The 63,049-nt window shown below is 40.5% G+C and overlaps 4 protein-coding genes across 4 annotated transcripts in view; all 4 read left to right on the top strand.

The window, feature by feature from the left end:
- The first annotated feature begins 2,442 nt into the window (after positions 1-2,442).
- On the top strand, positions 2,443-14,411 carry sap130a (Sin3A associated protein 130 a). Its single transcript, XM_086283326.1, has 21 exons — positions 2,443-2,672; positions 4,044-4,171; positions 4,249-4,523; positions 4,969-5,136; positions 5,221-5,317; positions 5,506-5,618; positions 5,722-5,846; positions 5,977-6,124; positions 6,208-6,298; positions 6,384-6,488; positions 6,697-6,838; positions 7,218-7,333; positions 7,449-7,736; positions 7,829-8,003; positions 8,485-8,580; positions 8,663-9,024; positions 9,109-9,354; positions 9,445-9,570; positions 11,642-11,745; positions 11,970-12,083; positions 13,266-14,411. The coding sequence occupies exons 2-21, from the start codon at positions 4,060-4,062 to the stop codon at positions 13,422-13,424; spliced, it is 3,162 nt and encodes a 1,053-aa protein (XP_086139452.1). The 5' UTR covers positions 2,443-2,672; positions 4,044-4,059; the 3' UTR covers positions 13,425-14,411.
- A 1,459-nt stretch (positions 14,412-15,870) lies between these two features.
- Positions 15,871-40,263, top strand: myo7ba (myosin VIIBa). Its single transcript, XM_086282465.1, has 48 exons — positions 15,871-15,896; positions 16,524-16,561; positions 16,658-16,759; positions 16,883-17,035; positions 17,493-17,677; positions 19,726-19,847; positions 19,918-20,060; positions 20,152-20,265; positions 20,538-20,691; positions 20,777-20,853; positions 20,931-21,050; positions 22,002-22,141; positions 22,222-22,432; positions 22,512-22,647; positions 22,731-22,903; positions 22,991-23,134; positions 23,240-23,398; positions 23,553-23,645; positions 24,081-24,175; positions 24,289-24,373; positions 24,462-24,680; positions 25,136-25,342; positions 25,426-25,635; positions 25,728-25,892; positions 26,850-27,149; positions 27,228-27,388; positions 27,470-27,596; positions 27,671-27,790; positions 28,515-28,688; positions 29,563-29,790; positions 29,887-30,054; positions 30,143-30,260; positions 30,656-30,782; positions 31,187-31,353; positions 31,441-31,622; positions 32,036-32,157; positions 32,252-32,406; positions 33,524-33,677; positions 34,166-34,321; positions 36,592-36,697; positions 36,795-36,908; positions 37,006-37,090; positions 37,184-37,284; positions 37,504-37,689; positions 39,337-39,453; positions 39,660-39,743; positions 39,851-39,970; positions 40,054-40,263. Exons 2-48 carry the CDS (start codon positions 16,544-16,546, stop codon positions 40,147-40,149), a joined length of 6,693 nt encoding a protein of 2,230 aa, XP_086138591.1. The 5' UTR covers positions 15,871-15,896; positions 16,524-16,543; the 3' UTR covers positions 40,150-40,263.
- Positions 40,264-45,868: 5,605 nt separating this feature from the next.
- On the top strand, positions 45,869-51,828 carry gpr17 (G protein-coupled receptor 17). Its single transcript, XM_086282877.1, has 2 exons — positions 45,869-45,998; positions 48,449-51,828. The coding sequence occupies exon 2, from the start codon at positions 48,457-48,459 to the stop codon at positions 49,465-49,467; it is 1,011 nt and encodes a 336-aa protein (XP_086139003.1). The 5' UTR covers positions 45,869-45,998; positions 48,449-48,456; the 3' UTR covers positions 49,468-51,828.
- Positions 51,829-53,181: 1,353 nt separating this feature from the next.
- Positions 53,182-63,049, top strand: part of inpp5d (inositol polyphosphate-5-phosphatase D) — a 17,000-nt gene continuing 7,132 nt past the window's right edge. The window contains exons 1-18 of the mRNA XM_086282876.1: positions 53,182-53,504; positions 53,993-54,056; positions 55,871-56,006; positions 56,096-56,237; positions 56,409-56,549; positions 56,642-56,726; positions 56,808-56,882; positions 56,979-57,056; positions 57,141-57,264; positions 58,748-58,854; positions 58,948-59,050; positions 59,132-59,328; positions 59,421-59,538; positions 59,633-59,729; positions 61,650-61,788; positions 61,972-62,080; positions 62,237-62,325; positions 62,915-62,996. Of these exons, the coding sequence (XP_086139002.1) occupies positions 53,365-53,504; positions 53,993-54,056; positions 55,871-56,006; positions 56,096-56,237; positions 56,409-56,549; positions 56,642-56,726; positions 56,808-56,882; positions 56,979-57,056; positions 57,141-57,264; positions 58,748-58,854; positions 58,948-59,050; positions 59,132-59,328; positions 59,421-59,538; positions 59,633-59,729; positions 61,650-61,788; positions 61,972-62,080; positions 62,237-62,325; positions 62,915-62,996 (2,026 nt within the window). The 5' untranslated portion in view covers positions 53,182-53,364. The remainder of the gene's footprint in view (positions 53,505-53,992; positions 54,057-55,870; positions 56,007-56,095; positions 56,238-56,408; positions 56,550-56,641; positions 56,727-56,807; positions 56,883-56,978; positions 57,057-57,140; positions 57,265-58,747; positions 58,855-58,947; positions 59,051-59,131; positions 59,329-59,420; positions 59,539-59,632; positions 59,730-61,649; positions 61,789-61,971; positions 62,081-62,236; positions 62,326-62,914; positions 62,997-63,049) is intronic.

Raw genomic sequence — 63,049 nt, 5'->3', positions numbered from 1 at the left:
TTATCGTACCAATACTCTTTTCCTTTATATAATTAATCATTGGTGTATGAAGTTTATCGTTTTGATTTTTCTTTAGTTTTGGGTTCCACTTTTGTTATTACTCGTACCTCCCTGTGTTCCTCTGCTTTGTGTTTACTAGGAGTTTTCCTACTTCCATATTTAGCAGCATTTAGCATTTCCTGTTTTACTTTGAAAGAGTTTTTATTTTCCTGTGACTGCTTTTTCAATCTTTCTGTTGGTCTGGTTGTCTTGACTGTTTTTACACGTTGTTAATTACTATGTCCTGCATCTCTTTTAACTCTTTTGTATAATCCCGGTCACGCAACAGTATATAATCTTATGAAACTTAATATTAATACAATTTAATATTAATATCCTAAATTATAAAACATGAAAAAAACAGAAAAGGTGCCATAAATTTGATAGTCAGAATCAGAATCAGAAAGACTTTATTTATCCCCAAGGGGCAATTAGTTTTTAGCTTTAAAAAATAGTGCAAACTAACTGAAGTAGATGTGCGCTAATGCTGAAATACATTACAACATATTTACTTATAATAAAAGAGCAATTTTTGATTGTGCTAATGGAGGGCAGCATATTTCCAAAACAGGGCAAAAGAAAAAGCCATGGCATCAGCAAAGTCGCTGGGCAACAGAAATATCTATGCCAAATTCATCCAACAGTTGTTGAACCGACCTTTAAACAGACATTTCCACCTGTTAGCTAAAAATCAGCCAGTCCCAAAAACAGCATCATAAATCCCTTAAAAACTAAAGTACAGTTTCATATATCCTAATCCTGTTGCTGTTTCTACAGAACTTTTTCACATGTTTCCCACAAAAAATATGTATATATCTATTTGATCACACTGATGGTATGAGATGTTGTTTGTAATCCAGCAGCTGAATAGCCTAACGATATGACCCAGAGTTGTGCATAGTTTTATATCTTTCCAATGGTTTTTACTTTGTTGTATACATTTTTTCCAGATGGTGTTTGTGGTTATGATTAATTGTGTAGTTTCACTGTAATTTTAGTCTCAGTAAACAAAGATAAACTAAAGCAATAATTTTGACCAAAGCAGAAAATCACAGAAAATATTGTTCTCATTTTTTCCGTTAAGTTTAGTTCTTATTTTTATGTCAGTTGGCTAAAATATTTTTTACATGTACTTCTACATGAAGTTAATAACTTTGACATATACCAGGGGAGCTTCGAGGATGTTTTAAAAAATTGGTTATCATGTCGGGGCCCACATGAAACCAAAAGATATATGATCGGCAATATACATGGGGGGAAAGTAAACATCTGGACTTTTGGGGTGATACAGATGTTTTACATGAAAAGGGGCTAGAGAAGACTTTGAGCATAATTCTATATTTAAAAGCTGTTTTATTTAAAACATAACCCCACCTACTAATGCAAATTTTCACTGAAATATACTTTAGAATGTAAATTAAAAATACTCATTATGCAGATTCAGTAGAAAAAAATATTAAGTAGAAAAATTAGCTAAGTAAGTTTTTTTTTCTGAGGGGGGGTTTAATATCCAACACTGTGATTTGCTCTGATGAGGAACCAAAAAAGTTGCTAACCAAAATGGCTATAAGATGAAAAACTTAGTGTGACTAAAAAGGGAAAAGGGGGGGAATGGAAACATGTAGAGAATGTAAAGATGTTTTGATGACCTGCTGCTGCTCTCTAGTGTTTATGTGAAGGTATTACAGTTGCTCCTCCTCTCAAACTGACACCTGGTGTGCTGGGACTGAACTTCATGCCAGAGCTTTTTCAGTAGTGGGGAAAGCATAAAGTGTAAGATAACAAAATGTCTTTAATAAGGGCTTGGATCTTAATGTTTTGAAGCTTTACTTTAAGTTTTGTTCCTGTCCTTGTGATTGGTGACAAAAGGATAGCAACATGAGTGAAAGGGAAGATTTAGAAGCTTTCTTTGTTTGTTTTGCATCTAAGCGAAAATGAAAACATAAAAAAAAACCTAGGGATATGTTTTATTTGATTTGCAAAGGGAGACTGAGCTCCTGTTTATTAAAAAACAAAAATCAGGCAGTGGAGATCATATTAACAGTGTTTATTTCTCCCGTAAATCAGGAAATTTACATGTTAAAGACAGCTTAACACTTTAACAGGATTTTTGACTATTGTACATTATGAGGGGTGCCTGAAATCCTTTACTTTAAAAATATTGGGGTGTTTTTTGTCATTTAATTCTTGAATTGTGTGTCTGGTCGCTTATTTCTTTGAATTAATTACTTTCTGTGCGGATATTTCATTGCTGTTGAAGCATAGGCAGCATCAAGTGGCCTTTAGAGGAACTGCAGTTTTTTGCACTTCCGCCTTGGCTTCCTTTTTTCGGAGGTTCCCACTTGGCTCCAAAGTGAGCTCGATTGCGTCCGTCGATCACGTGACTAGAGTGTCTTAGCGTCCCCCTAACAACCGCCTACCTCCTTCAGCCCGTTGTACCGCTTTATGGCGCTAAAAACATTTCTATTGGCTAGCGATCGAGCAGTCCCTTCTCTGGTTGGTTGAATGTAGAAAGTAGGTGCAGTCCTTTCTCAGCGGTCTTCCGGCTTGCATTTTGAGAGTGAAAAAAAGAAAAGACGAATGGAAAAATTGTAATCCACAAAACGAGCATTGCCCAGCAACTCATCGATACGGTAAAGTCTGCGCACACACAACAGCCTTTTTGTCCTTTTAGCTGTAGGAAGTTTGTGCCGCTGTACTCTGTATAAAGTTCAGGATTTGGCATGAAAAGCAGGTTAGCGGGGCTAGCGCTTCCAGTGTTAGCATGCTGCTAGGTGGGATAGCTGCCTAATGAGGCAGCTTTTCGGTTTTAGGGTTACAGAGGCTAAAACAGCCACCACGGTGGATAGTATCTGACTGAGCTGAAAACGGGTGTGATTCTAGTTGAAAGGCCTTTTCTGTGCATGCTTGTTAACGTCATATTTGGTGCGCATCGACTCAGTTTGCTGCCTGTCATACGATACCGACTACATAATGTCAAACAAAGGTACTGAAGACGTTCGATCCTTTTCAGACACTCAAATACAGCTTTTTCCTGTGATGTTAAACAGCTCTTAATTTCATGGACACGTTCTCTGCCCTCCGTCTGTCCGTTTTACGTTCCCGCGCTGCATGTGAAGGGTTAATCTACATGGCTTTTGTTGTTGTTGAAGTCCTCGGACTGGATCGTCAAGAGCAGAGGTTTTCAAATATTTTGTGACCAAAGGGTGAGCTAAAATTTCACGGCACACTTGTATTTATACCAGGGGAAAATAATCTCTATTCAGGTCGGGAATTTAACCCCATCCCGGGATACTTAAGCTAACCCTGTGTGGTATTCGGGGCTTACAGTCTCACGTTGTCTGTACGTAGCTACAATAATTAACTTTAATAATTGGATGTTTTAGTATTTTCAGTAAGAGTGAAGATAGTCTGTATCCATAACTATGCAAAGCACGTCCATAATGAACAGTTATGCCGTAAAAGATATTTGTGTCATAAATATATTTAATTTTTAAATCGTAGTAGGCATACAGCGGCTGTATGGAAAAAAGCCTATTAGAAACTGAACTGTACTGTGCAAAAAGTCTTGACACATTGGGAAATGGGTGCAGAAATTATTTGAAACATGCAAACATACATGGAAATACAGTACATAAGGCCAAAACGGAGTTTGTGCAGTTCTAACGAGCTTACATTCGTAACGTTTTGTATTCATATTTACATTAATTTTCAAAATATCCTCCATGATTGAGCCTCCATTGTGTTTTACAGATGGCGGTGGAAACTCATTTTTGAACCTCTTTCCTCACCTCTCGTTATATCCACAACAATTTCACCCCAAAAATCTCACTTTTGGATTAATAACTCCATTAGACCAGTTGTCACAGATTCTCAGTCAGTTTCTTGTGTAATTTGGCAAATCTGGCATTCCTCAGCCTTTTCTCCCTGTTTCCCATGATGCCTATGATGGTGTTTTTAACTTTGTCATATCCTGTGTGCATCTGCTTTGCATCCTGTTTTAGATCATAAATAGTTAAAATGAGCTCCCAGCAATTCCCCCGACATGGGCTGCCTGCTTCCAGTGGGGGAGCACCTCAGATCCCAGCACCTGGAAACCTGGTGCCTGTCAATCAACCGTCAAGCGCTTCAGGTAACATTTAATCACACAAAAATGGCAGAGAAGATGTAAGTGTGTAGTTGATGTCTAATCAAGTTGTTTTTCCTCAGGTGGAGGTGGTGGAGATGCAGACAGCAGTCGGGATGGTGACCACGGTCAGCATGATCATCCACCTGCCGGTGGCGGGGGAACCTCAACTTTCAGAGATGAAAAGCAAGAGACCATGGTGGTCAGACCATACCCACAAGTACAGACGCAGCTCGGCCAGCCTCCAGCTGCCACCCAAAATGTGGCCATTCAGCCCGGCACACCTGCGACCTTACCGACCCCCTCTGTCCAGCTCCCACAGGGCCAGCCTGCAGTGCTTACTGAAAGCCAGATGAAGGTGACCTTTAAGTCTCTGTTTGAGTTTCTATAAACTTAACCATCTCCAAAGTAAAAGGAACATAATTTGCTCTCTTATATTGGCAAAGTTTTCTGAGTGTAGACAGTGTTCAACGTAACATTTTCCCCCCTGGTCTCAGTTTTTGCAATTCCTGAAAATAATAAGACGCCAATTTTCCTTATATTTTAAAAAGTATGTTATTGTAGACTAAGCTACCCAACAATAACTTAAAGTTAAAATTAGCTCTGAAGTACCAAAAGGTTCAGTAAAACTCTGATCTGTGGGGGGAAAATGTAATGCTGTAGACAGGAATCTCATCATAGGATATTTCTTTTTTTACTTGAGCTTGAACCTTTCACCTGGGCTGTCTGAATCTGATCATCTAGCTTGTATTATTTGTTAAAACAAACAGATGTTAATTTTTTTAAATTGATGTCTTTTTCAGGCGGTCTTGAAGTCACCAATGCCAAGTCGTCTTATTGCTCCAGCACCAGTTTCCAACCAGGCTCATATGCCCATACCCCCCAAGGTGCCTGGTCACATAACAGTCACCATCGAGAGCAGCATCGCTACCACCCCGTCTATCCCTGTGGCAACCATCAGTGGTCAGCAGGTGAGTCTTTTCTACATTTGCTTTTAATGTTTGTCTTTTTCCTGCTGACAACTAAAGACCTGTACTGCTTTCTTGGTGTTTAAGGGTCACTCAAGCAACGTGCACCTGATGCCGAACTTTCAGATCATCAGGACCCCTGCTGCAGTTCCTCAACAGTCCTTCCCACCACACTTGCCTCGAGGTATATAGCGAGGAAGACTCCTGTGGGAGTACCTTTAGTGCAGCTTTGGGAAACGAGTACTTGTAAATGATCTGTCAAAGAGAAAGTAAAAGTTAGATGCAAACTGATTTGGACAGTCATCTCCTAAATGTTGTCGACAGTATGTCAGGCTTGCATTTTGATGGATTGCTGTATTTTCTGTCCTGCAGGGGCTGCTGCAGCAGCTGTTATGTCCAGCTCCAAAACTGTCTTGCGGCCAGCCACTGGAGCAAGTGCAGGAACTGCCCAGCCGACAGTGCCACACATCATTCACCAGATTCAGGTGCCCTGCAGAACTTTAAAGAAATAAGAATATTCATGTTAGTTATGTAGAAGCACAGAGTATAAGGCTGCTGCTGTTTTTTGTTTTTCCATACTGTCCACAGTCCCGATCTCCTGCAACAACCTCTACAGCTGTCCTCCCAACCGTGGTGGCTCCCATCTCAGTGACTAGAACTCAATCTCCAGTTATCAGCCAGACAGTCTCACACTCTCCAGAGGTGATACATGGGTAAGAAAAGATAAAGTCTGAGATCGTTCAGTATGTTGTTAGCCAAGTTTGTTTGCAGTTTAGTGCTACTTGTTTACTTTGCATTTTTGAAGAGGTCATATTTATCTATTTATTTATTTTACTATTTCAGGCGTCCAGCAATGACCATTCACCCCCCTCCACCCGCTGTCAGCATCCAGAGGCCTCAGGGGACCCGTGACACAGCCACACGGATCACTTTGCCATCACACCCTGCAGTCGGAGCTCAGAAGTCCCAGCCTCCGCACACAATGACACAGGTTACTACTCTTGATGATGCACTGCAAAAATATGCAATATTTATTTTGCATAATAACTAAAATCTTGCCTTTTTTCCATACAGAAATCCATATTCAGTAATGTGACACCAGTAGCTGCAGCAACTGTGGCACCAATAGTTGCCACGAACACTGTGCCATCAACAACTACAATAGGTATCAGCTTTTATCTTGATTAGCATGTCAAATCTTTGTAATGTTACTAAAGAAGAAGCTGAAATCTTGTTTCATTTCTGTTTAGGCGCTGTGACACACACCCAAATGACGAGTAGCACGATTGTCACCATGACAATGGCCTCACACTCTTCTCATGCTACAGCAGTGACCACCTCCACCATCCCTGTTGGTATGTTGACTCTTTGGCCTCGTTCATGCAACATTCATTTTTGTGCTGCTGCCTTTTTAAATGACATGGAACAGAACGAGCTGCGTTTTTACAACTTGGAAGTAATGAAATATTATTTCTAGTGCATGCACATCCCTACATATGCTATCTCACCTTTCATTATTAGCATGTAGCTTTTCTTAACAGTCTTCTGGGGTGTTGTTCACAGCTAAAGTGGTCCCTCAGCCTATCGCCCATTCTTCACCCCGTGTTCAGCCTGACTACCCAGGAGAGAGAGCCAACCTCATCCCCATCCCTGGCCACAGGTCTTCTCCCAACCCTGTCACCATGGAAGCCCGCAGCGACAATAGGTGAGCTCACTGTGCTGGGGAATTTAGTCTGATCATATGATGGGGTATTACACAGTTGTATCAAAAATCTGTGCGCTTTCCTCTTATTTCCTCTAAAGTTGTGGAATTAATCCAAGTTTAATTTCAGTTGAAATTTTTGGCCAATTAGAAAACAAGTTGTCACATTGTGTTTTCCATTTTACCTTTCAGCATATCCTCTTTGTTGTTCTCCCTCCATAAAACTTCCAATTCAAAAGTATTAAATATATTAAATATCTCTTTAAGTCTGGACCAGCATGTGGCAATGATCCAGATCACAAGAGTTTAAAGTATAAAACATCACAGACAATGAAGACAACCAATCCGATCCTGTTTTAATTCTTGTTTCTTTCTTGTTAAGACCTTCTGTACCAGTGCAGTTCCAGTATTTCCTGCCTGCCTACACTTCGTCATACCCTCTGCCACATACCTACACCCCTATTAGCAGCTCTGTGTCCACCATCCGCCCGTACCCCGGTAAGCACTTGCTATAGTCCGAGTGTCTGCTCATTATTGGAAGGACTTAAGTCTAGTTTAGTGTAATGTAGAGCCTGGGATTTGAAAAATCTTTTACCCTTTTGTGCTCTCTAAGTTACTCCTCAAGCTCCGACTTCAGCGTTGCCAGCTCAAGCTGGAGTGGGCGTGGCGACCACTGTGCAATTGAACCGCATGCAGCTGATGGCAGTGGACCGCATCGGTCTGCCGTCTGCACAGATCAGCACCCAGGGGATCCAGCAAGCACCGATCGCAGCGCAGGGCATTCAGCCTGCATCGATAGGCGTTCAGGGTTTGCACACGTCTGCGTCAATCACCACACAGGGAATGCAGCAGGCGCCGGTCACTCAACAGCAGCAGCAACCGCAGTCTGAAGCAAAGCCTGGTAGTTACTTAGATCATACCAAATAGCATGGTCTCTGAGTCTTTTACTGAAATTTGTTTGTAATTAATGTTTGTTTGTTTTTTTTAATTCAGGGGTTGTTTTGGCTGATGGCTTTGTAGCAAGCCCCATTAGCAGCACCTTCAGCACGACCCAGCCGGTAGCCACCATGGTGCAGGCGCACACCCAGGGGGGAGGAGTGGGAGGAGCTCCCACACTGGTCTCCTCCCCAAGACCGAGTATTCTCCGCAAGAAGCCCGCCAATGAAACGTGAGTATAACACATGAAGCAGGGTTTTGCAGTAAACCTTACATCTTGTTTTTCTAAAATAAATATGGAGAATGCTGAGACATTTTGCAGGGTAGAAATAAAACTGAGATGAATACACAGATGATTCCCTACTAGAGAGATGGCTAGTTTTGAAACCAAAACAGGAAAAGTCGTAAACTCACCAACTTATTCTAACCAGAGTAAACAAACTAAAGGTTTGAAACAGCACTGAACTGAATATTTTCAAGCTTATATATAAAATCTCTTTAACCAAACATGGTGAGAGTAAAGGAGTGAGGGAGAAACACAGAAGCATCGTTGTTGGAGATTTTCAGTACTCGCTCTAAACGGAGGATTACTTTCACACGCTGATCAACAGCTCTGAATCCACAGTGTCCAAATATCCATGTCAAACCATATCAAACTTCCAATTCCAGTAAAATAGTTTAATGTTTTCTTTTCTACACTTCCCCTTTCTCAGGTGTGTTCGTAAGAACCTGATCCCCGCCCAGTCTGAAGCCAGTACTGGGAGAATTGACAGCGGCGTGAGAGGAGCGGGATCGCCTCGACCCGCTGGGTGAGCTTGTGTCTCATTTGTTACATGCGTGTTCATTTCCTGTTCTGTGTCAGTGATGTAACGGGTTTTGTTCATCCATCAGAGTGAAGCCCAAAGCTGAGGTGCACATGGCGGTGGCCCCTCCTGTCATAGCTACAGTAGAAGCATTGCCTTCTCAGGGTGGAGAGCAGCAGGCGGTGTCCTCGAACACCCAGCACCTCGCTCAAGCCATCCCCACCATGCTGGCTACACCCGGCCCCGTGCCTCCCTCACAGCCCTCCACTGTCCTGTCCTCCTTGCCGGCTGCCATGGCTGTGACTCCCCCTGTCCCGGCCTCGATGGCCAACACTGTGGCTTCCCCCACCCAGCCGGCTGCCAGCAGCACTCCAGCATGTGCCGCGAGCTCTGTCTGCCCAGATGTGAAAATCAAGCAGGAAGTGGAGGCGATGGACACCTCTCAGCCAGGTGACAAACGTGTTTGTGCTCCAAATGTTAAAGTCATCTTTATAGAAAATATAAATAAAAACTAACATGCAGGCTTCCCCTTAGATCCCAACACGAGTATGTCAGCGGCCCCAGCCCTCACCACACAGACGTCCACCCTGAGCACCCCAGCCACAGGCGATCTTATCCCTGGAGCCTCCCCGAGAAAGAAGCCCCGCAAGCAGCAGCATGTCATTTCCACAGAGGAGAGCGAGATGGTCGAGACTAACAGCACAGATGAGGAGAAGACCCCAGGCAGGCCCATCACCGGCAGGGCCGAGAGACGGGAATCTCCACCAAGGGAGTATGTCGGTATGTAAACTGATCATGGCGGTGCGGATGATGATGGTGATGTTTCCTGTCTGCACTATTAGTTTTGTAACACCTGTTTCTATGTTGAAGATGAAGAAGGAGTGCGCTACGTGCCGGTGAAGCCTCGCCCACCTATTACACTTTTGCGGCACTATCGTAACCCCTGGAAAGCTGCTTATCACCATTTCCAGAGGTACAGCGACATCCGGGTCAAAGGTGAGTGTCTTACTGGCTGCAAACAAAAATATTTAATATTTCATACCAGCAGCAGCTTTTTCAGTAACTGCAAAGGGGGGTTGCTTTTTAATTTCACTGTAGATTCCTATATGTGTGGTAAATATTGATGGATATTTTTGTAAACTTTTGTGCAGCTGTATGATTAATTAATTATCCATTAATGCATCAAACATGCAGATCCTGAACTCAAAAACAGAGTTGAAAACATGGCTATTAAAGGTATTTACTTTAATTACTATTATAATTCAAATGAGAACCAAAAAAAGAAAAACAGAGGTAAGGGTGATGGGTGACACAGTCACCCGGTGGAGAGTTAGGCCATGATCAGGGACTGTTTTTGACCCTAAAGGCCACCCAGAGATGAACAATACATTATAATTGTACTTAATAAAATCACTGATGATAGACTAAATAAATAGATTTTAGGTAGATGCTTGTGCATTTTAACAACTTTAACAATAATACAGACAACAATGTAGTTAAACAACTTACAGTTGGTTTTATTGGAAATTAACTTTAAGCTATTAGGCCCCAGGGGTTTTCTGAGCTTTCTGCTCGAAAATGAAATGACCAAAATAAATGGAGTATTTCTCTGCAATTACAAACTCTGTGTAAACAGTCTTGGTATCAAAATAAAGCTAACACTTGTGAGATGTCATCAGACGTGTAAATATTACTGCAGATGTTACTATGGCAAAGTTGCTGTGACTCAAACATAGAAAAATTTGATTTTTTTTATATCCCTCGTCTAAGTATTTTATAGCATATAACACCTTTGAAAATATGCTTCAGTTCACATTTAACTCCAGAAAATCATAAATCAAAATATGGATATTACCTGTCCACAGGTTCATGGTGACGTAACTGCTCTTTTAACTGTTTGGTGTCTTTGCTTTGTTTGGTGTTTCCAGAAATGGTTTATATGAGATTTTAGCTGAGATTCAGAGGTTTCTGTGGAAACCACTCATGTCGGCACTTATATTTCTGACCTCGTGTTGTAACTGAGTAAACGTGATCTCCTCCCTTTTTCCCCCATATTTGGGGGTGCTGGGTGCTTAACTAGTTAAAAAACACAAACAAACATCTGTCTCCTATTTTTTTGTGTCACATAGGAAAGAAGCATCAATATCTAATGAAAAGACTTATTAGTTTGGCCTTGCTGTGTATCATTGTGGTGTTTGGTGCAGTTTTCTTGTTTTGTGGGGTTGTTGTTGTGTTTTTTTTCAAGTGGAGATGAATATCTCTAACAAGTTGATTTGTTCACATTTGCAAATCTTAATTTGTAAGAGAAATGTATATATTTTTTGAGTTTGTGCAACATGCATATAGTTTCATTTTTCAGTATTTGTCTGTGGGGCATTTTTCTATGTTTTAACAAATGTTTTTTACATGGCCTTACAGAGGTGATGCTAAGGGAAACGTGCATTTTTTTTCCTTTTTTTTTTTTTTGGTAATGTGCTGGAAAAGCTTGAAAATCGACCTTGAAAGTGCTTAAAAAGTGCTTGAATTTGACCCTGAAAAATGCGTGCAAACCCTGAAAAGCTCATTAATGTGAAAACACTGTTATAAATAAAGATAAATCATTACACGTAAAAGACACTGATTTAAATTGCAGGTAAGTCATAACCATTTGTTTATCTTGACACAAGTTGAACTAAACATCGAGTGAGTTTAGAGTTTGAGGGGTTGAGCAAAAATGCACTGTTATGCTTCTGAATCATGCAAGACAAAATCAATTCAGTTCAATTCAGTTTTATTTATACTGCGCCAAATCACAACAACAGTCACCTCAAGGCGCTTTATATTGTAAGGCAGATCCTACAATAATACCAAATATGCAATAAGAGTAAACAAATTCCTTTTGTTTGTATTATAATCTTGATTTTATCATTTAAAAAAAAAAAGCCAAACTCAAATAAAATGTTATAACCGTAATTGAGGTTAAAATTAAAAAACAGAGAGGAGCGATCAGTGAAGTGTTTGAAAGGCTTATGTTGAATCTTCTTTGTCATTTTCCTCAGTTTAATTCTGCTTTTTGTTAATGTTTCAGAAGAGAAGAAGGGCTCCTTGCAGGATATGGCCAATCAGAGAGGAGTGGCATGCAGAGCACAAGGCTGGAAGATTCACCTGTGTGCGGCACAGCTCAGGCAGCTGGTGGGTGCTGACCTCCTGACCTTTATTATATTGGCCCAGTTAATATAGTTTTGTCTTTAAATTGGGGGGAAATAGTGCTTAAAGTGAGCTTCTGTTTTTAAAAAGAAATGTAATCAATTAAAAAAATTGTTACAATATTTCAGTGTGACTTTGCATTTCAGTTCAGAGACTTTTACGCTCTTTAACAAGCAGATTTTTTTTTTTTTTTATCGCTTGTTCTGCAGTCGAGTTTGGAGCATGATGTGTACAGCCGCCTCTCCACCCTTCAGGAGGGTCTGATTCCAAAGAAGAGGGCCGGCGCAGATGACGACCTTCACCGAATTAACGAACTAATACAGGTGCGGTTGTTGCTGCACATTAAAAATAAAGGTTTCACTGCTCAGGTTATGCAAATTTTAAAAAATCAGTATTTCCTAAGTTATACATGTGGGTTGGGCCGGAGTTAAGAACTTCAGGACTTCTTTTAAGATATTTAGTAAATAGATAATTAAAACCTCAGCGGAGAAAAAAAGACTAAACAGGAATGAAAACATGAAGAACGGTGCGAATAAAAACAGCATACCTGTGATGTGTTTAATGCCAGACTCTCACTGTGATTAGCAAAGTTAATGACAAAGCAAAGTTCAGTGCTTCACCCTCCAAAATACACTCATTTGGTTATAAACCATGTGGATACAAATTTTATTGCTTATTGGGTGAGTCCGCCTGCCCTGGTCCAGTGATGATGCTGAGTTGGTTATAGAAGAATATTGTGTCTCTCTGAATCCAGTTCACTTTTTAGAGGCGATTTGGTTTTGTCAACTTGTCTGAATTTCTCCTTAAAGTTTCGAACAGCACAGCTTATGAACCCACAATGTAAAGCATCTGAAAAATGAAGTTTATACTAAAAACAAACCAATGTTCTCTCTGCTTTTCTCTCTGTGTCATCAGCAGCAAAAACATGTTTAAAACTAAAGTAAAATTGATTTCAAAGTCCAAAAATTTAAACCCTGGACATCTTCTAAAATCACACAGTGGGGCAAACTGGAGTTTTTGGCAGGCCATTTCTGGCCCCCGCGCCTTATGTTTGACACCTTCATTATAAACACAGACTTGGCTCTCTATGATCCTAGTGACAGCAGATAGCCGTCATATGGTTATGTGTAACACAGCTGTTCAATGGCCAGCCAATCAAATTAAGCTTCGCTTTAAGGGGGAGGAGACAGAGGATGAACTGAGGGGCGGGACCAGGCCCAGTGTAAGATAAATAAGGATTATTTTTAGCTGTAATCATGCAAAGCTGCTCTGGAGTCCAAGAATAGAAGTATTGGCTGGAAATGAGTATAGCAGATCCTCTTTAACACAGATTGGGCTTCTGAGTTTTGTAAACTGCTGCTTTTTTTCTTCTTCTGTAGTTTGTTCATGTAGTTCCTTTTTGTTCTTGTTAGGCAGGCTGGAAAAAGGCCCACAACTTCTCTCTTTCAGGTACATGTAATGTTAGTAATGAGTTTAGCAAACTCAATCAGTACATTTCTCCTCAGGGTAACATGCAGCGCTGTAAACTGGTGATGGACCAGGTGACCGAGGCCAGAGACACCATGATGAAAGTGCTCGACCACAAGGAGAAGGTCCTGAAGCTGCTCAACAAGAACGGCACAGTCAAGAAGTCCTCCAAACTGAAGCGCAAAGAACGGGCGTAAGAGCGACCTCCCCATCTGCCAAGAAACCGCTGCCGTTCCCACCGCCTCTCTCTCCGTGTAGGGGTGAAGGAGCTGCTCAGAGTTTTGGTGCTATGATTTGCTGCATACAATCACACGCACCCTCCATATCTGTGGGCACAGAGAAGAGCAACAGGACGGCTTCGAGGAACAGGAACTGGTTCTCGTTCAAAACACAGGAACATTGTAGGTTGTTAGAGTGGCCACTTGATGGCCACCGTGTTTTGTTTTTCCCCCTTCCCCTTTCTTTTAATGTATGAACCCCCCCCCCGAAAGATCCTTGTTACTAACTTAGTTTCTGCCTCTTGTAAGACTTTTGGCACATTGTGTATCTGTGATATTCGGCTCTAAAAAGAGGTGCAAGGTGAGTTATCCAACGGAGCCGGTCAGAATCATTCAAAAGGACTCCTTTAGCAAACTGTAAACGGACTAATCTCAGTCGTGCTCTTTTCATCAGTCTGTGCCTTTATTTTGTCAGTGTACATGAGATGGACTGGGCCGAGCTGCTCCACACGCTCTCCAGATGCTGTTAAAATGTCATTTAAAGAAAAGTTTCAGGTTACTTCTACTGCTTCCTTTTTAAAAAAAAAAAAATCCAGCAGCTTAATTTGTTTAAAGAGAAAACAAAAAAAGATATTTTATCAGCCATAATTTAGGCGTAATCTAAAAATCCGGATATGAGAAAATATTTCAAACTGCCATCAAATCTTTCACTTAATCTGGAATAAAGAGAGCGGCTGTGCTCGTTTGAACAGCGGACTGAATTCATGTAAATCACTGTAAATGTGCTTCTGTTTTTCCATCGACCTCGTTCTTTTCCAGTTTTGTACTTGATGAAACGTTTTGTGTGCTGTGTGACGTGCCGCTTTGTGCTGCAGAGTGTACGAGCTGAAGTGAGCCTGAAACATCCAGACCTTGTACATTGTTTTTGTCTGTGTAATTATAGTAAAGATACTGAAAACAATACAAGTTCTGCTCTTATTTTTGAGTTTTCATCCTGCTAATTGTGTTCGTATATAAAAACATTTCACAGCTTTATATAAATATGAGTGGATTAGGAAATTATTCTGACTCAGATGGAGTCACAGGTTGAGGATGAGCCTGGTAGCAAAATGTTCTACCTGGTTTTAAGCAGGTAGAACATTTTGATCTCTTTACACAGTGAGACTTGCAGTGGGTGTAAAACAGATGTAGTTTCAGTTTTATAACTGAAACTCACCCTCCCTGCCTGTACGCCAGTGTTTGAACGTTGCGCTTCAAACTGTACTACAAACCAGGAACTGATACTTGTTGTACTAATTCATATGCAATTAATTAATTAGCATATGTTCAGCATTCAGTGCAGCATTATAGAAATATGTATGACTATGTTCTTGCATTTTTGCAAATCTCTAAAATTAGAAACATCCTGCATCAGAATATTATTGAAAAACTAGTTCATCCATTTATTATTTGTAGGCTGGATGCTGTAATTCAATATTATCAGGTTGTCCTAAAAGACTTCCTGATAAACCTTCAGATTATCAGTTTGGATTTGGGAGACAGACACCCTCTTTACTTTTAACATTAGGCATAAAAATATATATATATATATTTTTTATAAAGCTTATAGTTGGGGCTGGATCAGGTGGTAATTAGTTATTATTAACCTCCTTCCTCACCTCACCCCCAGCCTATTACAGCCGATGGCCGCCCCTCCCTGAGCCTGCTTCTGCCAGAGGTTTCTTCCTGTTAACAGGGGGTTTTTCTTCCCACCGTCACCAAGTACTACATGAAAAATCTGATTCAGTCCCACGTGTCACTTAATTTGGCCACATGTTGATGCAGCTGAATTTCTTCCTTTATTTTGGTTTTTGCTTCTGGAATAATCTGACCTGTCTGTTTTTATTCGCCTTCTTTTATCTTCAGGCTGAGCCCAGTCATTCCCTTTTACTGCATGCTGTTTTACAACATAATTGCCTGTGATACATCACAACGTGTTGGCACGTATTTGACCCATGACAACAGCGTGTTTATCAATCAGGAAAAGTTATTGTCACTGGCATTTATATAATCATCATTCCACTTTTGACTCAGACTCTAACTTGTTTTTTGAACCATTTAAGTTCAGAAAGACCAAAAAAATGAAAATATGATGACTATTTGTGTGCTACTGTGTACCTTATCAACCACCATGAAACCTGACTTTTACTATGTGAAAATAACACTTTATAAATAGCAGCAGTAGGTGTTTAAAAACAAATAAATTTAGGGGGGGGGTTTTGCGCTTCTATTAAGTAAATGTTTGGGATGTGGCATTATAATAGTTACTCTCTTGGTTCTGCGTTTGCAGGAGCAAAGTCAAAGTACCATAAAGTGGGGCTTTGCCAGGAAAACTTCCTGGTTTAGAGCCACTCAAGGAACTAGTCCCTCATCAGTAGCAGGGGCTTCCACGCAACACATACCTGTTCTCAGGTAAGCGCTGATTTCTCTAAAAATGTAGCTAGAAAAGATGGATTTTTTAAATATTTATATGTTTTTTGTGTATTTTTTTGGTCTTTAGTAGCAAGGTTATAAAATTCAGTGTATACTTTTGAACAAACGTGTCTTCAAAGTGAAACCCATGCTTTATTTTAGTTGCCTTTAAAGTTTGTGTAAATGTAGCAGAAGACTGCTTTTTAACATATCTAAAATATGTGGCTGTTGTATAAATCTCCAGCAGTGATATGAAACCAACTCTCAGTCAGGGTTTGTCCTGACTGAGAGTTGGTCTTTAGGGGTTAACTGCCACAGATAAGAATGATTAGTCCAAGTCCAGTAAAGGCTGTTGAGCCTTTTAGCTTGTTTTAAGGATACTGATGTATTTTCCTGTTACTTCTGATCATTATATCAACAATAATGCTTGTCATGTTTGGAAAACTGGTTACAAAAAATATTTTGGGGTGGAATAGGAGGGTGGCTGAAACACCCTTGAGCAAGTGCAAAACTGTGGAAACTGATTTTTATAGCATGGCTAAGGAAATCTGTATTGATTGTGTTTTAAGTTCGATTGCTGTAACTTTTCCTTCATAAGAAGTAGAAAAGAAAATGTTTTCGTTGCAGATTTAATTCACATTTCAGCGATGCTGCACCTGAGCAAGGTAGGAATGAGTTCTCTGTTTCTATAATTAAGATTCATGATCCTAAATCATTACAAGGCCTTTTTATTCATGATAACTCCCAATTCACCCAAACAGGGAGATTTTGTATGGGTGGACACGGGCACCGGGGTGCCGATTGGGGCGGAGGTTAAGGTCACAGACACCGGGCAGATTCAGCTGCTCGATGACGAAGGAAAGGTACAAAAACCCGACCGATACTCTGCGCTCCTGCCAGATTCTTTACAATAATGTGAAATCTGCCTTTAAAAGAGCTGTATTTGCCTTCTGTGTAATTTGAGATCTTTAATAACAAACACACAGGAACACAAGCTCAAGAAGTTAAATGAGAAAAGCATCCGGCCCATGCATCCGACCTCTGTGAACGGCGTAGACGATATGATCAGGCTGGGTGACCTGAACGAGGCCGGACTGCTCAGGAACCTCCTGGTACGACACAAGGAAGGAATCATCTATGTAAGTTTATGTTCCCTGGATTCACTGCAGAGCCGCCTAGTTTTATGACATCCATAACCATCCATGGAAATGCTTACTTGATGCGAACAGCTTTCAGGCTCAGACTTTGCCCTGCAGTTTATCACTGTGTTGTTTGTCTCCATAGAGACCAATGAGCCTCTGTTTAAAGAGAGTAACCCAGTGTTTATGAGTCCCAACGCCAAAACTCAACGGAGCGTGTGTTTAATTATGAATTGGACCTTTTTTGTGGTGTAAAAACACTGCTGTGAAAGGCTGGGGGCAAATTATACTGAGTGTAATATCCTCTATCTTATACTTCTCAGTTATTTTATCGAGCAATCATTCAGCATTTATCTCTGCTTTTTTTTTACTGTGACTAATCTGTGAGAGTTATGTATCACATGCTGAGTTTCCACCATGATAACGACGTGTTTACTCGCTGCTCTCTGTTTTAAAGACATACACGGGCTCCATTCTGGTCGCAGTGAACCCTTACCAGCTGCTGCCCATCTACACTATTGAGCATGTGCACATGTACACAGACCGGCGGCTGGGTGAAATGCCGCCTCATGTCTTCTCCATCGCAGACAGCTGCTTTTTCAACATGCGCCGCAACCGAAAGAACCAGTGCTGTGTCATCAGGTTGGGTTTTTATGTCAGTTTTACCACTCATATAGTCACAGATGCAGTTCAGACTCTTGGTTTTTCAATTTTAAGCTGCATCTATATGAATTATAATGAATAAATGTAGAGACTAGGAAAAAATGATACAGCAGCAGCAAAGGAAAAAAGCATGAGAAGGTAAAGTGGATGACTTTAAATCAGAGTATTCACTTTAATATGTTTATTCTTTATCAAAGCATTTGATTGGAATTTTATTATTAGATTGTGATCATACATAGATACATACACTTCACATAAAAAGATTGTTTAAACATATAAAACTGGTTTATACTACGTGTACATCTAGATTTAAATTATATTATGTTTTGATGGATGTTATTTAAGACTATTTGGCTTAAGTGAAATCATCCCAAATACACTGTAGAAATTTCTTAATAGGAACAAGGAATATAAAATTATAGGGAAACAGGGAAAAAACAGAGACTACACTTTTAAATGTCTCAGTAAGCCTGCAGTCTGAGAGCACTGTTCTCTGTTGGGGTGATATGGTACTCTGGGGTCTATAAGATATGATGGGGTGTTTATATGTCAGGAGAATGGTTTAAATTGAATTCTGTTCTTTAGTTTTTCCATCAATGCCCTCTGATATTCTTCTATGAAAGTTTGGTAGAATACCTGTTTAAGTACCTTAAACCCTTCCCCCCCCCCAAATTCCTCTAATTTCAGAAGATGACCAAATATATGGATATGGTCACCAGTAGGTCCACCACATTTCCTCCTTTGATCATTGAAACATCTCAGCATTTAAATTTCGCCCATTTATTGGAGTTATGAAATGTTGCCCCAGCACATATTTCTGTTTATCTGTGTGTTGTTCACATTAATACCTCTAAGTATTTGATAAAGGCGCTAAAGGTGAAAAGATTTGTGTCACATATTCAGATTATTTAAGACTGCAATCTTTATGGAGGTGGTGCATGCGTGAGCTAGCTGGGCTAAATTCTGACAATTTCTTTAGTGAGCATCTGTTTGAGATGGTATAAAATCCTTTAAAAATCATGTTAGTGCTGAAATTTTAAGTACTCCAAATATTATATACATTTATTACATCTTATTGCACATCATTCTTTTTTCTTTTTCTTTTTTTACTATCAAGTCTGTTTTAAAAGATAACAAATGATTGCTGGACTGAGTAAAATGATTAATTGGAGCTTTTGTTTATGGGAAAAAGAGAGAGCTACCTTTACAGGAGCGCCTAAGTGCCCAATAAGTAATAAATGTGAAGTATTAACAAGGTAACACCATTATCACCACTAAGGTTAAAGGTAAGGTAAAAATATTCACTAATATTTGGACATAACCTACAATTTGCGTTCTTTCAGGCAGTTACCTTGTTACAGTTAATAGAAACTACAACCTAGAACCAGTTAAAAATTTGTCCTCAGTCTCTCCAGACTTTACATTTGTCACCTAATTGAATATTAATTAGTGAACATAGTGGGTGCCTTTTGTTACCTTTATACTCAGCCGACTGTTCATGATCCTTGTCTAATTCACCTAACAAGAAAATATTTCCCGATGCTGGAAGCTTTAGGAATTCAAAAAAATGAAGCACTAAATGTAAAGAAAAAAGACACTGGTGCGTTAATACATCATATACATAAGACTAAAACAGCAAAAAAGGGCCCAGTTTCTATTATTATAATGGAAATAACCAAAACTAGCATTCGGTTTTGGAGTTTCTCTAAAGTTTCAGTTCAGAAATCTTTGTTATTCAGTCTGGGTGACTAAATGAAAAAGATCCTTTAAGTATGCTCTAACAGGAAAGACCAGGACTCATTAAGTGTCCTGGTCTTTCTGGAGATAAAATGCGCTTCCTTATTAGAATGCCTTGTTATTTTATTCCTGAGTTTGCTGCTTGAGTAATAGAGAAGATCTGAACTGATCCAAGCAGAACTGCTTTATCAATGTATTGAAGTTTAATTTTGAGCCAAATCCTTTTGAGATCTTTATGAAAATATTCAGGAAATCCATCACATCTACACCCCCCTCGTGTGTTTTATCAGCGGAGAGTCGGGAGCTGGGAAAACCGAGAGCACCAAGCTGATGCTGCAGTTTCTGGCTGCAGTGAGCGGTCAGCGCTCCTGGATTGAGCAGCAGGTCCTAGAAGCAAATCCCATCTTAGAGGGTACGCTGTCTTATCCAGCACCTTTTTGTCATTTGACTTGCCTTTTATTGACTGTAGCTTATCCTCTCAGCCTTCGGTAACGCCAAAACCATTCGAAATGACAACTCCAGTCGATTTGGGAAGTACATTGACATCAGCTTCACCAAGGGCGGGGCTATTGAAGGTGCCCGCATTGAGCAGTACCTGCTGGAGAAGTCCAGGGTGTGTCGTCAGGTGGGAATTTCAGTCTGCTGAACTTTTCGGAAACAGCATTGTGTTAAAGCCAAACTTTCCTGTAGTAAAGAACACATGCATCAATGTGCAGGCACCAGACGAAAGAAACTACCACATCTTTTACCACATGCTGATGGGCATGTCGGCAGAAAAGAAGAAGATTCTTTCCCTTGGAAACGCCGCTGAGTACAAGTATCTGACCATGGTACTGTGATGTTTAGATTAAAGATTGGATTTATTTATGTTTTCTGAAAATACATGGAGCAGGTGGGAAAAATCAACCAAATTAATTTTTAATTTTACCAAATTAAAAATCTTTATAGTCATGGTTTCTGTAACCATAATATCAGTATATCAGTTTCATGGGATTTGTCATAGTTTCAATAGCAAAACTGAACAGAAACAATTACTGGTGCCCTGGATGTTTGATCTGATAACTCACTGCTTATTCAGTTTTAACTCATGTGACCACACCAGGGTAACTGCACCAGCTGTGAGGGCCGTGACGACGTGAAGGAGTACGCTCACTTCCAGTCAGCTCTGAAGATTCTCACATTCACAGAAAATGACTTGTGGGAAATTTCCAAACTGCTCGCAGCCATTCTTCACCTGGGCAATGTGGACTTTGAGGGTAAAGCAGTCATTAAAAATGAAGATTATTTTGAAACAGGTGCAATCATTCAAGTAACTGACATTGATTTCCTGTGGAATTCCAGCCACCATCGTAGATAATCTGGAAGCCTGCAACGTCCACACGTCGACCAATTTCAAAATGGCGAGCGAGCTCTTGGAGGCATGTGCCGTTTTCTCTGAAGATACAGCTAGAGTTAAGAGATCATCTTGTCTGATTGTGCTACCTTGTTGCCTCAGGTGGATCCCAAAGCACTGGGGAAAGGTCTGACTCAGCGCTCCTTCCAGACTGCCAGGGAACACGTGACCAAATGTCTGACCTCTGCTCAAGCCATGGACGGCAGGGACGCATTTGTCAAAGTAAAATGAATGTGTGACGCTGCAGCTCATTTTAGCAGTCAGGAAGATAGGCCTAGATGGTTTAAAGTAGGTAATCAGATACTACTTTCCTGTGTAGATTGTAATTTTATCCATCCACCAGTCCATTTTCTTCTGCTTATCTGGGCCAGGTCGCGGGGGCACCTTAAGCTGAGAATCCCAGACCTCGCTCTCCCTATCCACTGAGAGATATAATCTCTCCAGCATGTCCGGGATCTGACCTGGGGCCTCCTCCCGATGGGACATGCCTGAAACACCTCATCTAGGAGGTGCCTACGAGGCATCCTTGTGAGATGCCTGAACCACCTCAATCGGCTCATTTTGATGTGGAGGAGCAACCACTTTTTAATCTGTGATCTCATTCTTTCAGTCACTAACCAAAGCTTGTGACCATAGGTGAGGGTAGGGACGTAGATCACTTTTACACTCAGCTCTTTCTTCACCAAGACAGACCAGTACAGTGGCAGCATCACTGCAATGGACCAATCAGTCCAGCGATTTCCCACTCCTCTTTCCCATCACTCGTGAACAAGAGCTTAAGATACTTAAACTCCTCCAATTGGGACAGTAACTCGTCCCTGACCCAGAGTTGTTACCCTTTTCCAAGGTGAGGACCATGGCCTCAGACTCGGAGATTCTCATTCCCGAATAAGCCCAGACGATGGGCTAAAGGTGCAGGGAACAAACCCTCTTGTCCACCAGGAAAACTCTAAAGCACAGGCAGCAAGCCGAGGGGATACTAAAATACCCACCCCAGCCCGCCACCTCTCACCACAGAAATTCCATTCTGAGACAGAGTCCAGCCGATACGATTACAGATTAGCCATCAGCATACTGATAGGTTAATTTAGTCATCATCAGTAGCAACTGGTCACAGATCAGTTTCCACGTTAAAAAAAAGCTTTATTGCTGGTGTCCGTGTATTTGTTCCAGGGTATATACGGAAGACTTTTCATTTGGATTGTGGAGAAAATCAACAGTGCCATTTACAAGCCGCCTGATGAGGAGAACGAGGCCAAACAATCCATCGGCCTTCTGGACATCTTTGGTTTTGAGAACTTTAGTAAAAACAGGTTGGTGTCCTCCGTTCTCAGGCCAGGCCTGCGTGGGTACTCTTACTAAGCCTCTGTCTTTGTTTCTTCTTTTTCTGCAGCTTTGAGCAGCTGTGCATCAACTTCGCCAATGAGCAGCTGCAGCAGTTCTTCGTCAAGCACATCTTCAAGCTTGAGCAGGAAGAGTACGCCCGTGAAAACATTGTTTGGAAGCACATTGACTACCAAGATAACCAGCGAACCCTGGACGTACTGGCCAGCAAATCCATGAACTTGCTGTCGCTTATTGACGAGGAAAGCAATTTCCCCAAGGTCTTTGTCCTCGTCGTACTTTAAATTCTCTAACGGACCAAAGCAAGGAAGGGTTTTAAAAGTGTAATTTAATTTTCAGGCCACAGATGCCACCCTGCTCCAAAAGATGAACCAGTATCACGAGAAAGGTGGCATCTATCTTCCCCCAAAGAACAACTACGAAACACAGTTTGGAATCGAGCATTTTGCTGGAAAGGTCTTCTATGACTCACAAGGTACACTTAAGTCATTTAAAGCCAACCTGTTGCTCTTTTGGTAATTTTCCTCTGATGTTCTCAATGTTTTGTTTTTGTTTAAGGTTTTCTTGAAAAAAACCGTGACACCCTGAGCTCAGACCTCATTAAGATGTTGGAAAAGTCCACCAACAAACTCCTGAAACAGGTGTTTCGTAATGACCTCAAATCCACCTCCGGTAGCATCAAGATTGCCAACGCCAAAATGACCATAACATCAGCCAAGGGAAACACCGGGGTTAGTGCAGCCTTTTATCACTTGACCATTCACATCACCATCACTGTATAGAATTTTTTACACATATTTGCACTTTATTTGTATTAGCAACAAGTACCAGATGGCAAGAAGCGTGTGCCAACACTGAGCGGTCAGTTCCGCCAGTCCCTGGATTCCCTGATGAAAACGTTGACTGCATGCCAGCCGTATTTCATCCGCTGCATCAAACCCAATGACTTCAAGAAGCCCATGGTGAGGAGACAGTCTTGGTCCTCTCAAACAGAATAAAACATGCTTGAAAACTGGAAAAAAAAGAAGAAATTGCTTCAAATCTCATTTAGTACCTCTTTGTCTCAGCTGTTTGACAGAGAGCTGTGCATGCGGCAGCTCCGTTACTCCGGTATGATGGAGACCATCAGGATCCGGAAAGCTGGGTATCCTGTACGCTACACATTTGATGAGTTTCTAACTCGATATCGTGTCCTTCTGAGAACTTCCATCTGTGATCCAAATACCGTGAGTTGTTTTTGACAAAATCTGTGTTTTGATCAGCAAAATTCTTTCTATGACCAACTCATATGTAAGCATAAATCCAAATGAAAGTCTTCCATATAATGTTATTTATGTTGTTGTCTTTTTTTTTTTTTTTTTTTAAATGCTGGTTTAACAGGAAAGCGAAGAGAAATGCTGTGAAAGTATTTGTGAAAACCTGCTTACCGGAGAAGGTGACTGGAAGACTGGAAAGACAAAGATATTCCTAAAGGTTTGGAAGCTTATAAGAACAATCTTAGCTGAATGTATATGGTTTGAAATACTGAAATATGTGTGCACTAAGCAGTCATAGACTTCCAAAAACCTAACATGCCCTTCAAGGTTGTCTCATAGTGCACCTCTGCGGTCTGTATTTATCCCTACATACACAGTTGCCTACACATTTTTCTTAAACGTACGGCAATCTGAAAACATGCACTGCTGATAGGAAGCGGCCTTTACAGAGAAGGGCCTGTTCTTATCAACTGTGCTGCAGAAATTCAAAACAGATGAGGAGAACTAAAATCTATTGGAGCACTCTGCTTTGCCAGCATAGAAATACATAAGTACATAAAAGAATCTCACTACTGTCTGAACGTCAGCAGTCAAGAACCAGCGCAGGAAATGAAAAGGAAATAAAATGGTAATTTCTGCTGTTTTCTTTCAGGACCATCATGACACAATGCTTGAAGTAGAGCGAATAAAACAACTAAATGTGAAAGCCCTTTTGATCCAGAAAGTCCTGAGAGGCTACAAATACAGGTAGGAGGATTAGATCTGCATTACGCTTTATTTATTTATTTATTTATTTATTTATTTAGTATTCTTACATGTGAATTACTGCTTCAAATTTGCATGATTCATGCCATCTAAAGGAAAGAATTCCTGAGGAAAAGGTCAGCCGCGATCGTGATTCAGAAATACTGGCGAGGACACAAAGGCAGGAAGCTGTACAAAGTGGCAAGTCGCGTTTTCAAAAATCAGCATTGACTCGAGTGAAAATGGAGGCGTCGCTTGCTTTAAACCTTCGCTCATCTTCCGATTCCAGGTGCAGCTGGGCTTTGCAAGGCTGCAGGCACAGGTTCGCTCTCGCCAGCTCCACTTCCAATATAAAAAGAGAAGGCAGGCGACCCTCGTGCTACAGACCCATGTTCGAGGACACCTGGCCAGGAAGGAATGGAAGCGCAAGAGGAAGGCTGTAATCCTGCTACAGGCACACACCAGGGGCATACTGGCGAAAAAAGCTCTCGAAAAGATGAAGAGAGACGTAAGTACCACCACCACCGATGTTTCATCTTATTTCCACTGTGCTGCTATCTATCAGTTATTTTAGTTTTTATTTCACATTTATTTTATAATGTTAGAGCATAATTTCAAGTATTTATTCCTTGCTTTAGTTTACTCCATCCATAAAAGCATTTATCTTTATGGCTTTGTGAAGTTTGGTAATTTGTCTGTTGTTGTCACCAGCGAGGAGTGGCCACATACCCTGCTTTATCATCTGTTTACTCAGTGTGAGGGCAGAATTTACACAATGCACATCAAGCTGTAGTAGGGAACAATTTAAACTGATGACTGAGACCAAAACTTTAGTTGATCTGTGACCTTAGTGTTTACGGATGAGCAGTTGATTCATTTCCTGATAGGCTTCTATGTAGTCTGACTTATTTTTGCAACAAGGTTAGTTGCCCCCTGCTTAGAGCACTGTTTTTGCTCTTTCAGATGTACCTCTCTGCTAAAGAGAAAGAAGAGGAACAGCGGCTCATTCTGGAGAAACAGAGGCGCTTGGAGGAGGTGTTGAGACAGAAGAGAGAGATGGAGGCCAAGCGGCAGTCAGACCAGGAGATGGTGGATGACATGTTTGACTTCCTTACTTTAATGCCCAACACTGTAGGAGGGCAGGAGGGGCAGGCACCCATGGGATATGAGGTTTGGAACCAGATGTTTTGGCAGGTGTTGAATGATTTTTAGATATAAGCCGATGAGTCACACGTGCTTGTATGTGTTTGCAGAATTTTGGTGGGAAACGGATAATTGAAGAGATAGACATTGACGAAATCCAGATGGAGGAGGATCTTCCCAACGAAGACTATGATGACCTGGATGAGTACTCCTTCGCCAAGTTTGCCTCCATGTACTTCCAGGGTGCAGCCACCCACACCCATATCCGACAGAGGCTTCATCAGCCCCTGCTCTACCATGAGGATGAAGATGATGTTCTGGTGCTTCTCTTAGTTCACCACACATCATAATTCCACGTGTTTCTGTCTGTTTTTAATAAAGTTTAATCATGTCTCTTTTGTGCTTTCACCAGGCTTCGCTCACAGTGTGGTGGATCATCCTGAGGTTTATGGGAGACCTCCCTGAGCCAAAGAAACGGGCCCAGGTTAGGGTACCCTCCTCACAGGATCGCTTTATGCCACAGGAGCTGATGTCCAGAAAGGACAGACGTCTCAGCAACATGGTGGGCCTGGATCAGGTAGGAATCAAAACCTCAAAAAACGGAATGTCTTTAAGTTTGCTCCATCTTAATCCTGGCAAAACGGAGGTTCTCGTTTTCAGTCTGGGGTCAGTCATTCCCAGCAACATCAAATTAAGACTGCTAAGAGTCTTGCTGTTATTTTGACTGAGAACTGAATTCAGAGTCTTACATCTAAAAGCTCATTCAGTCTTTTCTCTTTTATTAAAAAAAACAAAAAAGTAAAACCTTCGTTGACACATAATAGTACAGAATGACTAGACAGCACTTAAATTTTCTCCCATCTCAATTCTTGTAACTTTCTCTTTACATAAACTTTCACATAAAAACTGCTACTGATACCTTATAGCTGCAGCCGGCCTCTCTGATCACCTGATCAGGGTCTCCTAATTGTTCCAGTCACCTAATTAAAAATCAGAGCTGATCATGCTTTTGAGGTTATAGTTTCTAAACTTTGCAATAGCCTTCCTCGGCTAATCTGTGGTTTGTTTCAAAGACTGCTGTAGACTCATTTTTGTAGATAATCTTTTCCTTAATCTTTCGCCTGTTATTTGTGGCTTTTTGTTCTTCTATTACACGTGGATATTGGCGTGCATGCAGGAATAAATGAAAGGCCGTGAGTTTCACTGTGTGTCTGACTTATGCTTTTCTGCTCAAAGCACTTTTTGGCTAAATGTGACATTATAACACTTGATTCGCTTGAAATTCTTTTTAACCACACTCACACTCTCATGAATCTTTCATCATCAAAGAGTACACACAACTGCGAGGTAGAATGCATTACAAGTAAGACCATCAAACCAACTGGACTAAGACACTGTTGCACAAGACGCAGTCCAAAATGGCACTAGAGGATGATCTTGCAGGAGAGACTTGACAAATTTAATCAGTGTTCATTTTGATAATCATGGGCCAGTTTCCAGAGATGTTTGACCATTTACTTTTTCATTTTTTTAGAGGGTGCTGAGAAATAGAAAAGAAACAGAAGCTTCTACAGTCCCTGAGCCACCAGGACAAAACAAAAGGGGCTCCATCTTTATAGACATCCTGACAAGAACCAGGAAGGCTTCTGCTGTGCCCAACCAGACCCCTCAAAACCAGAAGGTGTACACTGTACCAGATGCAAGCGCTCGAGGACGAAAGGGCTCCACATTCACTGACCTACTGTCCAAAAACAGAAAAGTATCAAATGTTCAAGAAAATGGAATCCCCAAATCTGGTTTAAACTTCAGAAAAACCTCGATCATCATGGAGGAGGTGAGGCAGAAGCCAGAATATTTTGTTGCCGTTCACTTTTTAACCAAGCTAATGGACATTTACATTTTTCTCCAACAGTCAGATGATCAGACGGAAGTTTCCAAGCCTGCCACTCTGCAGACTGTGAAGGAGGATCCCGAAGTCTTGACTGGAGAGTCGGACACACTGGACAGACCCCTGACTTCTCTGGAAAAGCTTCACTACATCGTTGGATACGCCATCGTCAGGCCTGACCTCAGGTTACAGAAGTTTGAAATCGCATAGCTCCGCTGTTGATATCTCTTTCCGAGCTTCTGCTAATACACAGTTTTCTGCAACAGAGATGAGATTTACTGTCAGATCTGCAAACAGCTTCATGACAACAACAATCGTACGGGCTTCTTCCGTGGTTGGATCCTGCTGTCGCTTTGTTTGGGCGTTTTTCCTCCCAGTGAGCGATTTATAAAGGTGAGTACAGCAGCCGTAACAGCTGTGCGCATTTCAATGCTGTGATGTTTTACCTTTTACTCTTGTCTTTGCAGTACCTCCAAAGTTTCATCCGCTTGGCTCCGAGCGGCTACTCGTCCTACTGCGCTGACAGGCTGCGGCGCACCGTGATGAACGGCACACGAGAGGAGCCTCCCTCCTATCTGGAGCTGCAGGTGCTGAGATTTATACAGCTTCATATGAAAAATGCAGCATTTTCAAAATTCCTTCAATCTATGCTCAGTAACTCTAAATGACAACAATACTTTATGCATTAAATCTACACCTTAGCCTGATGGGTGCCTTCCCAGAAAAATAATACACAGCACCTCTCCAAAGGTTGATTCTGTTCATCTGGACGTAGCGTTTTGTCTCCTCTTTAGGCCAAAGTACTCTAAAGTCAAATGTGAGGCCATCTGTCTAACAGCTAAAGGGCTAAAATTACTCCACAACCACGTGGAAGACACACAGAAAACATCACGTTAGAGGGCTGCACTTTTTCAGAGAACTGCATATGACTGCAGACTTCTCTGACTCTGTCATTATCGTTATAAAAGAAAAGAAATTCTGTGCTGAAATTTGATGAGATGCTACATTAGCAGCTGACACTAGCTATACAAACATCCTGTAACATGCTCACATCTTTTTAAAAGAATTTCAAAAAATGCTGCCAGGAGACGTCACAGTCCACATTTACAGTGTTGGTTTGGTCTCAGTTGGAATTATACGGCATCTGAAATCTCATTGAAAAATTAAACCGCACATGTTTCTAGATATATTCCTTTACAGTTGAAAAATGTTTTTGTGTAAGTTGAGTAAGCTACTAACTTAAGGTGCAGAAAATATGCACAAACTGTGATTTCCACTTAACTAACATGTTTATTTCCTGCACCGTGACAGGCCACCAAGACAAAAAAGCCCATAGTTGTGACTGTGATGCTTATGGACAACCGCTCCATTAACCTCCCCGTCGACTCAGCATCTACGTCTAAAGAGATCTGCCAGCTTATCTCCAACAAAATCAACCTCAAAGACAGCTTTGGCTTTTCCATCTACGTCGCCTTGTATGCAAAGGTACATGTTTACAGACGGATCCAAATTCTTTCATCTGAAATGGGAAGCTGATATGCGGAAAGCATCCTGTGGCAATCAGAGCGTCCAGAATAGACATCTATCAGCCGCTCATCTCAATTTGTTATAAACAGCTCATAAATATAAACCCTATGAGCTGTGAAGATGCAGGGCCCAAAAGCGTTAGTGAGTGAGGATTTTTTTCACTTTGCAGTGCAAAAACGCTCATTACCAGAAATAACTTGTTGACAGAGCCGAACGCTCAGACCTAAGCCTTTGATTTCCGTGGCAGAAAGAAACGAGAAGAAGCAAAAGAAAAACAGAAAAAATGTAAATAAAGCCAGTTAAAATTTGTTGTTTTGGTTTTTTTTACATGAAAGGAATATCTGAAACCTTCCTAGTTTTCCACTCAGTCAAACCCGACTTACGGTGTGACTTAAACAGCTTTTTATTGATTTATATTATTCCTGTTTGTAAATGCTCTGAATTGGGGACCAGTCTTATCTACCTTCCTTTCATAAACAATGCTCCAGAGCATGCTCTGGTAAAGGAGGTAATAAAAGAAGCATCTTTCTTTAGATTTGGAGAATTCAACCAAGCTCTGATTATTTCCGTATTGTGCAAACACTAATGCGAGCAGGAAGTCACAAAAAATACAAGCACGTGCAAAAAAAAAAGAGGCTCTAAGGGAAAGAAGCACAGAGGTGACCCAGAATACACAGTAAAAACAAAAAATCATGATGGGATGCTTGCAGTGTAGTTATTTTCAAGTGATGGTCATACTGGTTACATGCCTCCCTGATAATTGTACGAGTTAAATATGAATACAAGTATGTCAATAAATGGATAGATATTAACACGGTAAGCTGTGTTGAAGGTGTGGGCTCTGGGCAGCGGCCGGGAGCACGTGATGGACGCCATCTCCCGGTGTGAGCAGGACACAAAGAGGAGGGGAGGCCAGGAGCAGCACGCCCCCTGGCGTCTCATCTTCCGTAAAGAGATCTTCACCCCCTGGCATAACTGCAGTGACGACAAGCTCAGCACAGACCTCATCTACAAGCAGATCATCCATGGCTTGAAGTCTGGAGAGTACCAGTGTCAAAAGGTGCGCTCCTATTGCTTGTATTGTAACCAAGGATTCAACTAAGCATTCCTGCCGTACACCTCTAACGTGAGTTTTTCCCACATTTCACTTCCCCAGGAGGACGACTATGTCGACCTCGCTGCAAAACATTTGTACATCCAACACGGATCGGACAGCCGCCCAGAAAACGTGAAGGATGTTGTGCAGGACTGCATCAGTAACTCTCTGCTGGAGACCAAGACAGAGAGTAACTGGGTGCAGATGGTCAGCACTGCCTATGCTCAGGTCAGTCGCATCCTGGATCACATGCTGTAACACATAGAGGGTTAAAAAAATGTTGTGGGTAGAATCATTTCTTTTGTCTTTGTCACAGGGCTCGTATGTGAGTTCCAAACAAAAGACGGATTCGCTGAAGGCGGAGATAGTCGATTACGCTCGACAGAAGTGGCCCATCTTCTTCTCCAGGTTCTTTGAGGTTGCCAAACTTTCAGGTAGGCATCTTTGTTCCTTGTACATAAAAGTGTAAACCTTTAAGTTAAAATCAAACCGTAAAAAAGAACCGTTGCTTGAGGCTGGGGGGGTAGTTATCATTTAATTCTTGTTTATGTTAATTTTTTTATGCTCTGTTTGAGGCTCAACACTTACGAGTGTTCAGATTGTCAGCAGCAAATTGTCAAATTTGTGAGCAAGCAACAATCAGCCTTTCTGCTTTAAAATGGCACCAAACTGACTCATTGTTGCAGTTCCCTTATTGTCGTTAAACTCGGCCACTACTGCTGCTTTTCACTGATATATTTCATATTTTCTGCATTATTTTAATATCTTAAACAGCTTAGATTAAACTCTCAGGAACAGGAAATGATCAGTTTCTCCATGATGTTCCCAGGCCCTCCACTGCCAAAGAGCAAGTTTATTGTGGCCATAAACTGGACAGGAATCACATTCCTGGATGAGCGAGAGAAGAGGCTGGCAGAACTCTCCTTCCCAGAAGTAATGGCTGTCAACGCTGTGAGGTAAACCTGTTTAGGCTTTGTTCAGGAGAATCCAAGAGGGAAACAAGATTACCTGAAGGTATACTCTTGTTAACACGGATGCGCTATCTGTGAAATTCTGGCTCCCAAAAACTATGAACAAGATAAAAGATAAACAAGATTTGTTTTTGTTCTTCTGTCCTCCTTAAAGGACAAATCTTTAATAAAAACATTTGACCTATTTTAAAGTCTTTTTAGCTTTAAATCAGTCTTGAATATTTATTATAAGGCAAGACAATTTTGTCTTTTTGCAACTGTAATCGTGAAGGAAATATTGGATATTTTCAGAAAATTGTTCCATAAACAATTTGTTTTTTTAATAACTTGTTGAATTTGCTAAAAGAGGAATGCTTTAATCGTGTTTTTGGCTCGGTGGTGGTTCTCAGGAATGTTAAAAAATCTGGCCAGGCCGTGTCTCTGATGACGCTGAAAGGAGACTTCACCCTGAGCGGCCCCTCAGCGGCGGACATGGCCGAGCTGATTACCATGTTTGTCAGTGGGCTGACGGAGCGTTCGCAGTACGCCGTGGCCCTGAAAGAAGTCGAGAAGCAAGGTCAGTGCCCCACTTCCTCTTCCTTTGAAGTCATTTCTCCTGATTATTAACTGACTGACTTCTCAGTTGTTTTTCAATCCTCTCCAGAAGACGCCACGTTCCTCAGCTTCAAGAAAGGAGAGCTCATCATGCTCATTAAAGACAATGATTTCTCTCAGGACCACGGCTGGGTTAAGGGCCAAAACGATCGCACGAAACAAACCGGGGCCGTCCCCATCGATGCCATCACAATCCTGCCAACGCTCAGCAAACCCACCAACGAGGTCATGGTACGGAGCAGCCAATCAAATCAGAATAAACGTGAATCAACGTACAATTGACCAAATTTTGGAAGAAAAAAAAAAGCCTGAGAAATGAGTGATATGAAACATTTTTATGATATCACAACACACATGAAGACATATCTATCTATCTATCTATCTATCTATCTATCTATCTATCTATCTATCTATCTATCTATCTATCTATCTATCTATCTATCTATCTATCTATCTATCTATCTATCTATCTATCTATCTATCTATCTATCTATCTATCTATCTATCTATCTATCTAACTTTTCATTGTTTTCACTTTCATTACTGTCTTGCTGTCAGTTCAGCACCTGCCTCCATTTTTTTCAGTTATAGACCTTTTTGCTAGCATGAAGACTAAATGCGGTGGGTGTTTCCTTTTTTTTCAGAACCTCATCAACCTCTCACCAAACCAGAGGAAGGACATCATACAGGCCACCATGAAAGAAACAGGCACAGTGGGGAGAATTGCTCCTTATTCACTGAAAGATTTCTCTGTCGAGTATTTCAGGTATCTGAAAATTTCGTCCATTCTTCTGCTGGCTTTTTTCACCAGCAGATCAGTGAAACAGTACTGACAGCACCACTCTTTGTCCTCTTTCCAGGCAGCCCATTAAGGATGTGAACCGTCAGGTGATCGCTAGGAATGCTGCACCCGAAAGGTTGTGGGTCCACTCCAGAGAGCCAATAAGACAGCCACTACTCAAGAAGCTTGGAGGCCACCCAGAGTTCACCCACAAAGCCTGTCTAGCTTTCACTGATATCCTTTGGATACTAGAAGATGCAATAATTAAAAAAATTTTCACCAATTTTTTTTACATGGTAAACCATTAACAAAGAAGCTGGGCAAAGCCTCTGGGTCTAAAAAGTGGAAAACAAAGCTGCATTCTTTGCAATGGCCAGCAGGGGGCAACAAGTCTAATTGTGCAGAGCTCTATGAGCGCATGATCTTACTTTATACGCGACTTATGACCCCAGCAAACACTTTCCTTATGAGTTTATGGTCTCTATCACTAGATTTAAGTCTTATTTTATAGAACATGATTCTAATTTAAGTTAGTTTAAAGTGCGTTGTGTTTTAGGGCATGTCAAGTCATTAACAGCATAAGGTTTCTCAGTCACAGGCGAGGCCTAGCACACAGCGATCAGCATCAGCACACCAGTCAATCAAAGTGGGCATACTCCTAACTCTAGTGTCCAGGTGGAGTTATAAAGATTTGTTATGAAGGGTGAAACTATCCACAGAGTCTGAAACAGCGGCAGGCTGTAACATGTTCATTTCTGCTGTAAAGTGGACATTTTAACACAGCGGTCTGTGGGGACTGCGACTCGCCAGCCTCACGAAACTGCAGTTTTTTTGGCACTTCCTCTTTGGTTTCATTTTTCCGTTTCACAGGTTGCCGCTTGATGACGACGATGCTACTAAAAGGCAGACACACTAGGTGGTGCTAACCTAATAGAACAATTGCAATCATCTTCTGCTATTCAGCTGCCATTTTCACAGTGGCATCTGGCCCTGCATTCAGTCACATAAAGCCTGCAGTAAACCTTAGTGGACAGATATTAGCTAAACACCTCAACATGAAACAAAATTAAGTCATAAAATTTACCTGCTTCTTTCTCTGGACATATTCATATTTCTTCTAACTCTTTTTGTTTATTTTAAGCCCAGAACCTAGTAAGCAAGGAAAGTTGGAAACCAGAGTAGTAATAAGTAGTACACAGAAGAAGAACTGAAACCACGAGACAGCTGCAAGGTCTTGAAATATAAGAGGGGGGAAAACAGATACTGACTAATGGGATGTTACAGAAAGGTATTTCTGTAACCTCAGCTGTTCAAAATCCACCATTGTTAGCCATCCTTGACTGCTGTGTACCAATCCTGAAGTACATGGGTGATTACCCCACCAAGCAGCAGCAGAATCCCCTCGAACTCACTGACCAAATCTTCAGCCCCGCCACTAAACACGATGCTCTGAGGGATGAGATTTACTGCCAGATCATGAAGCAGATGACCAACAATAACAACCGGTAAACATGTTATTTCCTGTGTACATGCATCCAAAAATTTGTAAGACGCGATGCATGCAGAAACTCACCTGACAGATAATCACACAGTCACAGTTGCAAGAATGAACTGAGAGTAGTTTCTGTCCACAGCCTGCCTGTCTGCTCTGCACGCTCCGGTTATTAAGTTCTCTCTCAGTCTTCTTGGTCTGTTAGTCATGGCTCACTCCAAAACAGTGAGAAGTGGAAAATTTAAACAGTATATAAGCCTATAATGTTAAAAAATACATGTACACATTTCCACACAACTTTCCATGATGTTGCATAAGATGCTCATGGAAGGACAAACTGTTCAAAATATCACAAGATATAAATAAATATAATATATATGTGCCTTCTCAGACACTTAAAGGGTAAAATATTGGAGGTTTTGAAGGTAGCCCTTCTTTGTTTCAGTGCAGGAGCGACCGGGATAGAAATTTTCTTTATTATTTTTTCTATTCTTCACCCAGGTTAAGCATGGAGCATGGCTGGCAGCTGATGTGGCTAAGCTGCGGCCTGTTTCCTCCCAGTCAGCCTCTTCTGAAACATGCTCAGCGATTTCTGGAGTCGCGACGCAGAGAGCCACTTGCCTCTGACTGTTTGCAGCGCATGCAGAGCTCTCTGAGGTTTGTACCGCACGCTGGCCTGTATTATGTATCACACATAAACACAGAGACGCTTTTGAGTGTGCGACAGGAAGAATGCGTCGATAGAGTCTGCTTCTCGTTTAAAGTTGGTTTAAAGAGTAAAAAAGGACTGAAAGTTGCATCACCCTCCCTCGGGTGTGAAAAGGAAATGTCAAATAATTTAACTTCTTTTTATAGATTCACTGAGATCAAGTTGTGCAGAACCTGCTTGCGGTGATGAACACAGTCCTTTTCGTACAAATGTGTTGCATCATCTTCACAGTGAAAGGACCACATTCAGAATTTGCATGACCTCAGTTATAAATATATCTGATTTGCATCCAGGCTTTCCTCCATAATGCTAACAGGCTTGCAGAGACTCATTTGTTATTAAAGCTTTTATTAGTAATCAGAAAATACAGAAAGAAAACATTTATCATTCAAACACAAGCATACTGGTCACAACAAAGGGGGGAATAATTCTACTTTTTCTTAGGACAAAAGAAGAAAGTGAAGTTAAAAGACAACCATGATGATTTACACGATTTCCTGTCTTATGTCTCATTTTGCTGTGGTGGACATTCATGTTAAACTTTTTCACATAATGTGGTATATACAAGGAAGCAAGGGGACTGCTAAATGCTCAGTTTCACACAGTTTTTTTCTACGATGTTACTGAAATCTCAGGCATTTGGAAGACCTGCCCACATGCTTTGCAAGTCTTATTTACAAGGGGCAGTGAATCGGAAGAACTGTGGCGTAAAGGAAATAAAAGTCATGTAAAGCTACTCTAGTAGAATCCAAAAATGAAAATATGGAGTTGTGAATTTGAATAATCATGCCCGTACTGGGCTCCCTTTAGTCACCTATTGCAACAAAGCAGAGATACTAGGTCAGAAATGTGGAGAAATGCAAAGTGTTGCAGCCAGTACTTTGTTTACATCATTTGAATGTTAGACGTAGGTCTGTTAAGTGTGGTCAATGTGACTTCGAGGCAATGCTGATGAATATCAACAAGCTCCATGAAGTGTTTGTCTCTTTGTTCTGTGACCTTCCCAACAAGCATGTGTCAAACTTTATTAGGTGAGGTGTGGTCTAAGTGAACGTCTATAGGTATAAATGGTAAGGTCAGAAAAAGCATTAAAAGGAGGAGCTGCGCTGGAGGTGGGTTACAAAAAGGATTGCAAAAGGAGAAGTAACTGTAGAAAGACTAAAGCAGTTTAAATAGCATGTCCTGAATGCATTAGCTGAACAGCTAATGTGAGGTGGTAAAGAGATCAACTGACTGGAATTATGGGGTACACTTGAGTCTGTGGCCTCCTTAAAATATATGTTCATATCTCTAAATTACTCATATTCTCATATACTCACACTCATATTCCAAGAAGTCCAAGACCACATGCTTTTTGGTACTGGAGTAACATTACATTTTTGGCTCATTAATTATATACACCAATCAGGCATAAACGAATACCACAGATTATCTCCTCATCGTGGCACCTGTTACTGTGTGGGATATATCACGGAGGAAGTAAACATTTTGTCCTCAAAGTAGATGTAGAAGCAGGAAAAATGGCAGGCATGAGGATCAGAACATTTTGGGGGTGTTCCCAGTCTGCAGTGGTCAGTATCTGTAAAAGTGTCCAAGTCCAAGGAAGGAGCAGTGGTGAACCAGCGACAAGGTCATGGCTGGCCAAGGCTCACTGATGTATGAGACTGAAGGCTGGCTCATCCATCCATCCATCCACTTGGCCTATCCCAGCTTGTAGCCACTGTAGCTCAAATTGCCAAAAAAAAAAGTTGGCAATTTGGTTCTGATAGAAAAATGTAAGAATACACAGTACATCACAGTTTGTTGCATATGGGGCTTCCACAGACCAGTCAGGGTAGCCATGGTGACTCCTCTCCACCGCCGAAAGCACCAAAAATGGGCACATGAGCATCTGAACTTAACCACAGAGCAATGGGCAATGGAGACCACACCTCAGAGCTTACAGGACTTGAAGGATCTATTGCTAATGTCTTGGTGCAGATACCACAGCAGGCCTTCAGGGGTTTAGTGGAGTCCATGCCTCAATGCATCAGGGCTGTTTTGGCAGCAAAAGGGGGGCCAACAGACTGTTAGGCAGGTGGTATATTTAGCATTTAACCTAAATTGAGGTGGTACTAAGAAGAAAAGTCAGTTGCTTTAGAAACACTGAACCTTTGGACTTATCTGTTAGGAAAAAGAACAAAAAGGCAGGTACCTAATAATTGTTGTTCTGCTCTAGGATGGAGCCCAGGAAGCTCCCACCTCACCATGTGGAGTTAGATGCCATCCAACAAAACAGCACCCAGATCCGCCACAAAATCCACTTCCCTAATGACACAGATGAGGTAAAAACACCAACTCTTTTAATGAAACCAGAAAAGGCCATTGCTGGGTGGAGATTGCATTTTGGTGTTATCTGAGATTAATCTCATCCTTCTCCAGATATTTGAAGTGGCCACCAACACCAGGATCAAGGATCTGATTCTGAACATTTCCAGGAAGCTCAAACTGTCTTCAGCAGATGGCTTCAGCATTTTTGTCAAAACAAATGACAAGGTTCATTCAGTATTTTTATACATTTATACAATAGACGGTCTGGCATCTTTGATTAACAAAAACCAGCCTGTTGTTGTGTTTTTTTATTCTGTTTCAGTTTCTCAGTTTGAATGAGACAGACTACTTCTTTGACAGTCTGAGGCAAATCACTGACTGGTCCAAGAGTGTGAAAAGGATTGATGGTAATAAATCATCTTCTGATTAGAATGACGGCGGGACTTTAAATGGTCTACTATACACCTGTACAAACCTCTGTGCTCGTGTGTGTTCCGCAGGTGGGCTGGTCAACTATACTGTGTTCTTCATGAGGAAGTTGTGGTTTAACGTGATCCCTGGCAGAGACACAAAAGCAGATCTTATCTTCCATTTCCCTCAGGTACATTTGAATGATGTCTCATTTTCCAATTTTCCAGCTGATATGAAGCGAGATGTTTCCATTAACACAATTCCTCCTCACACAAAGATGGAGTTGGCGATTAAAATCTAGTAACAGTTGCCTGCAACTGAAAAACGTTTTGAATACTCGGTTAAAAAGTGAAACTTTGGCCAAGACCTGTTAAAAAATAAGTTAACGAAATGTCTTTCTAATTTCCAGGAGTTACCCAAATACCTAAGAGGCTATCATGTGTGCACCAAAGAGGAAATGCTCAAAATTGCGGCTCTGCTCTTCTGCATAAAGGTCAACAATGATAAGAACCAGTTAGTCATGATTCCCAAGTTGCTGAAGGAGCTGGTGCCCACTGACCAGCTGAAGGCTATGTCTGAAAATGAGTGGAAGAAGGTAGGACGGCTTGCTTCTATCTCACCCTATCACAGGGCATCCTTCTCTGTCTGCATTTCCTCTTTTACTACATCCACAATAAATCTCTGTTGTCTTCCTTTTTAACTCCTGCAGCCAGCGTCATCTTAAACGTTCTCTTCAGTTCAATGAAATTTTATTTTTACAGCGCCAAATCGCAACAAAAGTAGCCTCAAAGTGCTTTATATTGTAAGGTAGGCCCTACAATAATACATACAGAGAAAAACCCAACAATCATATGACCCCCTGTGAGCAAGTACTCTGGTGACAGTGGGAAGGAAAAACTCCCTTTCAACTGGAAGAAACCTCCGGCAGAACCAGGCTCAGGGAGGGGCGGGGCGATCTGCTATGGCTGGTTGTGGCGAGAGAAGGAAAACAGGACAAAAGACATGTTATCTTCGTCCAGTATATCCACTATCCCTTTTTTGCATATGTCCAAACCATTTTTTTTACAAAGCTGAGTTCACTTACACTGAACACACCCAGGTCTTATTAATGCCACACCTGCTGAATCAACTAGTCACTTAAATAGATCCTGTGCGACAAACTGAAGCAGGCTAAAAGATCTTAGAACTTACAACTTTTATTGTCAATGTACAGTTGCTTGCACAATAAAATTTGGAAGCAAGACACACAGGGGGAAAAAAGCAACATAATATCTCAAACATAAGACATAAGATCTCCAAAAGCAGCACAACGTGGATCCATAAATTCTGTCACAATCCAACGAAACAGCTGAGAAACAAAGTCGCTGACATCTATCAGTCTGGAAAGGGTTACAAAGCCGAGGCTTTGGGGCTCCAGTGAACCACGATGACAGCCGTTATCCGCACATGGAGAAAACCTGAAACAGGAATGACCAGCCTACCAAAAGTACTCCAAGAGCGCATTGACAACTCATCCAACAGGCCACAAAAGACCCCAGAGCAACATCCAAAGAACTGCAGGCCTCATTTGCCTCGGTTAATGTCAGAGTTCATAACTACACCATATGAAAGAGACTGAGTTCCAAGACCAAAACCACTGCTGAGCAAAAGGAACACAAAGGCTCGTCTGAGTTTTGCCAGAAAACATCTTGATGATCCCTGAGAGTTTTGGGAAAATACTCTGTGGTGTAGCGTGGTAGTGTGACGGTCTGGGGCTGGGACCTGGAAGACTTGCCGTGATAAACAGATCCATGAATTCTGCCGTCTACCGAAAAATCCTGAAGAAGAATGTCCATCCATCTGTTCGTGACTCAAACTGAAGCATGCTTGTGTTCTGCAGCAGGACAATGATCCAAAACACACCAGCAAGTCCACCTCTGAGTCTCTTAAGAAAAAACAAAGGTGGTTCATGCTTGCAAACCCTCCAATGTGGCTGAATTACAACAATTCTGCAAAGATGAGTGAACCAAAAGACTCACTGCCAGTTATCGCAAACTCTTCGTTGCAGTTGTTGCTGCTAAGGGTGACTCGACCACTTATTAGGTTTAGGGTTCGCTTTTACAAACAGGGTCATGTAGGTTTGGTTTTTTCCTTCCCTCTTAATCATCAGTGTTAATGCTAGAAAACCATTAACCTCATTAGAGGCAGTGGTCACTTGAAGGTGTTGTTTCACTCTGTGATACATCTGTACTTTCATTTTCAGAACATTACCGCCTCATTTAACAAACAAACTGGAATGACAGCTGATGAAGCTAAGGTGGCGTTCCTGAAGGCGGTTCACCGTTGGCCGACATTTGGCTGTGCTTTCTTTGATGTGAAGGTGAGGCCTCCAGCGAGTGCAGCTCACACGATGGTTATCTTGGTATCAGCTATCAGATTGGCTGCGTGGGCAGCGTGTTTATCTGATCGCTATTGATATCTGTCACTATTTGTCGGGCCTCTGGTCTTTAGCACTGTTTCTGCAAATAGTGCAACATGACTCTAGCTTGACAGTTTCCTCATTTGCTTATCTTTCTTTCTTTTCAGCAAACATCAGAGCAAAAATTTCCAGATATTGTGCGAATTGCCATCAGCAAGCAAGGACTCACAATCATTCATCCAAAAACCAAGGTTAAAGAAAGTCTAAAACTCTATGGAGCAATAAAAATTTCAGTGCCCTTCTCTCATATCAACATTTTATTCATGTTTTTATTCATGTTTTTTTTTTTTCTTTGAAGGAAACTCTGGCAACTCATCCATTCAACCGCATTGCTAACTGGTCCAGTGGAAGCACCTACTTTCACATGACTATTGGTAATTTAGTCAACGGCAGCAAGTTCCTGTGTGAAACGTCACTGGTAAGACGTGAAACACTCTGTAAGTTTTGGTTTATATTTCGTCTACATTTCCTTTTCTTTATATAACTCTCTTCTGTTAAAAGGGCTACAAGATGGACGATCTTATAAGCTCCTACGTTAACATGTACCTCAGCGACAGGAAGACTGTGCAAACCAGGAACCGCCGCTTTGACATCTAAACTCTGTGGCATGACAGCTCGCTGAAAGCATGCTGTGTGTCTGTAACTGCAGACTGAAACTTGTACTCACAGTAGTTCTCTGTTTTTGGATTAGCAATCAACTTTTTTGTGCTTTCCTTAAAAAAACATTGAATTATTACATGAAACGAAGTAGTTGCAGATTTCTCAGTTTTTATTTAAAGTCATGTATGCTCTGGTCTGTGTATGAGTAACAAAATCAGAAGTTATTGGTCTCTTTGGTGTTTTTAATGATGGACACAAAACCAAAACTGTCTCAAGTTAAATAATTCTAGCGTGTTATTATGAATAAATAAATCCAATTTGAATGAGTCTGAGTCAAAGTTAAAGACCTAGGTCTAATAAGATTTGTTCTTGAACTTCGTGTAAATGTCAGTTTCATTACATTTGTGGATTTTTTTTTTTTAGCTCAAAATATTTGACCTGTTTCTGCTCACCAAAATGTCACAGATGTCATTTATGTGCACAGGACGCATCGTTTCGCACGTGTACTCAATTTTTTAGATTAAAAGAAAGTTGAATTCCAGACAATTATTAGACATTAATTTACCTGATGTAAAAACATTAAAGATTTTCTTGGAAGCAAAGTTCTATTCAGTGTTTTGTTTCTCAAAAAACAAAAAAATGTTACAAAGTAGAATTTTCCTCACACTGGAAAATCTTCAAATCACAGTGAAAGCTGGACAAGTGTCAAAGCGACTTCACAATTTGTGTGTTTAGGTTGCACACGCAACCTTTAAATTAGCCCATCTTCAAAAAGTATATCGAAAGTTAATCTCCACAATGATTTTCCCTTTATGTCAATTTTACAGATGCAAATTTTTTACTCTGTGTTAAAATTGTGAAATAAAACATCCCCCCAGTTAATGTGTCTTGGCGAGTTGAACTACTGTAGAATAAGGAGGGGATGTTTTTCTCATTATCATTCATTATTTTAATATGGCATTATTAGTTCATCAGAAGTATATAACCAGCTTTGCATTAAACATAAATTGAAGTTTTGACCTTACATTATCCTTTGCATTACAGTGATGGTGATAACTTTAGTTTGATTTTTTCCTTACAGGTACCAGAATAATAACATGATTTTCCATTGCAGATGTAACCATGATCATTCCATACACATTGCAGTTTGTTGCTTATTCTAGAGTTGTGCTCAAGGTAATTAAAGGTTAAAAGCTACAGCCAGCGCGAGTCTGGCTGATCTATGGAGGGCAAAGGCTTTGAGCTTGGAAGGCCGCACGCGCTTACACAGCACTTATAAGATGTTATTCTTGGTGATTTTGTGCTTAGTCATGTTTTAATATGTTTTAAGTAGAAGTAGCTGATCCAGCAATATTCATTTAATATTATATACTTGATTTAGAGCAATACACACTGATGGTCTTAACAAATGAAAGAGTCCTTGTAGCTGCCATGTTGTGTCTTAGCAGGGTACAGACGGTTCCAGGAGACGGGGGCAGTCAGCGTCTGCCCTCGCGAAGGAGACAATGTTATTCTTTGTGTTAAATAAAATTGTCAACATTGATTGTATTACACCTGTCACTACGCATGAGGGGACGTTCTAATACCCTGATTTCATAAAACTATGGTGATGTGTTTTTTGAGATGAGATCTGAGACTGTCTGCATACAGTGTCCATCTCCCACGTGTGTGATCATTAAATCATCGTTTGACTCAACCCGACCGGACCAGTGTTGTTATTGTGGGTTTTTCCTCTGGTGTCCATCCCCAATATTTTTGAACCTTAACACTACCTAAAAGGTGATTATCATGATTGATTTGTTTTTAACTATAACCCTGTGATCATTTCTAACTGTCCACTGTCGTACAATAAAGCTCATCGTGGGACAACTAATATGAGCTTTCTTTGGGAAAACTGTGGGTTAGGAGATTGAGGAGCTCTACCGATCAGAAGATTGGTGGATCGATTTCCTAAATACTCCAATCACCATGTCGAAGCATCCTTGGGCAAGATGTTGAATCCCTGCATTGTCCCTGATGAATCTCAATTTTCCACTTCTTTTAAAAGATGCACAACTACATGACATCACTCACTGGTTTCTGAAGTCATGCTCTGAAGTATGGGCTCAAATTGTGGTCATAAATATTTTGTACTTGTAAATCAGTTTTGTACTTGCAAATCAGGATTTGTATGTGTAAAAAGAATTTGTGTGTGCGTAAAAAAGATTTGTGTGTGTGTAAAAAAGATTTGTGTGTGTGTAAAAAAGATTTGTGTGTGGACTTAGCCAAAAAATACGTGAGAAAGTCTGCACTCAAGTTTCAAGTTACAAGTACGAATTTTGACCCTATTTTTCTTCCTTTCATCTGATTGGCCAATGTCATGTCAATCACAAATTTAACTATCCAATCAGAGAACAGATGGCTTTGCCTGTCAGAGGGGTGCTTTTTTGAACTACGCTAAACAACAGCAGCACGTTGACAGCGTAAAGACAGAATAACTCCAGCTTTGTGTCTTTTTCCATTCTAGCTGGTCAGCTGGTGGGTAACAGGCATCTCCGAAAACGTTTAGAGCACTTGTGCAAATATGTAATGTCTTGATAAATCGAGCAGCTATTTGAAGTTTACACAGCACCATTCTCGCATGAAAATATCTTAAAAGTTTATTTTGTGACCCAGAAAGAGTAATATTTCAAACTCCGCCACTCTGTGTTCCTCCGCCACTGCCTCGTTTTTTGGACGAAATGGATTCTGGGATAGTGCATTTCGTCATTTCAAGCTGATTGGAGACCAAAACAGCCAATCAGATTTTTTTGCATCCAAGTCTGTGATTGGCTGGTTTTGTGGCACAAATATAACGGTGTATAGAAACAGTGGAACGCGCACGGGCGGAAATGTTGAGAGCGCAAGCAACACATTGCGAGCGAGCGCAAATGCAAAAACTGAGCAAGAGGGGCTGCTATTGTGTGTGTGTATGGATCATAGCAAACACTGAAATACATTTTTTGCACGCAGCAATGAGTTTTGTTCACTCAAATTTAGCTTTTCAGAATAGTGGCACAAAAATAACGCCATACAATTTGAGCCCATACTGAAGCCTTGAGATGAACAATTGTGAAGCCAGACATAATCTTCCTTTCTATTATAGTATAACCAAAATTTACACAATAGACTTTTTGTTTTTATCCAACTTAACCAAAAATGAGTTAGCGAAACCATAGACCCAGCAGGGAGGTATTTAAAGAGATCAGAGCAGAGAGCTATTTTTTCATCGACTTCTATAGGACTGCAAAGCGTTTTGCAACAACAGATCTGGCCCCCTGGTGGTCATTAAGGAGAATCCAGGTTTAAGACCTTTCAACGTTGGTTTCACTTTTTCAGATGTGGAAATTGCATCCATCTTTTATACCGTCTGTTGTCAGCAGTTCCTACACACATCACCAACAGGCTCAGCTGTTACTCAACATTACAAACAAAATTTTGGAACTAACCATTGCAAGGTGAAAAGGATCAAATGGTGAACTTTGGATAGCTGTAAAAAAAAAGGAGCAGCTAAATGTTTGATGGATGAATAGCAAATGGATGGATGAATAGCAAAGCTAATACGTTCACTGTATTATTGCAGCGTCTTTACCTTACAATATAAAGTGCACTGAGGTGACGGTTGTTGTGATTTGGCGTTGTATAAATAAAACTGAATTGAATTGAATTCAATATAGGTTTAAAGTTAGTTCAAATACACATTCGATTATTGTGTGGATGCCCTCAGTTTTCAGCCAAATCTTTAAAAATTCTGCTCTTTCTGCTAATGGGTGCATTGACTTTTGGTGCTCATAACTTCTATACTTTTTGAGATATTGAATTTTTTTTGCAATATTTTTTGCCCATTTCTGCCATATTATCAGTGGCCTCACTGATTTTCATTGCCGGGTTGACCTGTGTTTTAGGTCAGTGAGATGAGCATCCGTTCTCAGACTGGGAGGCCCGGGTTCAAATCCAGTCAACATTTCTTTCAGTTAACAGTTAGATTTTTTAAACTCTTTTCAGCACAAATACCAGCTTTTTCAGCTGTTTTCAGCAGAAACCTCTTTTCAGCAGAATTCTGCTGATTGAACTCTTTTCAGCAAAATTTTCAGTTTTTTCTGCTGTTTTCAGAAAAAACTCTTTTCAGCAGAAATTCTGCTGATTGAACTCTTTTCAGCAGAATTTTCACCTCTTTTCTGCCAAAATCCTGCTTATTCACCTCTTCTGAAAAATTTTCAGCCTTTTCACCTCTTATCAGCACAATTCTCAGCAGCTTCTGTTCATTTCAGCACAATTGTCAGTCTCTCCACCGCTTCTTTGTGAGAATCAATTTGGCTCAGTGAGATGAGTTGCCGCCATGAGACCAGAAGGGCCAGGTTCAAATCCTGCTCAGGGCAACGTTTTGTTGTTGTTTTGTTTTTTTTTTTTAATTTCAACTTTTTCAGCTTTTTTCAGCAGACATCTTACGCGTTAAGGCATCCACACAGCATTTTCGCAGGAAATGCAAATTTTTCTAGTTTGAGGTTACTTTTGTTCTTGAGTTGATTAACTTCAAATGAAAAAAGTTGGTACTGATGCTTTTAAAATGTTTTAAATCGGCCTGAATGTATTTCTGTTTTCATTTGTCATGTCTAACTGATAAACTTAGATGTTTGTTTACTTGTGGGAGGCTGTCCACAGCTACATACAATGACGGAATTATCCTTTAAAATGAAAGCATCTCTGTTTTTATTAAACTCTTTCATCAGCAAGAAAAAAGCACGTTTTATTGACTAAACCCTCCCAGCAGTAAGAAGAATGATAAATTTATGATGCTGTGCTCTTGCACAAGGGGATGTTTTTGCTTCGGGGTAACAAGACGAATAACAGACAAAGTGGAGAAGCCGAACAAAAGCGGGGGGCTGTCCCAATTAGCAATTGGCAGTAGATTAACAGAGTAGTGATGTCAAAGCTTCTCCACAGTCTGCAGATAGTGGTTTCATTCAAGTCTACAGAATACCATTTGCATATCGATGATATAGAGGAGAAGAAGGGCCAATGTGTCTGAAACACAGCTGTGAAGTTCATGTATGAAAGAAATATTATCTCCCCTTGGTCAGTGGGTCCCCTCTCCACATCTGTCCGATGGCTATGCGACTGATTATTTTGGGCATTCCAATTCAAGATGCCCCCAGGAGGCAAGACAGCAACAAGGGCCTCTGTTTCCTCCAAGCACCCCCCTCTCAAGGCTTGTTTTTCTCTGGCTCTCCTATAGTGAGGGCTTGGGGCCCCCTCCAAAACAGAGCAGGCCATGTACAAAAGATCATCTCGGAGACTTCAGTCATAAACTTTTAACAACACAATTAACAACACAGTCCATCTTCTATCTGTCAGTGGGAGGCTGGGAGTTCATGGTAAAGGCACTTAATGCACAACTAGCCTTGGTTACCATGGAGCCATACCCCCAAAACTCATTGCGACTGAGGCATGCCATTCTTCTTTCCGCTGCTGAAATGCGCCGCTCATTCTGACTCAGCCTATTGTGAAGCGCACAAGTGGCTCTCTGAAAAGAAGGGGATGGAGAAAGAAAGGGTGGGGTCAGGGTTCAAACGAAAGGCTCCCATTGGGACTCCCTTTCTGTTATCAAATTTGTTGAGACACAAAAAGAGCTACAGTCTCATTCCCGAGAACATCTTGAGAGAGAGATAGGGGGGTTATAGGACAGCATTCCTCATGTCAGAGCGCCAGTTTTTCCACACAGCGGCAGACGAACTAGCTGTCTTCACGTACAGCTCCCTGCTCCTGCACTGATCATCTCCTCTTTGTCTTCCAGCAGCAAAACTTTTCTTTTTAGGAGTGCCCGTCCAGTAAGTCCTCTTTATTATTTGTTCCTTTATAACTTAAACTAAATACTTGCCTCTGCCGTTGATTTACTAAATAAACCTTTCTGTAAATTTCTCACTTTGCTCATGCAAACCCAAACAGCTCAATCTTTTACTGATTGCACTGTTTCAACAAATTTCTATCATTGCTTACTATGAAGTGGGCTCATTTAATCCTGTTTCACATTAGACAATGGAAGATTTCACACATTACAGCTGCTGCAGCTTTTCCATAAGCGCTGTGTGTAAAGGACCAATACCAGGATGCTCAGTCTCCTCTTCACTGCACAGATCTGCTTATCCAGATCGCCGTGATGAAGGCGTATTTCAGCTTTGTCTCTCTCCAGGATTATCTGCATTTATGGAAGATTTTCCATTCAGCTGCTCCGTTTCTGGTTTGTTATCCCTGCTGGGACTGCAGTTCTCTTTCTTCAGGGGGACTGAAAGCTCTGACTCTGAGCCCTGGCTGAGAAATGCCCTGGCATGTGGGTCCCACAACACCCACTGAAAAGAGCCACGCTGCTTCTTAAAGGGCCAAAAGTCAGGGAGTGAAATTTAGCCCAGTCAGGTTTTTTTTGTGTGTGTGAGTCATTGTGGTTATTCTGCATTGTTTAAGCACATAAGCTCACATATCTATATTATTGCTAATATATATTGTAATATATCTATATCACTAAAGCACTTCTGGATGGATGCAAACTGCATTTCGTTGCCCTGTACCTGTGCATGTGCAATGACAATAAAGTTGAATTCTATTCTATTCTATGCTATTTTTAAAAAATATATTTGAGCTAAAAATAACTGTATGAGCACTAAAACATAAAGAGAACACAGAAACAATCAGGAAATGTTATTGATAGTCTTTGGATATGGATCTTTTCCATATACAAGTCTAGAAAGTTCTTATTTTGAAGTAATAGGAAACAAACATATATCTTTAAATGTATATCTTATTCTTTGCTATCATGTGCAGAAATCATTTTATTAGATACACCATGATGGTACCAGGTAGGTCTACCCTTTGCCTCCAGAAGTGCCTTCATTTTTCATGGCATAGATTCAACAAGGTGCTGGAAACTCCTCAAAGATTTTAGTTCATATTGACATGACAGCATCAAACAGTTGCTGTAGATTTGTCAGTTGCCTCTATGATCTCCCATTCCATCACATCCCAAAGTTGTACTGTTGGACTGAGATCACTGTCATGTTCAAGAAACCAGTTTGAGATGATGTGAGCTTTGTGACATTGTGTTATCCCATCTGAAGATGGCACACTGTGGTCATAAAGGTATGGCATGGTCAGCAACAATACTCAGACAGGCTGTGGTGGTTAAATGATGCTCAGTTGGGACTAAGAGGCCCAAAGTGTGTCAAGGAAATATTCCCCACAATGTTACAGCACCAGCAGCAGCCTGAACCGTTGATACGTGGAAGACCAAGCAAAGTTTTCCAATTTTCTAATGTCTGATTTTAGTGAGTCTGTATGAACTGTATGTTGATGTCGACCTCTGACATCAACATGCTCCTCACTGGATATTTTCCGTGTTTCGGACCATCCTCTGTAAACCCTTTGTGAAGGAAAATCCCAGTAGATCACCAGTTGAGATACTCAGTCTATCCCATCAGGCTCCAACAACCAATCAAAGTCAGTTAAATGACCTTTCTGATGCTGAGTTTGAACTTCAACAGGCTGTCTTCACCACGTCTACATGTCTAAATGCACTGAGCTCCTGCCATGTGATTTGTTGATTTGATAACTGCATTAATGAGCAGTTGAACAGGTGTACCAAACAGAGTCTGTTTCACTTTCCAAATCTTCCTTTCATGTATTTAGCTTCTAAAGTGAACTCTCTCACAAACAGGCTTGCTGAATTTAAGGAGGGTTTTTTGCATTTGGGAACCTTCCATCAGCTACAGAAACATCTTTTGTGTGGGTTGACAGTTCAGCCCCAGCTAAACACGGTAGAAATGTTGGTTTTGGATCCAATAGAAATACCAAAGTGAAGGAAGCCTTGCCTTAAATTAATTAAAGTCAGACTTTGCTGTTCACGCCCCGGTGATGTTTCTGTGTAGAGAGTGAGCTAAAGCAACAGGGAAAAGAGAGCAAAAAATACAAAGAGTGAACAGTTGGAGCTTGGCGGGGTTGGATGGAGCAGTGGGTGGGTTTTCTAAGGAAGAGGTGATTGTAAGATCTAAAGAATATGCAGTCTACTGGGACTGTTTTTGCTGTCTTGTGTGTGTGTGTGTGTATGTGTGTGTATAAACTTAAAAAAAAAAATCAAAAGTACTCAAATTCAGGTCAGAAATCTGACCATCCCTGCAGCCTGCAGCGCAAAATTAGACCCGTCGTAACTGTCCTGAATATATGCACTTCTGCTTATACTACGGAAATGGTTTAAAGGTAATGATAATTATAATATTTTCTGTCTCCACAGTCACCAAAATGGAGTCTGCTACAATGCATCTGCCATCCAATCAGTCATCAGAGAGCTGTGTAGTGTTGGAGACCACGATCGAGAACCAGCTGTTTGGATGGTTCTACCTCGTGGTTTTTGTTCTGGCGCTGAGCGGTAACAGTTTGGCTCTCTGGATTTTCTCTCACCAGCGTGGCGTTTCTTCTCCAGCTAACGTCTTCCTGATTCATCTGGCTGTGGCAGACTTATCGTACGTCATCATCCTCCCGCTCAGGGCCACCTACCACTTTACAGGAGGCCACTGGCCCCTGGGCGAGGTGCCCTGCCGGGTGGTGGGTTTTTTGTTTTATGTCAACATGTATGCCAGCCTGTACTTCCTGGCCTGTGTAGCAGGGGATCGATACTTGGCTGTGGTTCACGCTGTGAGGTCACTGAAGATTCGTCGCGCTCGCTATGCTCAGATCATCAGCTTCTCTCTTTGGGTCCTAGTTACTGTCTCCATGGCACCGCTGCTTGTCACCCATCAGACTGCACAGGTGGACAACATGACGGTGTGTTTGCAGCTATACAGGGAGAAGGCCTCACGCAACGCTCTGATCTCGCTGGCCGTCGCCTTCATGCCGCCTTTCCTCGCCACTCTTTCCTGTTACCTCCTCATCATTCACAGCTTGCATCGCGGCTCCAGGTTGGAGCCGGCGCTCAAGCTAAGGGCCCTGCGCACCATTGGCCTGGTTATGCTCATCTACGTGGTCTGTTTTCTGCCTTATCATATGAGTAGGGCCACCTTCATCCTGGGCTACAGCCACCCAGACGTCTCATGCCAGACACGCAGAGGCCTGAGCCTGGCCAACCGCCTCACCTCCTCCCTCACCTGCCTGAATGGTGCTATGGACCCGCTGGTCTACCTGTTTGGGGCGGAGAAATTCCGCGGCACACTGCGGCGATTGTTTTGTAAAGATAATGGCGGGATGTCAGGGGCCACCAGCGGAGAGTTAAAGGGAACACATGAGAGCTCTGTGAGTGCCAAATCTGAGTTCTGAGGAAAAGCAGCTAGACTCAGACACCTGTGCAAACTTTTCCATCACAAGCAGCTTCAGGTTGATGATACTTTGATTGATGCTGTTTCCAAAGGCTGTTTGAGAACCAATTCTAGTGTCATCCCCACACCATTCCCACCAAATCCTTAGAGAATTAAACTGACATCACTTTGACACTCAAAGAATCCTGAATTCAGCAGCAAAGACGGTGGTAGAAGTTTAACTTCCAGGAGAGGAACAAAGATCTTTAAAACCTAAATTTGGGGCAAAGTCAGCAAACTTTTTTAAATCAGTTATAACTTCTGATTCTGCACAGACTGTTTATCTTGGTGACCACTGAAGATAATGCTTCAAAATAACTCCCACACACACAAGACTCGAGTAAATCTCATTCTTCTTTAACAATTTAACGCAATGGAGAATGTTGAAAAGCAAAATTACTGCAATTAGAAGTAAATATGACATTTGATGAGTTTTCAAAATGTACTGTTGGCTTGCTTTCAGCTCAGCAGATCCCCTGTTTTTTACTGTAGTAGATCTGGTTTCATAATACAGACAATTTGTACTGGTTAGTGACGCCTTTGATGTTCTGTTTAAGCTTCTTGTCGTTTCCATTAAAAGTTTTTTGGGTCCATGTTAGAAACCAACTCTCAAACCAGTCAGAACTGTGCCCAATACCTGCTAATGTGGGACTCTCTGTACAAAAGCTAAGCTATTTGAATTTGTTTGGCTATAATTTTTGACAACTGACGGTTTTAATAATAATCTTTAGAAAAGGTTTGTTGCAACATAACAACTCACTTGTTCCGGAGATGAAGCAAAAAACTAATGATGCAAAGTTTTTAATTGCTTCTGCTGTCATATATAATACTTAATGGGGGTTAAACTTGAGTACTAATTGTTCCGCCTACTGCTTGTTGGAAATCCAAAACAGCAATTCATTATTTACATAGTAAACTTTCAGTGTATATTTTCTATTGTTTTTTTATACTGTAAGCCAAATGTGATGAATATGCATCAGTCACAGTTGATAATATTGTTGTTTTTTTTTCATCTAAGGTGACATAGGTTGTCCTTGCTTTGTGGATAATCAAATGTGCGTGCACATAGTTTAACACTATAAGTGAAATGTGATGCGATCCATGTGAGAATTTTAAAAACTCGTGTGATCATGTGTTGTCTCCTAAAGTACAAACATCCAGTTAAATTTTCATTTGTTTGAATTTTTAGTTTCAGGCCAAATATCTGGAAAATGTTTATGCTAATTAGCATTGCTAGCATGCTAATGCACCAAATCAGGAAGTTAAACAGGTTAAGCATTACAGGTAAGGTAAGCATTAACCTTTCAAATATTAGCACTGTATGTTAGCATGCTGGTGGACATACCCACTAAGGCACTCACCAGCTTCTAGACTCCACATTTTGAAGACTCACCATTAGCACTGTGGCTGCTGTTGTGTGAGGTGAAGTTGAAGTGCTAAGTTGGTTTGCTGCATCCATAAATTGTATGGGTGAAATCCACAAGCACAGAAAAGTGCTTATTGGTGTTAATTAAGTAACAGACTAAAAAAAAGCAAGAACAACAAGAAAGAACACAGTCCAGAAGTTCAGATGAGTGACTCCTATCACCAGTATTATGCTACAGTCAAGTTAATGAACAAAGTCATTGGCATGGTGCTGTTGCCTTTGAAATGGTTGCAGTCAGTTGCCATTTTCAAGGCAATTTTAGTGCATTAAGATGACATCAGTTTGCTAACAGTTTGCAAGTGAATGAGGTCGAGTCAGCAATCTGTTTGTTGTAAAATGGCACGTGTGTTTGACTGCACAAACAGAAATTCACATTACCTACTTGCATTCAGAATTCAGAAAACCCACCACAAACAGTGATGTAGTTTCTACAGGATGGTGATTTAACTGTAACATGCAACCACAATTTATATAAGAATAGAACCAAAGTAGAAGCAGTTCAGTTGAATCTTGTATTGTAAAAAAAAAAAGATGTGTCACAGAGAAATTGTCTCAGAAAAACAAACTGCGATTGCCTTGCAATCCAAAGTTGTTGATGCAGATACTTTCAATCAGTTGCTGCTGGGTCAGTCATGAGCTGCTGAATATTCCAACCTACTTTTACTCTGGTATGACTGACCTAAGAAAATCACCTCTGATTCCAAAAACCAGAAGTAGAAGTTATAAGAAAGTCCCCCCTGACTTATTATTAAGAAGGAATAGCATGGAGTAGTATGCTGTACGTATGTTCACTTAAAGTTACTGTAAAGTAACATTTTAAGGCAGATCTTTATGGGGGAATGACACTTTTAGATCCTCATGTGGTCACTAGCGGAACTGCAAACTTTGAAACTTTGCTTGCTTCATATTCCAGCTGTGTGTTAGCATGCCAGTATTAATATTTAGCTCAAGGCAACGCTGTTCTTCACAGAGATACTATTAAGGCTGTAGCCCTTTGGATTAAGTCCAGATTTACTCTACAATGGAGTGACAATTTTATTGAGAGTGGACTGTGTAAATGTGCCCATTATTATACTGCTGTTGGATATTTCCCTGCTATCACATTTTCATAGATGCAAAAATTCCTGTATTTATGTTTCTCCAGCTCAGCTAGGAATGACGTGGACACAGTCACAGCTTTTTATAAATTCCTGACATGAGTCACTGTATATGTTAAATGTGATTGACAAATCTCCACTGTGAAAATATTTTTGGGTTTTCAGTTTCTTAACTCTCCTATGATGCTACGCATTTCTGTTGCACTGTTACTTGACAAACTAATAACTATTGTTCTATCTACAGTTTGATAAAATGCAACATGTTAAAAATATGCTCTGACTTTAATGTGCGAATGATTGTGTAATTCACTGCAGCAAAAATGCACCATTTGTGTGACATGTCCAGTCCCTCACATAAAAACTGCAGAAACTCAACATGTCTGCTGCTGTCTCCCGAAAGCAAAAGTATGATTTCACGTCCTTCGCGTCTGTGGCGTTGACGTGTTCGCCGTGAAAGTGGTAAAACTATTTCAAGTGCGGGGACAGAAGGCAGCAGTGACTTGTCACCATGTAGTTCTCTTTTCATATCATGTGACATGTTGTGGTTTGTGAGCAGCTCATTTTCCTCCCCTTATTTCTGCAAGACTTCCTGTCCATCACATGAACATGGCAACTACTTTAACTTGTATTTCCTGAATGTATATATTGTAGAAAACCCCCGAGCTCCCTTTGGTTCATCTGTGGTTTAAAGAATAGCAGTATGCAGGCTGAATATGATGCACCTTGGTTTATTTTTATCAAAGAACAAAATGATCATGTTTGAAAAACAAATCAAGGTCCTTATCTTCTTTTTTCTTTTTTTACTGTGTGGGTTTTAAAGTAAATATATCCAGTAAATTCCCTTCCTGTAACTACTAAAAATCATCATGGTCATGTTTTCTTTCTTACTTCCTCTTTTCACTTCTTGTAGCTCAATTTTTTACGTATAACTTCATTATTTTCTGAAAGTTCACATGAACAAGTAAACCAAAGAGGTTAGGTATGCTGGTTAATCATTCGTGTAAGGTGATAAAGATTTCTACTGTGCAAACAAAAGTGTGTATTTCCATTTTACAGCTGTGCGGCTATGTTAAAGAAGAGGCCGAGTGAAGGCACTAGGGCCCTCCTCTCTTTAACTTGACAAATGAGGAAGTTCAGGGCTGAGCTAGTAGCAGCTTCCTTTTACAATTTGCGGAGGCAGTGGATGAACAAGTGAAAGAAAGAACTAAAAAGTATGCACCATGAGAAGATGAAAATAGCCAGAAAGAAAAATTGAGTCTACTTTGTTTTGCTGGGATCATTTTTTTTGAGATCACATGCAAAGCTCCTGAGATCGAGCTCTTGGGTGAAAAACAGGATGCCAAGTTATCAACCTTGGTACCATGGCAATATAACTCGATCCAAAGCTGAGGATCTACTTTCCAAAGCAGCAAGAGATGGAAGCTTCCTCATCCGGGACAGTGAATCCATACAGGGAGCCTATGCCCTCTGTGTTTTGTAAGTTATTGTTTCTTTTTATTATGGCTCGCGGTTGATTCTAAAATGCCTGCATATACTTCATGTTTCTACTTCATTAAACCTTCGTGACATGCAGCACCAGCTGTGAATCGTATCGAATCGACACGATCTGGTTGTCAAACTGTATATTTTGTTCAAGAAACACAATTCCAAACATGATCGTTTGTGCACTGTAGCTATAACACAGTTATTAGTTAAAGTTCCTAAAACTGTCTCACCATATCACATTACATTTTTTTTTCTTTTTTTGCACATACACACTGCAACACAAGACTAGTTCCCTTTTATTTGCATACAGTGCAGCCACAAAGCACCACCCTTTCCCCTCTGCACATCATCTTCCATTGGGTAACCTTCATTTAAAAATGATTCCAACTGCTCACTCAACACATTGAATCCGCTTGTTTCTTCACCTTACATTCATTCCATGTTCCAACCACAGACATTTGCATTTATTTGATCCACAGATATCAGAACTGTGTGTACACATACAGAATCCTGCCAAATGAAGACAAGAAGCTCTCTGTCCAGGTGGGTTCACAGTTTCCATCGTTCTGGTCCGAACCCAGATGAGTTATTATAGTTACTGTGAAGATGAAATGATATTTTCAAAAGTATTAGTCACACATTGCTAGTGCAATGCTCAGTTGTAACCTAATTAAAGATGTAAGCCCACACATGTATTTACTGTCCACCACTTTGACCCAGACTGAAGTATCCTAACAACAGGCGAGATGAATGCGTAAATGACTTTCAAGATCACTAGAATCTGAAGCCGCATGTATTTCTGGTGTATGACCGCGCACGTGTGACGTTTCCAGTTATCAGATTGATTAGAATAAAATTTAATAAACACAATAATGCATCATTATAGTTGAATTTCAATCTGATGATCGAATACCCCCAGTATTAATAAGTATTAATAGCTTCAGCTTGGAGGTATGAGCATTAACTAAAAGAATAAAGATGACATGTTAAACATCAGCAGGTAGTCTCTGTTGAATGTTAGCATGCAGGCATACAGATTTCAGCACAAAACTGTCTGTTAGCTCAGTAACTCAGAGCTGCTTACAAGGCTGCAGTTTAAAACATATTCTCTTATTATACACTAAATATCATTGCCTCACAAAGCTACACTGATAGTAATTTAAAAGCCTTAAAATGTAAAATTTACAGACTTAGGATTACAGACTGGGAGCACAACAACATCACCCTAAAAAAGCCATAAATACCTCTGTTATTTACTATGATTTTTAAATCTATAGAAAAGAGACTTTATGGTTCAGCAAATGACAAATGCCTGCTTCTCATTTGTATTTAATCTGCCATTGGCGAACTACCCTACAATGAGCCAGTACAGAAACTGAAGCAGGAACTAAGAGTTTTGCAGTAAATTAGTTGGCAATGATAAAAGCAAGACTCAATCTGATCAGAAGCAGATCAGCAGATGCTTCATTATCTTGGTATTTGTTCAGTGTCAGCTTTGCAGTGTAAGTCTGAAGAGATTAGAAAACTAACAGGCCCCACAGAGAGGATATAAACGCCTTGGGCTTGACAGAAAGATTGAACAGAGTATCATCTGTATGTTTTTTTTAAATACTGTAATTATAAAAAAAAAGGTGAAAATGCTAGAGAGCTTCTAAATGACTGATTTATGCACTGACATAACAGCTATGTATAATTGCTATGCAAACCCGTGGCCTTAGATAGAAATTCTGTAACAGCAAAATGTGCTGAGTCCTGAAATAAGTTTACTGGTATGAAGTAGCAACGTGTCAGGTTTCTAGGAAACGATAAGTCAGCACTGTTACCTTCTAACGTGCCAGGTAAAATGTGACCATTTCGTGCTTTTAAAAACTTGTTAGATGAGGTAATAATGTACACCTGTGCAGTTTAGTTTAAAGAAAGTGCTTTAAAATAATGTAACTGCCCAATGACTGCAAGTTTCACAATTGAGTTTTACGAGCCGCACAAGAGACTAAATGCAATGTAGCTATATAGAGAAACCAAACCTATTTAAGGGACTATAGTTTTTAAAACCTATTTCTGTTAATGGTTTAAGTGTACGATTTAATTCTTATGACAGAGCAGGGATATGTTTACTTCCTTAAAATAGCTGATGATTTATGGGTAATAATATGTTCTTTTAAATGAAATAAATTGCAAAATTACAAAGGAATGTCTTAGAATGCAACTGGAAAATACCGCAGACAGTAGACAGGTCTGACATCATATGGGAAGTAACACTTACAGGTTATGTCATCTGCTTTGGTAACAACAACAAAATTCATCCTTTTGTTTACAAAGAGTGATTAAAAAAATGTTTGCTGTTATCTGCTCTGCAGGCATCTGAAGGAGTGCCTATTAGGTTCTTCACAATGCTACCTGAGCTGGTGGAGGCGTATTATAGCCCCAACATGGGTTTAGTCACCCACCTGCAGTACTCTGTCCAGTGGGAGGAGGAGGTAGAAGAGGAGCCAGGTCAAAAACTTCACTTTGTCTCTATATTGGTTTTGATATGGATGAGAAAGTATTGTTTGTCCTAAACACACTTTATGTCTATTCTGCAGAACAAAACAGTCATCCTCCACAGCTCCCACCCAGAAACATCCCACTTGATGTAAAGGACGGTGACTCCAAGACTTCAGAGCAAGCCTCCAAATCCTTATCAGACATATACCTGGCGAAACTGCAGCATATGGACTTGTCCATGTATGGTCACAATTACAGACAGTTGCAATGTCTCTTGTACCTACAACAGCACTATAAAAGTAGAATTTAGGCATTCGGCACCAAACTTTCCAAAACAATTACTAATATGAATTTTCCTGAAGCTAACTGAGACTAGAAGTGTTTTAATTTACATTTCTCTTATGTCTCCAGCTTACCAGAAGAGCATGAAATGGCCATCCAAGAATACTTCAGGACTTCAGTCTGCTTAGATGCTGAACAAGTTCAAAACGGTAACCCTAACCTGCCTGGCCTCAAGAAGCTTATAATGGCAGTCTGCAAGAACCTAAACAGGTATGGTGTCCATTTAATGGAATGTGTAATATTACATACACTTGAATGGATTGGGTTGATTGACCCACGCGCTGAACTTTTTTGCGAGGCAGTGAAATTTCCCGCGTCATGCCAACTCTGGAGGTGTTTCACAGAACGCTCGACCAACAGCTCTCTCCAGGGATTGGACCAAAACAAGTTGGTGGCACCCATAATCCTTTGCAGAATTATCAGCGCTTAAAAAGCTGCTCTCTTCATGTATTTCCTCCTTATTTTCAGAATTTCTGTGATTCGGGTCCTGTGTCCTGTAGACTTGAGCAACTAACAAAACTGCTCTACTCGATAGAAGATAAGGTAAAGTACTGTAATATGTTTTAACAACAGCTTTTTATATGATAATAGAAAATGTTATAAGATATTACAAAGGACGACTCTGCTTCCTTTTTTCAGGTTAAAGGTTCTGTTTTTGAGTATGTTGGATTTGATGCGGGCCCACGGAAATCTCTCATACCAGTCGTTACGTTTGAGGTGCTTTCTTTAGTACTTATGTCTACATAACATTTGTCATACGTGTGTATGGTTTATTTGATCGATTTCTTCTTTCACTGGTAGGTCAAACAAGAATCTCTTGGTATTTCCACAAAGATGTTCCTGAAAGTGGACATTGAAAGTGGGAAGCTCTACTTTAAGAAGTCAAAAGATGGACCCGAAGACAAATACTTTGTGCACAATAAAAGTAAGGACTTGAGGAGTTCATTTCTATCTCAAACAATTGATTGTCACAAAATGCAAACATCAGAATGATTAATTTAATCGGATTAATCTCAAAATCACTTTGGTGATTTCTTTTTTTAATTTTGTTGGAAGGATTTTAATAAAATTTGGTGATCCCTTGTCTCTATTGACGTTACAATAGAAAAACAAAGGTCTTAAACTCAGTGTTCTGTGTTGGCGGAATATTTTACAGTATCTTGCTATATTTTCTAGACTCGACTAAATGGCTACAGTGCCTATAGTGTCCACCAGAGCTTTTGTATTTTACCCTGTGCTCTGTCCTGCTGTTTTGCAAAGAAAAGAAGCAATGTTTTTCACTTGGTCTTTATTTTGGAGTAATTAGCTACCAGAATGAAACATTTATTATTAGAATCAAACATTCTGGCATATTTCAAGAACACGCTAATCGTTAGAAGATTGCTCTTACACGTGTGAGACCACAGAGAAGGTACATTAGCCTGGTTCATTGGAGGAAGCAGTTACAGTTATTGTTTTCTAAATTACTAATTATATATAAGAACATCTTTGAGTTTGTAAAGTTCAGAAAAATGTATTCAGGTGGTACATTTGACTCGGGTCAGTATCTTAAGAAATTAGGAACTTTAAGTAGTGCCACAAAAGCAATTTTTCCATGCTAATAGACAGATAAAGTGGGACTTGTAGTCATAAGAGTTTTAATCAGTCAGTAAGCCTTAAAAATCATTATGTAGAAAACGTCATACATGGACCACTGGTGCGTGCTACTACAGACAGTATAAAAGATGAATGTAGCCACCCTAATGTTATGTATTCGTTTTGGACTCTTTGTTTTTAATCCTCAAGTTGAGCTTTTTGGCCAGAAGTGGCCAGTTTTGGAGAAGAGAATGACTCTGTTGCAAGTTTGTTCATTTTGCTGTATTCATATACATAAACTGAAGCGATGTAGCAAAGATTTTTATGAGTGCTAAGAGATCCAGTTAAGTGACTACAGTTAGTAAAGGTGAAGCCTGACAGATAGTGAACGCACAATCAAAGAAGCAGATAGATGAGTTTGAAAAAATCAGTTCACCGGAGTTGTTGTGAAGGGGGGACAGACTGGCGATCTGCCCAGGGTGACCTCACCTCTCGCCCTATGATAGCTGGGATAAGATTCAAGTCCTCTCACAACCCTGATAAGGATAAGTAAAAGAGAACAGATGGGAGGTATTTTTGTTTATTGGAAGTGGAAAAAAATGTTTATTACTGCTGTGAAACTTGATGTTTTAACAACAGTGTCTATGAAGAGTCCCTTGATTTTTGAGACAGCCTCATTAAAGGAGCTGCAGACTTTGTGCTTGATTCTTCAGCCTGGAAGTTGCACCTTCTCTGCAGCAAGTGCAAATAGCATGTGTGAAAACAAATGTCAAGAACTACTTTCAACTATCAAAAGCACTTAACTTAATAAGAATACTGCTCTTATCCATCAGTCCTGCAGTTGGTGAAATCCCAGAAAATGCACGCCAAGCTGGTCATTGCGGTGGAGACGGAGAAAGAAAAAGTTCTGCGGAAAGAGTTTGTGTTTGATGACACAAAGGTAAGCGTCTTTTTAAAGGCAATGCTCCCTATTCTGACCTCAGTCATGTGCACTTCATTAAATGTGATGTGTTTTGTTGTCTTGTGAATCCAGAAAAGAGAGGGCTTCTGTCAGCTGCTTCAGCAAATGAAAAACAAACACTCAGAAAAGCCTGAACCAGACATGATCACAGTGTTTGTTGGCACCTGGAACATGGGTAACAGTGATGTCATACAGAATTCAGTGCTTCAGTTAACTTAACTGTATATAATATAAAAACGGATCTGCAAACCTACAGGAAATGCCGGCCCTCCCCCGAACATCAACTCCTGGTTTCAGTGTAAGGGCCAAGGGAAGACACAAGATGACACAGCAGATCATATTCCACATGATTTTTATGTCATTGGGACTCAGGAGGATCCTTTGGGTGAGCGAGAATGGGCAGATACAGTGAAAGGTGTCCTGAGGAACATCACAAACATTAGCTTTAAACAAGTGAGTAACTGTGGCAAAGTTTTGAATTTGTAGCTGAATGCAAACACAAAGCACTAATGAATCAAATATTCTAAACATCTCCAAACATCCAGGTGGCAATTCACACACTGTGGAATATTCGTATCGTGGTCCTGGCCAAGCCTGAGCATGAAAACAGGATCTCTCATGTTTTTTCAGACAGCGTGAAGACAGGAATCGCCAACACCTTGGGTAAGCAGTTCCACTTCTCCTTGAGGCCTGTAATGATTGCTCATAAAAGTTCACAGAAAAATGACCCATCAGTGTTTACTGGTTTCAATTGCAGGAAACAAGGGCGCAGTAGGAGTGTCCTTCATGTTCAATGGGACATCTTTTGGCTTTGTCAACAGTCATCTGACCTCTGGAAGTGAGAAGAAGCTCAGGTGAGGAGAAAGTTACACTTTTCAAAGTATCTTTAAAAAGTTTGAATTGATTGGTAACATCATATAAACATATACAACATACATATACACAGGGTTCCTGGGCTCAAAATTAACCTTTGAGGGTAACTATGCAAATAACCATGATTGGTTTGCCTTTAGTTAAGGCAATACCCCGGACATTTATCAACAAAAAATGTATCTAGGCTTAAACAAATTAAACTCAACTCTTTGCGGCTTTCCTTTGATAGAAGTCACAAATCTCTTTGAAATGCGCTAGCATTTTTATAGCCTCTTCAGGGAAAACCCGATGCAGATATCAACAAAGGTGTCATTTCAATGATGGATGGGGAGGTAAAAATCCTAATTGTCTAGTGACATGTGCAAAATACCCCCCTGTTCAATTATTCACTACTTCCTAACAGAAACTTAGCAGTTCAGTAAATGGAAAGCAGGAAATGTAAATGTGCCTAACAATCAGCACAATTTGGTTTTAGCCTGCTGCTGACATTGACAAAATGTAGCCAGAAACACTTTTTTTAATCGTCTTTGCAAAAACAGTTAACATTATCTGTTAAATATTAGCTTAGCAGTTAAATTGTGCTAGCTGCTAAATATTGTAGGACCTTTACCTTAACCTATAAAAAGAACCTTGAGGTTTGAGTGCTTGTATGGTCAACTTAACAAGCATTCTGCATGACAAAATGAGCTGCAGCTTGGTAGGTATACTCAATCTAGTACATTTTCATGTTGTGCACTGTGTGCAGTATGTATTTATTTGGACAGACCACAGTTATTCTAATCAAACACAACAATTTGCACGATTATCAGAAATTAACGTTGCAACATTTGATCGCAACGCTTGATTACTGCCCTAGCTACTGCATTTTTGGAAACATTTGTTATTTTTCTTGCCTCAGACCAACAATTTGGGGTTTCGTCCAGATCTGGATCCAGAACTGCTAAAATAATGCTAACTTTCCAAAAATGAACTAGGGGAGGATGGGAGTAAAAATGAAAAGTCCATTCAGGTCATCTACTAATTGGTAGGCTGGTGGTTCAATCCCTGCCTGAACCAGTCTGTATACCAAATATCCCTGGGAAAGATACGAACCCTGAGAATGTGTTTGAATGTGTGTGTGAATGTTGGAGAGTAAGTAGAAAAACCATGGGGGAAAAAAAGCCCTTGAATATGGGTGAATGAGGCAAGTTGTACAAAGCGCTATGAGTGCTCAGATAGAGCCCGAGGTGTCCATTTACCATTTGTTATGAAAGAATTTAAAATACACAACAAAATAAAGATGTCAGCAAACCAAAAGCGCTGAAAACAAATGTTTCAACTAAAAATACTCCTACCAATAGGAAACGGCAAATACTCACTAGTAGTTCTAAGCACTCAGCTAAAGCAAAGCACCAATAAATAATCGTCTGCAGGGCGATTCAGTGAGAGTTGTGAAACTGTCTTAAACACAATCACAAGTCTTTTTTTGGCAACCGCAGAAGTCGCCCCCTGCTGGTTTTTAGAAAAACATCCATGTTTAAGACAATTCTATGTTAGCTTCACTTTTCAACCCAGCAAGCTACATCCATCTTTATACTTTATACTTTTAAAAAAATTATTTATTTTCCATCTTTTTTACTCTCATCATCATCCCCTTATACTAGTCACACGGCCACGATGGCAACCATCTTTGTCATTTTTCATGTCGGATTTTTAAAAATTATTCATGTTTTTTATTTATTTATTTACCTATATTTAACCTGGACAACATAAATGATGAATATGTATCCTCCTCTTTCTGAAGCCTTGCTTTAAAAGTCAACGTTTTGCTAAATGGCAGTAGAAACAGAAAACTTTATTGCTTCCTCCACTGATTCCTCACATTTTTGATGTTACTCCAATATTTTTTGCTGTATTTGCAGACGGAATCAAAACTATGCCAGCATCCTGAGATTTCTGAATCTAGGGGACAAGAAGCTTAATCCGTTTGACATCACACATCGCTTCACGCACCTCTTCTGGCTTGGAGATCTGAACTACCGCGTTGAAATGCCATCTTCTGTAAGTCATAAACCTTGTTTTATATCTACTTTACATACAGATTCATGGACTTTGCTTTGTTGTGGTTTTTCTCTCAGATGCATGGTTATGTTTTTGTTTTTTTTAAACCCTGCTGGTTGTCAGGTGTCTGAGCTCTCAGCTGCTAACACTTCCAGTCACTACTTTCCCCTGTTCCCTTCACAGGAAGCTGAAAACATTGTGTCAAAGATCAAACAGCAGCAGTACCAGGAACTGCTCACCAAAGACCAGCTCAGCATGGAGAGGAAAGAGAGCAAGGTCTTCTTGCATTTTGGTGAGCTTTGATGAATACTGATCAGTACATGTAGGCATACAGCAGAAAGAAGTGTCTTCACTGTTGTTGCCATGCTTGGGATTTTCTGCAAAACACTGTCCTTTTTCTTATAATTGTGTTTGCATACATACGGGTTTTATTCTATTTTGATTGTAGCTGAAGAAGAAATCACATTCGCGCCCACGTATCGATTTGAAAGAGACACACGAGAGAGGTACGCCTACACAAAGGCCAAAGCGACAGGGGTAAGCTCACGTTTTATCACATCTCTGTTCCCCTACTATGCATCACGGTCACTTCACTGAGACTTTTAATTTTATCTGCTTCATTGCTGTAATTTTTTTTTATTTAATCCCAAATTATTTTATTCACTTCATCATGTTCGAATGTTATTAGTTTCTTATTATGCATAAAATTTAATTTTATTTGTTTTAACGTACTCTTAATTTTAACTACATACTTTTAGTGTACTTACAGCCTATTTCATTTTAATGAGGTTTCATCTTTTGAATTTAATTTTAATTTAAGTTACCTATCGTTGAATATTCTTGGTTTGGATTTTTGTTGGCTTATTATTCTTTCATCGACAGTTTAGGAAAAGTCAAAAATCACATTTACTGATAGCAAACGATTGAACATGCAGCACGATCTCTTGAACCGATCCACGTTAGCAGGGCTATTTGCTCATGTTTCTTCCACAAATGACTGCCCATCATGCTTCTTATATGTTGGGCTATTTATGTAGAGTTATACTTGAATTGTTTTACAGTCTTCAATTTGAAAATTCAAGTATTTTATATTGATATTAAAATTAAGATGATTTTAACTCTACAGACAAAATACAATTTGCCATCCTGGTGTGATCGCGTCCTACGAAAGTCATATCCTCTGGTTCATGTTGTCTGCCAAGCATACGGTGAGTAATCTTCTGTTAAACCTTTTTTTCTGCGGCTATATTATACATACAGG

Source organism: Aulonocara sp. 'chitande type north' Nkhata Bay, linkage group LG23 (genome assembly GCF_057382095.1).
Source record: "Aulonocara sp. 'chitande type north' Nkhata Bay isolate Kocher_YH1m ecotype deep benthic linkage group LG23, A_spYH_male_GT1.1, whole genome shotgun sequence".
NCBI lineage: Eukaryota > Metazoa > Chordata > Actinopteri > Cichliformes > Cichlidae > Aulonocara > Aulonocara sp. 'chitande type north' Nkhata Bay.
The sequence above is the reverse complement of the archived record's forward strand: the minus strand, read 5'-3'. Positions and strand labels throughout refer to the sequence as shown.

Coding starts and splice junctions, on each gene's coding strand:
- myo7ba (XM_086282465.1), top strand. Junction 22,433..22,511: donor AGGAAAGCAATTTCCCCAAG/GTCTTTGTCCTC, acceptor TTTAATTTTCAG/GCCACAGATGCCACCCTGCT. Junction 33,678..34,165: donor ATGACCAACAATAACAACCG/GTAAACATGTTA, acceptor TTCTTCACCCAG/GTTAAGCATGGAGCATGGCT.
- gpr17 (XM_086282877.1), top strand. CDS start 48,457: ATGGAGTCTGCTACAATGCATCTGCCATCCAATCAGTCATCAGAGAGC.
- sap130a (XM_086283326.1), top strand. CDS start 4,060: ATGAGCTCCCAGCAATTCCCCCGACATGGGCTGCCTGCTTCCAGTGGG. Junction 7,334..7,448: donor CACCATCCGCCCGTACCCCG/GTAAGCACTTGC, acceptor GTGCTCTCTAAG/TTACTCCTCAAGCTCCGACT. Junction 9,571..11,641: donor CAGCGACATCCGGGTCAAAG/GTGAGTGTCTTA, acceptor TTAATGTTTCAG/AAGAGAAGAAGGGCTCCTTG.